The 72,089-nt window shown below is 43.3% G+C and overlaps 3 protein-coding genes across 5 annotated transcripts in view; 1 reads left to right on the top strand and 2 right to left on the bottom strand.

Moving 5' to 3' along the window:
* The first annotated feature begins 29,839 nt into the window (after window positions 1–29,839).
* Window positions 29,840–46,033, top strand: LOC307004272 (tripartite motif-containing protein 16-like). The gene is made up of 6 exons (XM_079623366.1): window positions 29,840–30,497; window positions 41,371–41,466; window positions 41,553–41,786; window positions 43,237–43,387; window positions 43,542–43,586; window positions 43,827–46,033. The coding sequence occupies exons 1-6, from the start codon at window positions 29,856–29,858 to the stop codon at window positions 44,336–44,338; spliced, it is 1,680 nt and encodes a 559-aa protein (XP_079479492.1). The 5' UTR covers window positions 29,840–29,855; the 3' UTR covers window positions 44,339–46,033.
* Window positions 46,034–52,528: 6,495 nt separating this feature from the next.
* On the bottom strand, window positions 52,529–62,439 carry LOC307004270 (uncharacterized protein). Its single transcript, XM_079623364.1, has 3 exons — window positions 61,767–62,439; window positions 61,561–61,609; window positions 52,529–54,698 (listed from the first exon to the last, which is right to left on the bottom strand). Exons 1-3 carry the CDS (start codon window positions 61,917–61,919, stop codon window positions 52,846–52,848), a joined length of 2,055 nt encoding a protein of 684 aa, XP_079479490.1. The 5' UTR covers window positions 61,920–62,439; the 3' UTR covers window positions 52,529–52,845.
* Window positions 62,440–69,905: 7,466 nt separating this feature from the next.
* LOC307004280 (uncharacterized protein) overlaps window positions 69,906–72,089 on the bottom strand; it is a 9,289-nt gene continuing 7,105 nt past the window's right edge. For all 3 annotated transcript variants that reach the window (XM_079623385.1, XM_079623386.1, XM_079623387.1), the window contains one exon: window positions 69,906–72,089. This exon is cut by the window's right edge and continues 1,942 nt beyond it. The gene's annotated coding sequence lies outside the window, so the exon portion shown is untranslated.

Here is a 72,089-nt window from a genome sequence, read left to right as displayed (position 1 = left end):
GTACGTTTATAGACTTGCTCACTATCTCAATCTTTACTGTAATTGCAACTTACTGTCACTTTGGCATTAGCGATCACTTGAATATACAGCTACAAGTTATCGCACTAAATCGCGTCTTCCTGCTGATCGCTCGTTGATTGGCTAAAAGTGCGTGCTCTTCGCTGACGTCAACACCAATGCCAGCTGACTCTGCTGCGCTGCATGGGCGTGTGTGTGTTGTAATGTCATGATGACCGATTTTATGCACTACATGCACACTTTAGTTTAGTTTTTTAACCAATTATACTTTAAAATGTAGATGTTTGAAAACAGCCGAACTGACCCCAAACTAGGGCTGAACGATACATCGAATTTTCATCGTCATCGCGATATGAACTCCCGCGATGAACACATCGCAACAGACAGCCTGACACGATGAATCATGCCTGGTTCAGATTAGCACTAATTTACACGTTTTTGACTCCTAAAATCTTGTCGTGGACAAGAAACATGTCAGACAACACGTTGCTTTCCGACCAGTCATCGCGTGCCGTCACACACATTCACTCGCAAACATTCACTCACTCGCACGCACAGACACACAAACACACACACTCACTGTCCCTCGCTCACTCACGCACGCACGCACGCACACACACACACACACACGCTCACACGCTCACTGGCGCACACACACACACTCACTGTTGCACTCACTCACGTCTCGCCTTGCTCACATATTCAACCCGTCGTGGAGGACCGTTAAAGAATTAAACATGCTATAGTCTTTCTGTCGTGAAGTATCGCAGACGCGACGTAGGTTGTCGCCCACTATGACACACTATACGAGATGAAACGATCGAATCTTGCTTCCCGACGCCCGTTGTCGTTATTACGAATCTCCACGACACCCATACGTCAAACAGGTCGTGCCAAAATCGTGCTAAAATCGTGTATTCTGAACCAGGCAGGTAATAAACGTTTGACCTATCACGCAAAGAACCTATTAAAGCACTAAGACATGGGAACAGTATAGTTAACAATCACATTTATCGCAAGTCATATCGTCATCGCAATATTAAACAATGTTATCGCACATCGCAGCTTTTCCTCATATCGTGCAGCCCTACCCCAAACCAGCCCAAATTTTGTCCACCCGCCCAAACCCTTTTTTACCCGCACAATCAAATTCAAAACCGCCCAATCTGGCAACACTGACCCTGCTTCAGATAGGCTACGAACCTCCTGCAGAGGTAGTGAAGAGGCCAAACTGCCACTGCCATACAACAGGCCTAATGTGTGAAACTTGTGTGTTGTGGTTTTCTGGGGAGGTGGAGTAACTATTATGTGTCCCTTTTGTTTTTAGATTTCTTATTGTTTTTATGTTGTTGTTTTAAATGTTTGTTATTTAATCACCTCTATCTTTATTTTTTTTATAGTGCAATCAATAAATTAATTGTACATTTTGAAAAAGCGTTTCCACTCTATTCAGAATGGCACTGTTCATTTACACGTAAAAAGCTCATAATAACAGTGTTTTCTGTGTCTCAGAGCGACTCAGTTCACAGTTAATGCTGTTGCCCATGAACTCAGCAAGCGCTGTGATTTTGGGTTGCTTATAGCATACATTTGCAAATGTAACACCACCAACAATCTTGTCAGAATGTCAGTAACCAGACAGTTTTTGGTTCCCATTGACTTCCATAGTATATTTTTTTCCTACTATGAAAGTCAATGGGAACCAAAAACTGTTTGGTTACTGACATTCTTCTAAATATCTTCCTTTGTGTTCAGCAGAGGAAAGAAATTCATACAGGTTTGAACCAACTTAAGGGTGAGTATATGATGACAAAATTTTCACTTTAAAAGTGAACTAATCCTTTAAAATAATGTTTCCAAAATCGTATCAGTTGTAACAGGATGAACGGCACTTCTGCCTTCACTTTGCGGTCCTATATCTGCTATAACCGCACAATGTACGTTTGCCAGATCGGGTCGCGTTTCTGTAGTTCGAATGAGACATAAGAAAACTACAAATTTGGCTTGCTTTACGTCAAGCGTTGCCGCTGGATAACAGTGTGCGTGCGACAGCAGGCTAAATTATTTACGACAGCGGTAATGGACAATTCCGCTTCCAACCTGTAGGAGGACCGAGGAGGAAAAGTTATTTAATGTTGCTTTAATGTTCCAGCTATTTGACTACTTGGTAGCACATTATTGTACAGTACTAGCTAGTATTTTAGATTATTAAACTTTTAAACACATCTTTTCCCATACAACACAAAGCCTCATTGTAGCAACTGGTATGCACATGTTATTTACCGTTAAATTTAAAATTACCAGCTTTACCAGATTGTGCCAATTACCATTTATCAGCTTTATATTGGCCATCAAAAAATCTATAAAGATCAACCACTAATCATGGAGTTAGAAACTAAACTGTGTCACGGCTGGTACAATGCAAAAAGGTGCAAGGACTCAAGTGCAGGAGAATAATATTTATTTATTTACAAAATATAACAAACACAAAACAAAACCCACGAGGGGGAAAACATAACTAATAAATACAAAACAAAAACAGAACCTGAGAATCACGGGGAATGGGAAACATTAGACAACGTACCGACACAGACTGCAAACAAGAGGGGACTTAAAAAGGGAAACTAATCAGGAGGGAACAGGTGAATGAACTCAAACAATAATCAGATAACAAGGGGGAGGGATCAGACAATGACACGAGCACATGGCCCAAAATAACAAAACACCCATGTGCAGCACAAGACAGGACAGGCATGTGACATTACCCCCTCCCTACGGAGCAGCTACCAGATGCTCCATAAGACCAAGGCGGGACGGGAAGGACAGACCAGGGAGGGACAGACCAGGGCGGGACGGGGGCGAAGCAGACGACCCATCGGGCGGCCAGGGCGGAGACGACAGTCCCTCGGGCGGCCAGGGCGGAGACGACAGTCCCTCGGGCGGCCAGGGCGGAGACGACAGTCGATCGGGCGGCCAGGGCGGAGACGACAATCCCTCGGGCGGCCAGGGCGGAGACGACAGTCGATCGGGCAGCCAGGGCGGAGACGACAGTCCCTCTGGCGGCCAGGGCGGAGACGACAGTCCCTCTGGCGGCCAGGGCGGAGACGACAGTCCCTCGGGCGGCCAGGGCGGAGACGACAGTCCCTCGGGCGGCCAGGGCGGAGACGGCAGTCCTTCGGGCGGCCAGGGCGGAGACGACAGTCCCTCGGGCGGCCAGGGCGGAGACGGCAGTCCTTCGGGCGGCCAGGGCGGAGACAACAGTCCCTCGGGCGGCCAGGGCGGAGACGAGAGTCGATCGGGCGGCCAGGGCGGAGACGACAGTCCCTCGGGCGGCCAGGGCGGAGACGGCAGTCCCTCGGGCGGCCAGGGCGGAGACGGCAGTCCTTCGGGCGGCCAGGGCGGAGACAACAGTCCCTCGGGCGGCCAGGGCGGAGACGAGAGTCGATCGGGCGGCCAGGGCGGAGATGACAGTCCCTCGGGCGGCCACGGCTCAGGAACAGGAACCGGCTCGGGAACAGGAACAGACACCGGCTCGTGAACAGGAACAGACACCGGCTCAGGAACAGGAACAGACACCGGGTCGGGAACAGGAACAGACACCGGGTCGGGAATAGGAACAAACACCAGCTCGGGAACAGGAACATGCACCAGCTCGGGAACAGGCACCGGCTCGGCGGCGCCCATCTTTTCCGGAGACACTGGATCGGCAGACGTGATGTGAACAGTCTCTGGATCGGCAGACGTGATGTGAACAGTCTCTGGATTGGCAGACGTGACGTGAACAGTCTCTGGATCAGCAGACGTGACGTGAACAGTCTCTGGATCGGCAGACGTGACGTGAACAGTCTCTGGATCGGCAGACGTGAACAGTCTCTGGATCGGCAGACGTGAACAGTCTCTGGATCGGCAGACGTGAAGCTCAGGCTCGGCAGACGTGAGCAGCTTGAGCAGGGCCGGCAGGGCGAGCAGCTCGGGCGGTGCGGGCAGAGCAAGACGCCTGAGCGGTGCGTCAGGGATGGCAGTCCCCTTCGGGATGGTCTCTGGGTTAGGAGCCACGGGACAAGTCGTTGCGGAGGCCTTTCTTTTCCTCCTCCGTCTCCGGACTACCAGCCTCGAGACCACCGGACTCGGGACCACCGGCTCTGGGACCACCGGCACCAGGACCACCGGCACCGGGACCACCGGCACTACTGGTAGAAGTTCCGGCTGAACTCTCTCACCTCCGCCCCCTGCTGACGGAGGAAAACTAGCTCCTTAAATTGGAGCATCCGCTCCCATTGCGAACAGGAGACTGGTTGCGCACCTCTTCTCCGCTGAGTCCTCATGTGGTCGGTACGTTATGTCACGGCTGGTACAATGCAAAAAGGTGCGAGGACTCAAGTGCAGGAGAATGATATTTATTTATTTACAAAATATAACAAACACGTCTCTGGATCGGCAGATCCAGAGACCACCGGCTCTGGGACCAATGGCACCAGGACCACAGGACTCGGGACCACCGGCACCGGGACCACCGGCACTGGGACCACCGAACTCGGGACCACCGGTAGAAGTTCCGGCTGAACTCTCTCACCTCCGTCCCCTGCACCTCTTCTCCGCTGAGTCCTCATGTGGTCGGTACGTTATGTCACGGCTGGTACAATGCAAAAAGGTGCGAGGTCTCAAGTGCAGGAGAATGATATTTATTTATTTACAAAATATAACAAACACAAAACAAAATCCACGATGGGGAAAACATAACTAATAAATACAAAACAAAAACAGAACCTGAGAATCACAGGGAATCGGAAACATTCGACAACGTACTACCGACACAGACTGCAAACAAGAGGGGACTTAAAAAGGGAAACTAAACAGGAGGGAACAGGTGGATGAACTCAAACAATAATCAAATAACAAGGGGGAGGGATCAGACAATGACACGAGCACATGGCCCAAATGAACAAAACACCCATGTGCAGCACAAGACAGGACAGGTATGTGTAGGGGTGTGCGATATTACGATTTTTGATCGTGGACGATTAAAATGTCTCCACGATCTGCTTTTGAAGAAATATCGTAGGATCGTGCATTTTATCAGTTTGCATTTCTGGCGCCTCCGTCTCAACATACCGTACAGCGCGACGTATATCCACATGAAATGCAGAGGAACAGGACACTGTAGTTCATAAAAATGTATTATTTGCATGTGCTTTAAAGCCTTGCCGGTTAAACATGTCATTCGCTGCTGATGCGCTGTTCTAACTGAGCGCAAACACCCGACGAGCGCACATGCACTAAAAGCCTGTCTAACTGACAGCGTCTGATTACTGGACTAAGTTATCTTTCGAGTCTTATTGTGCTAATACTGTCAAATAAACACAAGGTTTACATAAACAAAGTTGGTTATGTCTAAAGTGAAAGAACAATAGAAAAAATGAAGAAAAAATCTGCTTGTCAAATGCGTGTAGACTCGTTGCGCGCAGATCTTAAAGTGACAGTAGCCCTAATAGTAAACATGCTGCCGCTTGTCCTTAAAGGGATAGTTATCCAAAAATAAAAATTCTGTCATTATTTACTCACTCTCTAATGTTGTTCCAAACCTGTATTGATTTATTTCTAGTGCTGAACACAAAAGAAGATATTTTGAGGAGTGTGGCTAACCGGGCGGTTGCTGGTCTCCATTGACTACCATAGTGGGAAAAAAACTATTATGGAAGTCACTGGGGTACATCAACTGTTTGTTTACCCACATTCCTCCAAATAACTTTTATTTTCAACAGAAGAGGGAGACTTATGGTGCCTTCACGTGCTATGGTAATTATGGTAAATACCAAAAGCCGACGTGGAAAATGCACATGAACACCCCCTCATGTGGTATTTTCCACTGGGCAACTCTTAGAATATTTTGATGCACGAGTTGCCGAGATGAGATAACCTTTGACCTTTTCAACATGGCGGAGAGCGACGCAAGCGTTGTGAATGGTAAGCATTGTACACAACTAAACGTTTTTTGCTACTGTTAGCGGATTGTTTTTGTAGCCTATACAATGTTGTGTCATTAACAATTGTAATATAATGCGTTAACACTCAGTGTCAGTTTTAAAAATAAAGTTATGTTTGGTGTTACCTACCCAGAGCAGATGCTAGCAAGCAGTCGATAGGAGCCTCCTAGTAATGAGCGGTCAGGCAATTTACTCACGTGAATGTATTTTGTCTGTAGTGTACGCCAGCGACACCATGCTTTACTGGGACCAGGAGATGACCCAGCCCATAACCCAAACGCTCTATCAACGGGAAGGGGAAAGTACCCTGTACATGGACCATGATTTCACCACTGCTCTGCAAATAGTTCCCCCCGTTTCTGTTTCTGAAACAGGTGAGTGCCCGCTCGCATAACGAAATGCAGTGATATTCCCTTGGTTAATCTATTGCATTAGGCTATGTTGAAATACACCAACCCGTTAAATATGAATAAAACACAAAATGGTTAGATTTATGCTTGGTAATTGCAGACATGCTTGAAAAAATAACTTGCATGTAACTTAATTGCCAAGCATAAATCTAACCATTTTGTGTTTTAGTCGTAGGCTACTTTTGAAAACCTTGTTCCCCTAGGGGATCTCTATCTCTATCTATCTATCTGTCTGAATTGTCTATCTATCTATCTATCTATCTATCTATCTATCTATCTGTTTTACATCATTCGATCCAGTTAAGTTTCTATTTTTTTTGTGTATACTCACAATAAAAACAAAGTGTTGTGTCTTTTGCCAAATAAAGAAAAATAAACATGATGCGAGTTCTGCCTTCTCTCTGTCAGGGAAGTCCATTCTGAAACGCGTCCGAAAATGAACTGTAACTCAGCGAATACTTGTCACTCAGGAACGAGACATTTGTCTTTATGAAGCTAGAATTCTCTTCTTTTAAATGAAGTAATTTATATTAAAAAACACATACTCTTAGTTTATGTAATCCGTTTGAAACCAAGGAGAGGCGCAGTTTTTCGTTCTCTCTTCATTATTTTTAATGAGCTGATGCCGCCACGCCCCCCGGTGCTATTCACATGCTAATAGTTGAGGTGATCTATACGCATCGCACACGCCCTCCGATCAATGCCATGATGAAAACACGCAGTTTCTCGTCAGATTCACGGATAGTTCATCCTCTCTGCCTCACAGCACCTTGATGGGGGCATTAGCCATGGATGGGGGAGTGTCTATTGCATAGGCGTAATTGTATGGGGGGACAGGGGGACACGTCCCCCCCAATATTCAAAGAAGGACAATTTGTCCCCCCCAATATTTGATCATACTGTTATGATTGATTATGCGGGCAATATCGATGTCCGATAATATAAAATCCCGGCCGGTCTATTTCCCAAATCCATTCGACTGGCCTTACTTACAGATTTTGCGCTCCTAACTCTTCTTCTGTTTGGTTTCTCCTAACTCACTGACGGTGCACGAGCTACTAAAGGTATAGGGAAAACATGACATGGATTTCAGGAGATATAGGTTTTTGTTCATGTAGCCTACTATACATTAACAAAAACCTATTTCTCCTGAAATCCATGTCATGTTTTCCCTATACCTTTAGTAGCTCGTGCACCGTCCGTGAGTTAGGAAAAAAACAAACAGAAGAAGAGCTAGGAGCGCGAAATCTGAAAGACATTTGGCACATATATCTGAATGGTAAATATCCTGTATTTGGCTGACATAATCCCTTAGATAACGATGAATTTCACTAGAATTTCGAATTGTAGAATTTGTGAATTTCGACTGTAATACTATACACATACAGCTTGTATGAATGGGAGGGACTATTGACAAGCTATAGCCGACAGCTAGCTAACGTAACTGTACGTTTTTTCTCTCTCGATACCATCGTACTATCAATTGATTTTGATTAATATGCGATTTTTTTTTTACTGAAATCCGCTTTTTGAATGAATAATTTGATTCAATGAATGAATCGGCAAATCGGTTGAATAAATGACTCCAACAACTCGCTTATTAAGACAGTGACTCACTGCCACCTACTGGCGGGTTTAGTTTCATATTTAATGAATAGCTTTATTTATGCAATTGCACATTAAGTGTAAATATATAGTAATGCCAGTTCGGATGCCGCTTCTGTGTCACCTCTGCACTGCAAGGATGGATTTTAATTTAATTATTTAATTTGACAGTGGTGCTGTGTTATTCTAATAGAATTTAATTTGAATGTTAGAATTTGACATAAAAGGTGATGCATACCTCTAAATATGTTTAGAAATAATTTCCATATTTAGGTGAAAATGTCCCTGGAAATCAATTTAAGGTGGCAAATATTGCCCCTTAATAAAAATGTTAATTTCAGTCACTACTGTGAACTGACCACTGCATAGAATATGTTAAATATGAATATCTTCGTGAGTCTGCTGTCAACAATGCAAATGTAAATGTAAACAACAGGCCTAAACCAGCCAGGGTACCAGTACAAAATCAGTAAAATATCATCTAATGGTATTATCAACAAAACTTTGAAAATATAGAGATATATTTTTGTTAATATTGCACACCCCTAATGTACAGTATTAATTTTGATTTCTTCAGGTCTTAAAAAGGTCTTAAAAAGCCTTAAATTTGACTTAAAAAATGTGCAGATACCCTGATTAGTACATAACTGTTTTACTATCATTGCTCAAGACTTGATATTAGAAAATTGTTATCCTGTAACAGTAATTTAATAAAAATGTTTATAGCCACTATATGTTTATAGAAGAATATAAGAGAGAGATCATGGCCGCTTTGTTGTCAATTCAGGCTTGTAATTGATGCCGATGCTGTAATCATTACAGGGTGAGTATACGTTGGTTTGACGATCCGATGTAATAAAATTCCTTGTTGTGTTATACAATTACAAACATTCGGACTCTGACGTTTATTTTATTTTGAATCAAAAAATGTGTGCATGCGCCAACACAAAAAGTCCCACAGCTGTCCCCCCCAATGTGTGATTGACAATTTCGCCCTTGGTCTATTGTCTCCCCTCATTCATATTCATGGCCATCAACACCCCTACGCATAAAGCAGTACTGGCACAAAAACTGACTTGCAAAGTTTAAATCATTATATTGTTGTTTTGTGAAAGAGTGATCAGAATGATTTTCACATCATTTTGTGGTAAACATTCTAGCCTACAAGAATGGTAACTCAAAAGTCTTGTGCCAAACTATTCAGTATGAGTTATATGGGCTCATTGCAGTGACAAATTTTTTCCCAAAACTTACTAACCACGCATAATATTTTTTTTCTATAAAATGCAAACATGTAACTTCCATTTTGCTCACATATTATTGTAGCAGAGTTTGTGCTGCAATACAGCATAATTATGTGTTGGCCAAAGGTATGTTGTAAGTAGCTGAAATAAGCACAAATGTCAGGGCATGTCAAAACCTCTCAAGGGCCCCAAAAAACCCTCAGACCCCAGAGGGTTAATCAACACTCTCTCATTCATTCACTCACTCACTACTCTATGAAGGTAAAAGAGTATCAAAACTCGAGAGCACGTAGATGTGAATTTGAGAACTCGCACAATAAATATTCATACTTGTACGTGAACATTTACACTCACAGCTCCAATGTGAAAACCTGTCAAATATAAATCTGAGGTTGAATGTTGAAATTTGCACTCGCAGACAAAAGTCAAAAATTCTGCATTTGAAGCTGCAGACAAGTAGTCACAGATGTGTAAAATGCCATTCACAGAAATACAATGACACGCACAAAATTGTAATATATATTTGCAGTTAATCTTACATTCACATTCGCAGTACAACCTCAATTAGGCACTTGCAACTCCTCAAATCTGTCACTGTTCCACCAGCGAGCCACCTTCCACCAGCAAGCCGTCTTCCACCAGCGAGCCACCTTCCACCAGCAAGCCGTCTTGCAGCGAGCCACCTTCCACCAGCGAGCCACCTTCCACCGAGTCGCCATCCACCAGCGAGCCACCTTCCACCAGCGAGCCACCTTCCAACAGCGAGCCACCTTCCACCAGCGAGCCACCTTCCACCGAGTCGCCATCCACCAGCGAGCCACCTTCCACCAGCGAGCCACCTTCTACCGAGTCGCCATCCACCAGCGAGCCACCTTCCACCAGCGAGCCACCTTCCACCAGCGAGCCACCTTCCACCAGCGAGCCACCTTCCACCAGTGAGCCACCTTCCACCAGCGAGCCACCTTCCACCGAGTCGCCATCCACCAGCGAGCCACCTTCCACCAGCGAGCCACCTTCCACCAGCGAGCCACCTTCCACCGAGTCGCCATCCACCAGCGAGCCACCTTCCACCAGCGAGCCACCTTCCACCGAGTCGCCATCCACCAGCTAGCCACCTTCCACCAGCAAGCCACCTTCCACCAGCGAGCCACCTTCCACCAGCCAGCCACCTTCCACCAGCGAGCCACCTTTCACCAGCGAGCCACCTTCCACCAGCGAGCCACCTTCCACCAGCGAGCCGTCTTCCACCAGCGAGCCGTCTTCTACCAGCGAGCCACCTTCCACCGAGTCGCCATCCACCAGCGAGCCACCTTCCACCAGCGAGCCACCTTCCAACAGCGAGCCACCTTCCACCAGCGAGCCACCTTCCACCGAGTCGCCATCCACCAGCGAGCCACCTTCCACCAGCGAGCCACCTTCTACCGAGTCGCCATCCACCAGCGAGCCACCTTCCACCAGCGAGCCACCTTCCACCAGCGAGCCACCTTCCACCAGCGAGCCACCTTCCACCAGTGAGCCACCTTCCACCAGCGAGCCACCTTCCACCGAGTCGCCATCCACCAGCGAGCCACCTTCCACCAGCGAGCCACCTTCCACCAGCGAGCCACCTTCCACCGAGTCGCCATCCACCAGCGAGCCACCTTCCACCAGCGAGCCACCTTCCACCGAGTCGCCATCCACCAGCTAGCCACCTTCCACCAGCAAGCCACCTTCCACCAGCGAGCCACCTTCCACCAGCCAGCCACCTTCCACCAGCGAGCCACCTTTCACCAGCGAGCCACCTTCCACCAGCGAGCCACCTTCCACCAGCGAGCCGTCTTCCACCAGCGAGCCGTCTTCTACCAGCGAGCCACCTTCCACCGAGTCACCATCCACCAGCGAGCCACCTTCCACCAGCGAGCCACCTTCCACCAGCGAGCCACCTTCCACCAGCGAGCCACCTTCCACCGAGTCGCCATCCACCAGCGAGCCACCGAGTCGCCATCCACCAGCGAGCCACCTTCCACCACCGAGCCACCTTCCACCAGCGAGCCACCTTCCACCAGCGAGCCACCTTCCACCAGCGAGCCACCTTCCACCGAGTCGCCATCCACCAGCGAGCCACCTTCCACCAGCGAGCCACCTTCCACCAGCGAGCCACCTTCCACCAGCGAGCCACCTTCCACCAGCGAGCCGTCTTCCACCAGCGAGCCACCTTCCACCAGCGAGCCACCTTCCACCGAGTCGCCATCCACCAGCGAGCCACCTTCCACCAGCGAGCCACCTTCCACCGAGTCGCCATCCACCAGCGAGCCACCGAGTCGCCATCCACCAGCGAGCCACCTTCCACCAGCGAGCCACCTTCCACCGAGTCGCCATCCACCAGCGAGCCACCGAGTCGCCATCCACCAGCGAGCCACCGAGTCGCCATCCACCAGCGAGCCACCTTCCACCAGCGAGCCACCTTCCACCAGCGAGCCACCTTCCACCAGCGAGCCACCTTCCACCAGCGAGCCACCTTCCACCAGCGAGCCACCTTCCACCAGCGAGCCACCTTCCACCAGCGAGCCACCTTCCACCAGCGAGTCGTCTTCCACCAGCGAGCCATCTTCCACCAGCGAGCCACCTTCCACCGAGTCGCCATCCACCAGCGAGCCACCTTCCACCAGCGAGCCACCTTCCACCAGCGAGCCGTCTTCCACCAGCGAGCCACCTTCCACCAGCGAGCCACCTTCCACCAGCGAGCCGTCTTCCACCAGCGAGCCACCTTCCACCAGCGAGCCACCTTCCACCGAGTCGCCATCCACCAGCGAGCCACCTTCCACCAGCGAGCCACCTTTCACCTGAGAACCACCTTCCACCTGCAAGCCGTCCTTCAACTGCAGCCTTCACCCTTCCTGTGAGGCACTCTCTATCAGCAGGTATGTTTAGTAGACTGTAAAAAGGCTTACACCTCTCTAGCCTTGGAAGCAAAAGTATTTTTTACTCTTTGTGGCTACATCTTGTAAAGATGGTTATTCATTGAGAATTGTTTCTTGAAAGAAGAACCCAATGTTAGTATCCATTTCTTTCCTATTAGGCTAGGCCTTACATTACCTAATAATATTTTGATTTTGTCTGTAATGTATTGTCTGTGGATTTTATTGTTTCATTATGTAACTAACGTAACTTAAGGCATCAATGATAATGTCACAATAACCTTTATGAATGATATTTAGGCACTAGAAATCAGAATTAGGTTCGGCTCTTGAAATGAATTGGCTACGACCACTGGTTGAATAGCAAACACAGTATCAAAACATTTATTTTAACATTCCACAAGGATTGTGAATCACACGTAGAAAAGAACAATAACAAATTCCCCCAAAATAGTCAGTCAGTTAAAAGAAAAGAAAAAGAAAAATCAGTCCAGTCAATTAGTTAAATGTTCGACTCAGTTGAGTTTAAATTCAGTTCCTGTGTGGTTTGTTGAATGAAAGGCCTTGTTTCAAATCACTACCCGGGCAGTGTGTAATAACGTTGGAGATCTCATAAATCTTATCTGTATGATGTATCCGAAACGTGCAGTCCACCAGCTTGGCGAGTTGATGGCCACTGGTTACAGTCACACTCCAGAATCGCTGAGTCACTGGCTCACTGGGTCACTGGCTCGCCGTAGAATCACTCTCCCTCTCAACAGTGGCAGAATATGCACAACAAAAAAACCAATCTGCATATAGCAAATGCAAAATATCGAATTAGTAGCTATACATGGCTTTATTGCTAACACATTCAAATCAATGTAACTCAAATTCAATTCTATATCACTGTTTAAACATGAACATAATGCACTGTGTAACATATCACCTCAAGTTTGACTTAGGACACAGTCAGAAAAAAAACACGTGAATAGTGCAAAGTGCTCTTTTTACAGGTTTAAGCATGTCTAATCTAGAGAGTTACTGAACTCATTAAAATCATATAGCCACGAATAGACGGCAAAATGCGTTGCAAACGTCCTTTATGCTGGCTCTAAGCCTCTAAACATTAGCCCCTTAGGGTAACCCCGTAGCTGAATAAACATGCATGAATTCACGTTACGCCATCTCATCATTAACAACGCACATATGCAACAAAATGGCTTTTCAAATAGCAACGGTAGATTAGCAAAGATAAACACATCAATCATCTCCGACTGGTTTTTTTTAAATTGTCAAAAGACATAACAGGAATAGCAAAGTAACATAAAGTGCACATAGTATATTATCGTTTCATTTTTAACCAACTTAAAAGTGCATGCTAGCAAGTAGTTTCCTTTCTGTAGTACTCACCGGAGATTCTTAAACTTATCCAAAGAAAAACAAAAGTGCAAACGGCAGTTTACAATAACTAAGGCTTCTTGCCACTTTTACTAGCTTATACCAACATTGAAAATTATTTCTCCCGTGTGTTAAGTGGTCTGTTTCACTATATTTATCTCACTCTGTCTTCATCTCACGATGCACTTGACGAGAGGGGAAAAAAAGAAAGAAAGAAAAAAAAGAATCACTCATCTTCTTTAGCTGCGCAAAATAGAGTGGCTCAGCCAAATAAACATGAAGCAGCGCCATCTAGGGGATGGAGAATCACAGCAATTACAGTTATTTGGCCCTGTGCAGTTTAGGTGGGCTACAATTAGTAGAGATGCACCGATTACAATTTTCTAGGCCGATTCTGATTTCCAGTTTTTCATTGAGTTTGACCTTCCGATACCGATTTTAGCCGATTCCAATAATTTTTTTCTAACCACTTAATTTTTACACACAAATATTTATTTTCTATCTTTTCCAATTTTTTTTCAGTGGTACAAATTGAATTTGTCATTAAGTGTTAATACTCTGTCAAATAATTGTATAACCATGGCAGGAATATTTTTCTTGACCTCAACTACAGTGGTACAAATTTAACTTATTATTAAAATGTCATTAAATGTTAATACTCTGTCAAATTATTTTAGTAACAAATTATAACATGTCATGAATATTTTTAATTTCATAATTCTTTTTACATCATGGATAAGTCTACCTAAGACTCCATCATAATGGCGTACACCTAACCAGTGGTGCCACTCTATCAGTTTGAGATGAGTTCCCCTTCGAGGGAACTCGCACTGCGTCGTCGTCGACGACACTTTGGGGAATGCCCCAGCATAGCGCGTCTGAAGCATGAATGAAATCCTGTCTGATCCTGATTGGTGCTGCGTCATGACGTAGTAGATGACGGCATAACCAGAAGATACAAGGGGACGCCCGAACACACACACATTAGCTTTTTTGCTCTTCAGCTGAAAGCGCTCTGTGTTTTGTCAGTCTTATTTGGTGTTGTCTGTCTCTGTGAAAAAAGTTTACAAGCACTGTTATGGAACGCGAGCAATTTAATATGTGTGTGCATCCATGTCCGCGTTATATTTCGGGCACGGACACACACCAGCTGTGTGTGCTTTGCCTCGGTGTGCAGCACGCTAGAGCGGCTCTCGAGGGAGCCGCTTGTAGCGAGTGTGATAAGCTGCCGCTCAGGGTTTTGCGCTCGCCGTGTTTGCCCGCGAAGCGGTTTCTTCCCGCGAGGAAGGGGATCAGATGCTTCAGCTATCAGGCTCTGAGGAGTCTGATGCTGTAAGCATTGATGTGGGTGATGTGGGGCCCGATCAATCACTTCACGCACCCGCCCAAGAGGAGTTGGTGGAGGTTTTGACCCGCGCTGTGGCCAAGTTAAAAATTGATTGGCCACAAGAAGAACCTGAAATCCAGCCACCAAGTAAGCTGGATGAAAGGTTCTTCAGGCGCAGGTCTCAAACCCCACGCCGGGGCCTTCCGTTTTTCCCCGACTTGCATAATGAGTTGTGCAAGTCATGGGAAAAACCATACTCAGCCAGGCTCTCCAACCCCCCAGTGCTCGATTTTTCTAACTGCTGGGGGCGGCTGAGCGTGGTTATGGGAAAATACCTCGGGTGGAGGAAGCTCTCGCGAGTTATCTTTCCCCTGAGGCTGCCTCGTCCCTTAAAGCCCCGGTGCTGCCCACTAAACCATGCCGTGATACATCCACTCTGGTGGGCAGGGCCTATATGGCGGCTGGGCGGGCTGGTAGCTGCCTGCACACTATGGCGGTGTTGCAGGCCTACCAGGCCGACCTCCTCAAGGAGCTTGATGAGGGCGAGGGTCCCTCTCCGAGTGACATCTTGGAGCTCAGGAAGGCTACCGACTTGTCTCTCCGCATCACCAAGGAGACGGCCCGTGCCATCGGTCGCTCCATGGCTGGTATGGTGTGTGTGGAGAGGCATTTATGGCTGAATTTATCGGGGATGAAGGAGAGAGAGAAACATTTTCTCCTATACTCCCCGATGTCACCTGCTGGCCTCTTCGGCGGCGCGGTTAGTACCGTCGTCGAGAGGTTTCAGGAGGTGAAAAAGCAGTCGGCGGCCTTCCAACAGTACCTCCCTCGCCGCTCTGGCTCCTCGGGGAAGGCTGCCTCAAAGGGGCAGCCTCAGCCATCTACCAGCTCCTCGCACCGATATGTGCAAAGAGAGAGTGTCGCCTCCCGCGCCCCTCCTGAGGGAGCCTGGCAAAGGAGGCGCCGTTCTCGTGGCAAGCCTTCTGAGCCTAAGGTCGATCTGAGGACCGTCCTTCAGGCAAAGAAGGCTTCCTCCAAGCGGTCCTAATTGTGGCCGGACCGCTGAGAGCTGTCCCCCCCGGGGCGGGGCGATCGAGGTCGCCTTCCCCCCGGAGCTCTCGGGGAATCAGTGCTGGGTTCCCGCCGTCCAGCACGCTTCGGGCCACACTGATTTCCCGCGTACGCACGTCGCTCCAGCCGCCTCTAAGAAGATCTGCGGCGGGGCGGCGAGTGCGTCCGCACACCAAAAATCGTTCTCGACCGCTTCCTGCCGACCAGCCGCTTCAGGAAGTCGGGAACGAGTCTCGGTTGACACCCGAGGCCAGCCTCGAGAGGCTGGTTCCCTTAGTAGATTATCTCGGCGCATGGTCATGCCTTCCGAATATATCTCCGTGGGCCCTGCGTACTGTAGAGCTGGGTTACAGACTACAGTTCAGCTCCCCTCCCCCAAAGTTCAACGGGGTTGTCTGGACTGTGGTCGGCCCAGAGCAGGTTCGGGTTATGGAACAGGAAGTTCAATCCCTGTTGGTCAAGGAGGCCATAGAACGTGTTCCTCTGCCAGACAGGGAGTCCGGGTTCTACAGCCGGTACTTCATAGTTCCCAAGAAGGATGGGGGGTTGCGTCCCATAATAGATCTCAGGCACTTGAATCGTTCTCTGAGGAGGTACAGGTTCAAGATGCTCACCATTCCAGCAATCGTGAGTCAGATCCAGTTCGAGGACTGGTTCGTCACGATAGATCTGAAGGACGCATACTTCCATATATCCATCCTTCCATGTCACAGGAAGTTCCTGAGGTTCGCTTTCGGGGGCGAAGCGTACCAATATCGGGTTCTTCCCTTTGGCCTAGCTCTCTCCCCTCGCACCTTCACCAAGTGCATGGATGCAGCGCTGGCTCCGTTGAGACTCCAGGGCATCCGTGTACTCAATTACATCGACGACTGGCTAATATTGGCCAGGTCGTGCGAGATGGCAGTTCGGCATCGAGATGTCGTTCTGGCCCATATCAGGTGCTTGGGGCTGAGACTCAACACAAAGAAGAGTGTGTTGACGCCCTCCCAGAAGACTACGTTCCTGGGAGTTGTATGGGACTCCACGACGATGCGGGCACAAATGTCTCCCGCACGCGTGGAGTCCATACTGGCGATGGTCTCCAGGGTGAAGCTAGGCCACAACCTCACTGTGAAGCAGTTTCAGAGATTGCTGGGACTCATGGCAGCAGCGTCCAGCGTCATACCATCTGGCCTGCTACACATGAGATCCCTACAGTGGTGGTTGAGAGCCAAGGGGTTTTCCCCGAGGGGAAATCCGTTCCGTATGATCAGAGTAACGCGCAGATGCCTTCGTTCTCTCGTCATATGGAGGAAACCTTGGTTCCTGTCCCAGGGACCGGTGCTGGGGGCATCATGTTGCCGGAAAACCGTTTCAACAGATGCTTCCCTCACCGGTTGGGGCGCGACCATGGACGGTCGCTTTGCGAGAGGTCTGTGGGAGACACAGCATTCTTCCTGGCACATCAACTGCCTGGAAATGTTGGCGGTCTACAAAGCCCTGAGGGGTTTTCTTCCGGACCTCCGCGGCCACCATGTCCTGATACGCTCCGACAACACCTCTGTAGTCGCGTATCTGAATCATCAGGGGGGTCTGAGGTCGCGCCCTCTGTGCAGACTGGCACACCAGATCCTCCTGTGGTCCCAGGGGAAACTGTCGTCTATCAGAGCGATGTATGTCCCAGGGGACCAAAACCTGGGAGCAGACGTCCTGTCGAGGCAGTGGCTGAGGCCTCGGGAGTGGCGTCTCCACCCCGAGGTGGTGGAGGCCATGTGCGTGAGATTTGGCCCAGTGGAAGTGGATCTGTTCGCGTCTCAAGAGACGTCCCACTGTCCACTGTGGTTCTCTCTCAGGTATCTCTGGGGCTGGATGCCATGACACAGATGTGGCCGAGGCTGCGTCTGTACGCATTTCCCCCGATCACTCTGCTCCCGGGAGTCTTGGAGCGGGTCCGCCAGGAAGGGATCAGCCTACTTCTAGTGGCACCCCGCTGGCCGACCCGGGTATGGTTCTCGGACATTGTAGCACTGCTGGACGGCCTCCCGTGGCAGGTCCCTCTGAGGAGGGATCTGCTGTCACAGGCAGGGGGCACAATATTTTACCCCCAACCAGAGCTGTGGAACCTCTGGGTCTGGCCCCTGAGGGGGATCAGTACCTAGAGGCTGGCCTGTCAGCAGGTGTTGTCGAGACCCTACTCAGCTCCAGGGCTCCTTCCACCAGGAGACTGTACAGCCTGAAGTGGAATGTGTTTTCCACTTGGTGTAGAGAGCGTGAGGTGGACCCAGTTAACTGCCCAGTGGCTTCAGTGCTGGAGTTCCTCCAAGATCGTTTCTCCGCCGGTCTTACCCCGTCCACACTTAAGGTGTACGTGGCTGCCATAGCGGCTTTCCACTCGCCTTTAGGTGATGGGCCCCTGGGAAGGCACGATCTGGTTGTACGTTTCCTCCGTGGGGTTCGGAGGATAAGGCCTGCGGCTCGCTCCAGAGTCCCAACCTGGGACCTGGCGGTGGTACTTGAAGGGTTGGCTGAGGCCCCCTTTGAGCCACTGGAGTCGGCTGAGGCAAAGAACCTGACCCTTAAGGTGGCCTTTCTCCTCGCTATCACCTCTCTGAGGAGAGTGGGGGATCTCCAGGCCTTGGCTATAATGCCAACTTGCCTGGAGTTTGCCCCCGGCGGAGTTAAGGCCATCTTACATCCTAGACCGGGCTATGTGCCCAAGGTGCCCTCCAATGTGGCACGGTCCGTGGTTCTTCAGGCCTTCTGTTCTCCACCTCACGTGACGGCGGAAGAAGGGAGACTTCACCTGCTCTGCCCAGTCAGAGCCCTGAGAGTGTACCTCGAGAGGTCTTCTCAGTGGAGGAAGTCAGACCAGTTGTTGGTGTGTTTTGGTTCACCCAAGAAAGGGCTGCCTGGATCTAAGCAGACAATCAGTAACTGGATTGTCCAGGCTATAGCCACGGCCTATCAGGTGCGCAATTTGCCTTCACCGATGGCCGTGAGGGCGCACTCCACCAGGGGCATGGCCTCCTCGGTGGCCCTCCTTTCTGGAGCCTCGCTTCATGAGATCTGCGAGGCGGCCGGGTGGGCTACTCCGCACACCTTCATACGATTTTACAGTCTGCAACTCCCTGTGACGCCTGGCGCCAGAGTGCTCGCGTCCTAAGTGTGCCTGGTTCCCAGCTTCACACTAGGGCGGGCGTGATTACGGTGTGGCCTAGTGGGCATTACGTTCCCCAAAGTGTCGTCGACGACGACGCAGTGCGAGTTCCCTCGAAGGGGAACGTCTCGGGTTACGACTGTAACCCTTGTTCCCCGAGAAGGGAACGAGACACTGCGTCTCGTCGCCACACCTATCACGGACAGAGCGCTTGCTTCATCGCAAAAGAGCTAATGTGTGTGTGTTCGGGCGTCCCCTTGTATCTTCCGGTTATGCCGTCATCTACTACGTCATGACGCAGCACCAATCAGGATCAGACAGGATTTCATTCATGCTTCAGACGCGCTATGCTGGGGCATTCCCCAAAGTGTCGTCGACGACGACGCAGTGTCTCGTTCCCTTCTCGGGGAACAAGGGTTACAGTCGTAACCCGAGACGTCTTCCTGTGTGCAGAAATTTGTTTATGTTGCTGTGACAACGAAACGCGTGCATGCGCGCCTGTGTTAAGAGAGCTTGCTGCTCCATGCGCGCTGATGTGCTCATCTCTTGACATTTCCAAATGCCTTTCAGTTGCTTAATAAAAGCGGGCTTTCCACACAAATAAACGTACATGTGTCATTAGTATGAGAAAAAAAGTGGGATTTTAACTCTCGGGTCGACTCGGACATAAATATCTTTATGCCTGTCGGGCTTGGGTCGGGTTCGGTTACTGCTGTCTAAAATCTACTGCCTAAAATTCGGCCCGATCACCACATACACGGCACGCTCGCTTTAGCCCAGCCTCTCGCTAGCTAGCGTCGTTAACAACAAGGTTAACATAAACATTTCATATACAATTCAACACGTTTGTAGGTCTATATTGTCTCATTTATCATTGTAGCCTTATTTAAGTTTATTTTCTTTACTGTATATTTATTTTTGGACTGATAGTGGTTAATACAGTCAAATAATGGTATGAGAGAGTGTCAGTCATTGTGTTCCTGTTGGTCAGTGTTAGAGGATCTGTGCAACAACTGAGGCTTAGCCTGACAGTTAGCATGCCCTGGACCAGGCTAGTTTGCCAGGGTAACTGAGTTTGAACTATTTTAAGTTTGCTTTATGAAACAGAATCAACAGACAATAAGTCTGACTAACCAAAATAAGCCTGGCTTGTATACTAATCTTGTTTTATGGAACAACCCTCAGGTAAGTGAATCCAAACAGTGTTTATTTTAAAAAGTGCAAGGAGAGTATTCAGGTGAAACAGTGGCACAAGTTGGTGACTATCACTCGGTGCGTTGGAGGTGAGCAGGTAAGAATTTTAGCGACACAATACGTTGTCATGCAGTGGACAAGAGTAATTAATCTATGGTCTCTTTTCTCACAGATGTGGGCAGATCGGATGGGAACAGAATCTCAAGAATACACAGGAGATGGGAGATCAGTCAGAGAATCCTTTAGTGAATCTGGAAGAAGTTCAACAGAGACACAGGGGTTAACAATCTTCAGATAAGATGATCAATACTCATGTGAGAGTGAATGCTGAGTGGTGGATGTGACCGAGCTTGATTGGTCCCTGACAGGTACTGACCCTTCTTTCAAGAGCGCGGCTGCGTTCGAAACCGCATACTCAATAAGTACTTACTTAACGAGCGCTAAAAGAGTAGGTACTTTATAGCCAAATCTCGTTAAGTATGAATGCGAACCAGACATCTGCCATGTTGACGTTATCATGTGACCTACGACGACGTTATCATGTGACCTACGACGCGTTATCACAAGTACAACAACTTAAAAGATTTGAACGACACGTTTAATTAATCTATCTGTAAATATCTTGATATTGATTAAACTTGCTCATTTTATGGTCTTTTTAAAGAAACTGCTGCCCATTTATTTTGTGAATAAATTTTGGGTAGTTCTTATTAAACCCTACTTATGTGACCCACCGTTTTACCCTTAACGATATTATTTATTTTTATTACGAAATCCCAAAATTGTCTCTTGAATATGTTGTTAATTTCTTTATTTTATACCCAAACTTTTTCATCCACAAGCAAAAGTGGCTTACATGTTGTTTTCCTCTTTTTCTGTCGATTCATCCCTCAGGCCTAGGCCTATAAATAACAAAAAATGCATTTTTTAAATGTATTATAATTACTTATTTAAGAAAATATATATTAAGATATTCAACCTTTGTCCTCTGTATAAAATCTCATATTATGTATGCAAACCCATGATATATATATATATATATATATATATATATATATATATATACACCTCATAACATCAGTAACTCGACAGCCCTACAGAACGGTTTTCCTCAGCGTCTGTAATGTCTGCACAAATACAAAGGAGACGTTGGGCAGCTGTGTGAAGATTAGCCTTTGGAGAAAACTGTTGATTTTATACGTATCATTAATATTAAAGGGGTCATGACATGAGAAACCAAATTTGCCTTGATCTTTTGGTCTATAAGAGGTCTTTGTACCATTAAAACATCCTGCAAGTTTCATAGCTTAAGACGTCCTCCCCATTATAAACGAATCATTTATTTAATCAAGCTCTAAATACAGCTCGTTCTGGATCCATGGTAAGAAGTGACGTCACGGTACGAAGTGACGTACCCGCGTTTGGATACGACCGCCTCCGGCACAAGACAACTACGCTTTAAGCGCAAGGCAACTACGCTCATTTCGTATCATTGTCACGACCGCGCGCCTCACAAGTGTTCAGTCGACGGACAGCGAGTGGGTCTGTGTACAGGAAAATTACGATGCCACGCAGATGTGCTGTTCCTGGCTGTGGACAAACAACATCTTTGAATACGCTGCGAAAGATCCAGACGTCAGGGAAAAATGGATGCACTTTATTTGTTTGCAGACGTCCCAGTCCATTTGAAGGATGACTGTTTTGAGAACAAATCCCAAAATGATGCTGGCTTTGCCAGAAAACTGTTGCTCAAAGATAAGTCCGTGCCGACTATTCTGGGCTCAACAACGACGACGCAAACTGTAAGTAATGTATTTAAAACTTTAAACTACTTTTTAAATACGCTGAATCCGCAAAGTTCTGGCTGGGGGCGTTAATAATTGATGCATATGCACTGACGTTAGCCAATCATAACAGTGGGCGTTAACACTGAACTCTTAAAGGGGAAACACCCCCAAAACAGACTGTTTGAAGCAGAGGATGAGAAACAGGGTGGGAAAAGGTCATAAATCACTACATTTTAAAAGTTTTTTGTAAAAAAAACTATAGTAATACTATAATTGCACCTAAGGGAACATAATAATAAAAACTTCCCTTGTGCTATTTTCCAGTTTTAGAAAGCAATTGCGCCACTGACCAGGAAAAAGTCCTGAAAAAAGTCCTGAAAAAGTCTAAAGACAGTGGCGCGTTAGTGATATGGTATTTTAAGGGCGCGTGCTTGGCCATAATGTAGCGTGTTAACGTGCATTCACTTTGTTTCTCTAATAATTATAAACAGACGCAGCAGTTTTCATTTTTGCAAATCATACATTATTACAAGGAAAAATATTAACACACGAGGGAAATCATTGTTGTGTCCGTGAAGATGTGAAAAAGATCTATCTAGATTTTTTTTATTTTTTTATTGAGGCTACACATTTACCCAAATTATACGCCTGTTTAACTGAAGCTAATTTGGGTGGGTTTCTCCCATCATCCCCAATGTCACTTCTCTGTGTTTTACAGCCCTGACGAGAACGTCGGTCTCCTCGGCTGTGAACTGCTCCTGGCGTGCGCCTGGCAAATCCGCCGTTATAATAGCGATCCGCCATGGAACAAGCGCGCCGGCTCTTAAAGGGAATGTGAGAGGACGCTCTGATTGGTTTATTTCACGTTACGCCCAAACCACACCTATGAATAATGAAGCTACTTCAGACCAACCCCTTTTAGATTTGCGCCAGGTGTAAGAGGCATTTATCCCGCCGGGAAAATAGCAACAGCGCCGGGATCCGCCCACAAAGTTACTTGCGCTTTGACACTTGCGTTTCAGATCGTTAAAATAGGGCCCTAGATGTGTATATTGTGAACATATCTACATTTTCATTCAAACTATTAATTAAAGCATTAATTAATTGAATAATGATATTTTATTTACTGACAACAATGATAAATATTAATAAATGAGTAAATGAATGAATGAAAGTCACCATCACACAATAAACAAATGCATATACAACTCAACACATGAAACAAAGCTTTATTCAAACTACAATCATGTATGTAGACTACAGGCACTGAACCACATCTACTGCCATCTCAACACAGCGGTTCCCATTCTGCGGCTTTATTCTGATGAACCAGCGGACCGCCAGAGGTGAGCCATGCCGGAGTGCCGGAGGTTGTTGCGTGATGTGTTGTGCTTCACAATCTGAGGCAATAAGGGCCGGTGGAGTGATGGAGGGACTCATAGGGCCGGTGGAGTGATGGAGGGACTCATAAGGGCCGGTGGAGTGATGGAGGGACTCATAGGGCCGGTGGAGTGATGGAGGGACTCGTAAGGGCCGGTGGAGTGATGGAGGGACTCATAGGGCCGGTGGAGTGATGGAGGGACTCATAAGGGCCGGTGGAGTGATGGAGGGACTCATAGGGCCGGTGGAGTGATGGAGGGACTCGTAAGGGCCGGTGGAGTGATGGAGGGACTCATAGGGCCGGTGGAGTGATGGAGGGACTCGTAAGGGCCGGTGGAGTGATGGAGGGACTCATAAGGGCCAGTGGAGTGATGGAGGGTCTCATCCATGGCACCATCTCCAGGATTCAGCTCTGTGCTCCTCATCCTCAGTGCTCACACCAGTCTGCTGACATTTCAGATCCTAAAAAAATGCACAAACATAACACAAAAGCAGTCATTTTAACAGCACAATGTCATTTGATTTCTGTATTATTTAGAAGACAAGATTTTTTTATTTGATTTGATTTATTCAACAATAATCATAAACTTATACAATCATGCCAGAGGCAGTTCATATACATTTGAGTACAATTTGTTGAGGATAAAATACACAAAAAAGCCTCAGGCTTATTTCCATTGTGGTCCTCTACATGCATAAAATGAAACGAACAGTTCAGTGGGAATAAAATCAAAACAAGCAACTCACACCTTACAAATTCTTATGGGATCCTAATTGGAAAGCCATTTTTTAACTTCTCTTCTAAAGGGCCATGCCTCTTGTAATTGTTTTAAATGATCTGGCAATTCATTCCAAGCAACTGCACTTGAGTACAAAAACGAATTCTTCCCAACTACACTTTTAAACCGGTACAAATATATATTATTTATCCTTGCCCTTGTAGAAATACAATGAACATCTCTCACAAAAACATAGTAGTCATACAAGTATTTAGGGACAGTTCTCTGAATAATTTTGTACACCATCATAATTTTAATAAACATTACTCTTTTATTCACTTTTAAAATACCCAATTCCCTGAAATGGTTATTATTAAGTTGCATACGAGGATGCAACCCCAGAACGATTCTACACAACCTGTTCTGAGCCGTCTGTAATTTATTTTTAACATGTTTTTTAGAGCCACTATACCAAAAAGTTACTGCATAGTCGAAATGAGGTTGCACTAATGCACCAGCTAACATTGTCATTGTTTGTTTATCTAAATAAGCAGCCTGTCTTGCTAAAAATTTGATTCGATTATTTATTTTCGATAAAACTACAGCTGCCATGCTATCTCCAGTCATTTTGTTATCAAGAATACATCCTAAAAATTTCACTTCTTGTTTAAAAGTAAAATACTCATCTCCCACCCTTATTTCTGAATTGGGACATTTCTTCAATTTAGCAGCAGAACCGAATAATATAACCTCGGTTTTCCCTAAGTGCAAAAATAGCTTATTTTGAAAACACCACTTAGACACTTCTACAATTTCTCTTCTTAACTTGTTTTCTATTATTTCTTTATTTTCATCAGTAACTATTATTATGGCATCATCCGCATATAATGATAAGTGGCTAGAACAGGCCATCTTTAAGTCATTTATATAAATAAATAAAAAGTAAGGGCCCTAATACACTACCTTGTGGTACTCCACAAGAGATCGGCAAAGAGTCTGAGCACACTCCATTTATATCGACCAATTGACACCTATTCGTAAGATAGGATTTGATCCACTTACATGAATTAGAGTCAAAACCCATAGCATTTAATTTTAGCAACAGAATACTATGGTCAACTGTGTCGAAAGCTTTTCGTAAATCGAGCAGTACCATCCCACTTAATTTACCTTTGTCTATTCCTTTCTTTATATAATCCGTCAAATATAGAATAGTTGTCTCTGTGGAATGCAACCTTCTAAAACCAGACTGAAATTCATATAAAATATTAAAATTGGAAATATATTCTTCAATTTGGTCAAATAATATTTTTCCAAAAATTTTAGATAACGAAGACAGGATTGACACAGGCCTATAATTATTACACTCTAGCCTACTCCCTTTTTTAAAAAGAGGAAATATTTTAGCTTGTTTAAATTCAGCTGGTACCTTATTCTGGCAGATAGAGAGATTTAAAATGTGAGTAACCATGGGAGTTATAAAATTAGCAGCGTCTTTAATAAACTTAGCCGGAATATTATCCAACCCTGTGGCTTTATTGCACTTCAATTCACTTAGTTTCTTATAAACTGTCGTCTCTTTTACTTTATTAAATGAAAAACCTCCTAAGGCAACACCACAATTATCATAATATTCTTTAACCAAATTATCATCATATAAATCTGATTGTGCTGGAAGCTCTTTTCCTAAATTTTCTCCCACCGTCGTAAAAAACTCATTTAAACAATTAGCTACCTTTTTCTGATCTGTCATCAATTGTCCATTCATTTTGAGACTGATTTTTGAATCTTTATTTTTAACCTTTTGCCGATAGCCGAAACCACTCAAGATTCGCCATAGTTTTTTAGAGTCTTGTTTAGCTTCACTGATTTCATTCGTCAAAAAAAATTTTTTGGCCTCTTTAATCTTGCATCTTATCTCATTTCTTTTACGTTTAAATTTGTTATAATTATCATTATTTCCAACTTTTTTGAATAATTTTAAGCTATTATTGCGTTCCTTGATATCTTTTAAAATAATATCTGTCATCCAGGGTTCTGTTCTTTGTTTAATTCTTATTTCTTTGCAAGGTGCAACTTTATTCAGAACTTGCCCAAATCTCTTTTTAAACCTGTCCCAAACTATATCCACATCATCAAACTGCATCACTTCTTTCCAATTAGCCTTGCTAAGTTCTTCAACTAAAATTTGTGGACTGTATCTTTTAAGCGATCTAATTTTTAAAGTATTATGATGACTTATAGCCTCTCTCTTTAATTTCCTAAAAACATATACCATATTATGATCACTTAAACCAAGCTCCAAAACACCACTTTTATATATCCTAGAAATGTCTGAAACCAATATAACATCAATAATTGTACTGCTTTTCGAAGTAATTCTGGTTGGGTCACTGATAATTTGTTTCAATGCATATGATTTACAAAATGAACTGAACTGCTTAAACACTGATGAATCTTTCTTCAACATATCTGTATTTAAATCGCCCAAAATAAGCAATTCTTGACCTAGAACATAATTAGACATATTTAAAACCTCATCCAGACTCTCATAAAAATCACTTTGATCCGGAGGACGATAACAAACACCAACCAAAATCGGTTTACTCTTTGGCAACAAAACTTCAAGCCAAATCGCCTCCACTGTAGGGTTTATAAAATCTCTTCTCTCATTACACACCAAATCTGACCTAATATATGCACACACACCACCTCCTTTCCGATTTCGATCTCTTCTGAACAAACAATAATTGTCAATTTGAATCTCTGCATCCAATATTGAATCATCAAGCCATGTTTCGCTGCAACTGAACAACGCCACTTTAGACTCTTGACATAAATAACGTAGTTCACTTATCTTTGGAAGAAGACTTCTAACGTTGAGGTGAGCCATATGCAAACCTTTCATTGATCTAAAAGTTCTATAATCAGTTATCATGGACGTCGTCGCATCCTTGAGTAGCGTTTCTTCCTCATCCTTCACAGTAGTCAATTGGCTCCTCTGATTCGTTCCTTCCATCTCCGTGATCGAAAAAATCTCAGACACACCATAGTCCGTTTGATACCCATCTCGTGTTTCTTGACAAGGATGCAAATCACTCCATTGATCCGCCATCAGGTTCCATGCAGACACAACTTCCGAACGCCGACATTGCTCCATAGCCGTGTTCCGACGATTCTCCGCGACAAACATCGCATTAACTCCTTCACCGCCTTCACATGACCCCGGCCCTGGACATTGATGTATGTCTCCCGACACCAGCAAACACATTAAAATGATTAACAAATCACTCAAGTGTCTTTTATAGCCACGTCTATGGCTGCGTCTTGATTTTTTAGAACATGTGGTCCAAGGGCGATAGATCAGTGTGTAGATAACGTTCTTTCCAAAACCAAGATGTTTAAATCCTGAGGTAGGTTGTTGAATTTCATTGTTTAAAGTAAAAAAGCGATTTTCAACTTTAAAATGCCATAAAAACGTATAAAATAGTGTGAAGATGCATAGTGTGATAAGTACTCCACACCTGCCTGACGCCATCTTGGTAATCAAGGTCAGCAGCACCTGAGACTCCCAGACCTGAGATGATACCTTTATAAGAACGCTTTTTTTTCACAAATTTATTGGTATTTGCCACTGCAAGCTCGGGAAGATACTACCGGGAAGATACTACCTGGAGTTTTTTTCCCTACTCGTTCAGGCGCCAACAGCCCAAACTAGCTCTTCTGATTGGCCAAAATTCTCCGATCTCTGAATAGTGCTGCTGCCTCTACTGATGTACAAATCAATTTATTCCACATTTTACATAGATGTGTGGTGCAAAAGTGAGTGTGTTAAACTTGCATTTGCTAGCGAAAAACGATGTCTGAGACTTGTAGCAGCAGATTCAAGCAGTTTGTGCTAGAAAAATATCAAAGTAAAAAATGTACCGTATTTGTGAGAAAATATTCTACAAGTGTGCAAGTCTCATTGGATGAATTCACATACTGATTTGCGCATGTATGGAAATGTTTCCAAAATATGTTCATGATTTTTACTGCAGCAACGGTAACAAAAATGTGAGCGTATGTTTTTCTTAATTTGTATAATAGGATTTGTGCACCTGCAATGAAGAATTTGAGAAGGTGTAACTGTTGTGTTTGTGGGAGGGGGAAGAAATTTAAAGTTTAAAAATCTTTAAAAAAAATTCTCTGTGACTTCAAATGTACTGAATCTGATACATGTGTGGATAATCTTTAAAGGGCCCCTATTATGGATTTTTGAAAATGACCTTTCATGTAGTGTGTAGTATAGCTCTAGTATAGAGTCTAAGTGAATGAAAACATCCTGCAAAGTTTTAAATCTGAAAGTGCACCGAATATAAAGTTTTTGTCTTTCAAACGTAAGAGTCGACTCTGAGTCAATGAAATGGATTGTTTTTCAAACGAGTCATAAGCCGTTAAGTCGTGACGTCAAGATGTAACATTAGCCCGCCCACTTATTGCGCATGCAGACACCAGGGAAACTTAAACCTCAAACCAGCAGCTGATTCCTGTGGACACTGAACAGCATCATGTCGAGGAGACGCTGTGCTCTACAATGTGAAGGTAAATACATTTTTTTTCACTGTCCAAGGACGGGCATGTGAAGAATCAGTGGTTAAAATTCATATTTACCATGATACCATAGCAGTATAATCCTAAACTTTTGCTGTGTTCCCTTTATTTTACTGACGACTGCTTCTAAAATCTCGGAGTTCAATGCAGGATTCGCAAACCGCTTGCTCTTGAAAGACGGTGTTCAAAATACTAGTTTTGAGTTTTACATTGTGTAGGTCTCCTGCTAACTGGCTAACTCATGTTATCACTGGCTTACTGAAATACTTCTGCTAATCAGCTGTGGGCCACTATTACATAAAACTGTGTCTATTAATGCAGATTGTCTGTTGTTCTCACTACTTTAAGGAAAGATTAAGCATGGAGCAAGATTTGTTTTACCAATGTTTGTGTTACATCAGTCATTCACGCTAGAGCTCGGCTAATGTTGCATACATGCACTGTTATTGATACAGTTTCCATGTGTTCACCGCAATATATAAGAAACACACTCATAATATACCTCAAACTGAGTAGCGCATCACTGAAACGTCCTGCTCGAGTCGTCCTGGCGATGGAGGTTCGGGTTGAATAACTAGTTCTTCTAGTGTTTCATCATCGGACTCACGCTCGCATTGATATGGTCAAATCGACGTCATTGTTCGTTACTGTGTTTAGTTTACAGTGTAGGATGCCTCAGGACACGCAGAGCTGTCGTTGTTATGGCAATGGGAGTTTTTGTTTTCAACGCGTGCTGTATGCGGTAAACCAATCTCAGCAGACTGAGCTGTCTGGCCAATCAGAGCAGAGTAGCTCGCGGAAAGAAGGGATTTAGAGAGATTGATTCATTTAGCGAGTCGTTTGAAAATCATTGAAAATCTGGTGATGTGCAAATGTATATTATGAGAAAATGAAACCATTTTTTGACCTGTGATGCATGTAAACCTGTTGTAGGAGACTCCAAAACAACATTAGGAAACTTTAAAATATCATAATAGGGGCACTTTAAAACTACAAATTCCACCGTCACAGGCACTCAGTTGTTTTGCTCATAAATCTCGTCACACTGCTATAAAGACACACCTGTTTTACACACGTCACTCAAACACAGAACCAGGAAACAAGAATTACATGAGTTCAGAGAAACTGAAAGTGGAGTTGAGCTGTTGTGTGTTTGTGTCTCTGTCTTCATGCAGTAAAATGGCAGAAGCCAGAATATCTCAGGATGAGTTCATGTGTTCAGTGTGTCTGGATCTCCTGAAGGATCCAGTGGCCATTCCCTGTGGACACAGTTACTGTAAGATCTGTATTACAGACTGCTGGGATCAGGAGGATGAGAAGAGAGTCTACAGCTGCCCTCAGTGCAGACAGACCTTCAGGCCAAGACCTGCTTTAGCTAAAAACACACTTCTGGCTGAAGTGGTGGAGAAACTGAAGAAGACTAAACTTGCTGCTGAGTGTTACGCTGGAGCTGGAGATGTGCAGTGTGACGTCTGTACTGGAAGAAAACACAAAGCCGTCAAGTCCTGTCTGGTGTGTCTGAACTCTTACTGCCAGAGTCACCTTGAACAACATGAGAGTTTCTTTAAAAGAAAGAGACACAATCTGACTAATGCCACTGGACGACTGCAGGAGATGATCTGCCAGAAACACGACAAGCTACTCAAGGTTTTCTGCCGCACTGATCAGAAGTGTATATGTGTGCTGTGTGTGATGGATGAACATAAAAACCACGACACTGTATCAGCGGCAGCACAGAGGACAGAGAAACAGGTATGAACTTGAATAAGTCCCATCATGCTAATTTAGTTCAAACAGGACACGTTTTTGCTGTTAAAAACACAAGACGCCCGTTTACCACGCGTTTACATAATAATGGAAAAAGTACTGTTCATGTTCTGTTTGGAGACACAAATGTTGAGGATCCAAATGCAGTAGTTTATTTAAAGGGGTCATATGATGGTTCTAAAAAGAACTTTATTTTGTGTATTTGGTTTAATGCAATGTGTTTAGGCTGTTTTAGGTTTAAAAAAGTCATTATTTTACACATACTGTACATTATTTTTGCTCCTCTATGCCCCGGCCTTTCTGAAACGCGTTGATTTTTACAAAGCTCATCGTTAAAACGCACATCAACCGATCACTTGTTTAGCGTTCATGTAAACACTACATTCAGATTCACCGATCGGGATGAATTCAGTTAGATTGAAACAAAAGCTGTGCGTGTAAACAATGAATGGCGACTGCAGAAAGCAAAAGCCAAATCCCGGACATTTTGGACGATCTCGACGGCCGGACATGTCCGGGAAAAAGAGGATGGTAACCGCTACTACTCAGCTTTCTCCACAGAATAAGAAACTGTTAGCTTAGCTTCCAAATAAAAAACTGGCTGACACTATATGTACATTCTATGAGTGAGATCCCTCCCTCTATGGGCGGGTTGAAGACATGCGGAACAGCGCATTCTACTGGATAAATGATGAGCTAGTGTTTTTAGTCTTACCCGTATTCAAAGAAATTGGACTTCCTGCTTTTTATGACGCAAAATGACGATTTTTGCGTCATAAAAAGCAGGAAGTGGAACACTTAAATCCTTATTTCTCCCATCTCAGGGGAAAATAAGGGAATAAACCATGACCATTCGAAAATGTGACTGGGTTTCTAAAGATACAAAGTCTAATGCATATGGGTGAAGTGTTCCTTTAAGCGTGTGACGGAAATGTCACGCCCATTACCATTTTTGGAACATCAGCTCCCAAAGCAATAATGACAAGTGATCAATTGGAGCCCGAATCTGCAAAAAAATGCAGATGACCAAGCTAATCGATCAACTTTGCCAGCGCGACTGGACCAGATCGTATCAAATTGGTAAGATTTAATTTAATTGGGGAAATAATTACTGATAATAATTACTTATACTGTCTTTTTAAGCGCCGCGCTAACTTTACGGGGGGAGAACACTATGTAAACATAAAACTATGTCTGCATTTGTGATTGTTGAAACGACAAGCAAGCATTACTCGATACTGCTCAAAACTCGCGTTTGAATAGTCAATAGCAAATTATAAAAACATACTTAAAGGCTGTGTGAGTCAGAAGCGCCATACTGTATTTAGAATCAGCCTTTGTGCACAGCCGGCCTTGTACAGGTTCTGGAAACAATCCTTCAAAAAATGCGAAGCACACAGTCGAAAATTTTAGTTGTACTGTTCTGGAACAGTGTTGTAAATAAAGATTAAGCACTGTTTTTAATTGTGTCCTCTTTTGGAAGGCCAAACAAAGTAGTTTGGATTTCGCAACGAAAAACACATCATCTCCACGACATGGCTGCGCCGGCGGCAACAATAATACAGCGAGAATAAAAGCTACGCCTTCTTTCTCTGCGTATATATTTGCGGTGTTACGAAACTCTGCCCCCACATACTGACGTAGATGCTTTGAGCTTTATAACTCTGCAGATCGTATACTTGCACCAACAGCTAAATAACACACTAAAGAAAAAGGTAAAATCGCATCTGTGGCGAGCAGGACGAGGTCGAGGAACATGAGAGGACGGTGCGAGACCGGTGCGTACACGCAGGTGTCGCTCATTATTATTCACGCCACCGGTCTCGCGCCGTCCTCTCACGTCCCTCGACCTCGTCCTGCTCGCCACAGCATCATATAACCCCTTTAAAGGGTAATCCAAAAACGTAATCCAAAAAAACAGGCAAAGGTGATAAACACATGGTAAACAGTCCAACACAAACACCAGGGGTCCGTTCTTCGTACGTCGCTAACTCAGTTAGCTGGATTTGATTATTGGCGATTTGGCATGATCTTGGATTGTTTGGTTCTTCGACGCTCATCCTGGACATGCTGTTATAGCAACAGGTGCGTAAGCTTGAACCTGCTCGCGAGCAGGCTTATTTCAGGTTAACAGAATTAGATAAGCGGAGGTGATCCGGGAAGTCCTTTGGCGCAAGCGCGATAGTGAGATATCGCTTTTCTCGTGACTCGTGAGAGTGTCATTTGTTGGGTTAGGGTTGAATTCTAACGAATTCTTTTAATTCTAGTTATTTGTTATTTTATTTATTTACTTATTTAATATTGAATATTTGATATGTAAATATACTTGTAATATTACTCGAATAACTAAAATTATGTGTCATTATAAGAGTTTGATATAAATATGTGTGTTTAATTTGTTCCCTTTTTTTCATATGTAAAAACTAACTATGTACTTATTGGTTATTGTTCTAATTAGGTGTTTTTTAGGCTATTTGTTGGTGGGTATATGTCACGGGGTGACGAAAGGGAAAGCGGAACTAAGTTCCCGCTGGAATTATGTTCCGCCCGGGACGGTGTTACGGTAACACCGGTCCATTTCCGGGTTGCGCATAATGTCACCATAGCAACGCTAATGACGGATTGACATCTGGTGCGGAGGATTAGATGCTGGGATCTGCGCGAGGATTATGGAGGCGGAGGAACCATATAAAGAGGAAGTTCAGAGACCAGGAAGTTGGTGATTCTCACGGTTGATGCCCACGGGGTGATTCCCGCGGGGTGATTCCCACGGGTTGTTCGTTCTCCCGGTCGTTATTCCTGGTTGTCCTTTTCTTCGGATGTGTTCCCTGGAGAGAAGTGGATCCCTTTGACGGTTGGGCTGGCGTGCTAAGGCATCTGAGGATTGTTGTGGGGCTTGGCCGTTCGGCTGTGCGACAGATATAACAGCGATCGAGTGGAGATACTGAGGACGGAAAGAGAGTGAGTTACGAGGACCAAGTGCAGACCAAGCCGCGCCATTATCATCTGAGGGAAGATAAGTAATATGATCGTGGAAATTGATTGAATGCATGTACCTACACTGAGATTGATGTAACGTTGTGAAGTGGATTGATCATGAGGGTTGTGTCACCGGAGAGTGTGTGGAAGAAGGGATCCGTTGAACTCTCGTCTTCTCCTTCGAGTGTGGGCAAGGAAACGCTTGGTCCCCGGGTCAGTAAGGAGGTATTCGCACGCTCTCGCTATTGGGTGGGACTCGATCCAGCCTGTCAGTGGAAGGAGCAATCGTTGGGTGAGTGCTGGCTCTATTTTCACTACGAGTGGATATGCAGTGTCTGAAGTGGTGTGTTTACACAAGAAATTGCTTGAAGTGAAGTTACAGGGTGTGGGGAATATATACAGAGTTAATGCCGTATGCTCACCATTTCGAAAGCCCACCACTGTCACCGTAACAAAAACAACCCAGGCGTTCAGTGTGAAGATTCTCCTTACCTGCTGGACGATTGTGTGTACATGTGTTAACTTACCCTGCTGTACAGATTGAAGGATCCTCCTGGCCAAGCGCCGTATGTGATGTCGCTGTGAAGAGAGGTGGACACCATAATTATTCCTTTCCTCGTCTGGACCGAAGCATCTTCCAGCCGTAAGCCCCATCACTCATTCCAAGAACATATACCTGTTGTTGAACTACTTACTCTGCTGTGCAGATTGAAGGATCCTCCTGGCCAAGCGCCGTATGTATGTCGCTGTGAAGAGAGGTGGACACCAGAGTTATTCCTTGTCTCGTCTGGACCGAAGCATCTTCCAGCCGTAAGCCCCATCACTCATTCCAAGAACATATACCTGTTGTTGAACTACTTACTCTGCTGTGCAGATTGAAGGATCCTCCTGGCCAAGCGCCGTATGTGATGTCGCTGTGAAGAGAGGTGGACACCAGAGTTATTCCTTGTCTCGTCTGGACCGAAGCATCTTCCAGCCGTAAGCCCCATCACTCATTCCAAGAACATATACCTGTTGTTGAACTACTTACTCTGCTGTGCAGATTGAAGGATCCTCCTGGCCCACGCCGTATGTGATGTCGCTGTGGAAAGAGGTGGACATATGAAATATTCCTTGCATCGTCTTGACTAAAGCAGCTACAAGTTCTACTTACCAGGATACTCCCCCACTCAGTGGACGGGTGGCCGACTCCTCTTTTCCCCGACCGGCCACGCACAGGCACGAGCTGCCGAAGGGAACTCCACGCCTTCCAGGCGTCCGCGGTCCGATCCCGTTCTGGTTGGGAGACACAGAACCAACATTGAGACTTTTAATTAATTTTAACAAAATAAATCTTGTAAATTTTTACTCTCGCGTCTGTCTGGTTTTCCTGGTACGCTCCTCGAGGTGATCCTGGGTTTCAGGGGTGGGTGCAGTCTGGCTTGACCCCCCCGACCTGTGACATATAGGGTTAGGGTTAGAGTTAGGGTTCAATTTAATAGAGCGTATTCGTTCTCAAGTCAAAGTCAAGTCAATTTCTTAATTTATAGAAATCTTTAAATTCGCAAGTGCAGTCACGTTGCTTCAGCATCTCGCTTGCAATATCAATTGCGTGTCGGCCAAGAAACCCTGATTGTGTTATTATGAATTACATTAAATCAGCCACAGAGCATTGTAATGACATCAAACCTGGTCTGTCCTAGTCTCACCCTCACACGTCACGCCCACGGACTGTTGGCTGAACGTCTGATGCATATGGCACACTTTTCTGGAAACAAAAGTCGCGATCTGATTTGTTGAATTCTACAGTTGTGTTTACAACTGTGACAATGAGCGCTTGAGCAACCAGGATCAACTAAACACTGGATTTTTTAAAAGTATATGAAGTTTGCGGCTTTTTGCAGTAAACTTGCACACCGTTCTTGAATTAATCATTTATTAGATGCACGCCGGTCTGTTATTGTAGGGACATCGACATTATATTGTCACGCCCCTAAACAAAAAAACAAAACAAACTGATTGGTTGCGTTACATATCAGTCATATGTCCTCTTTGGCGGTCCTTGGTCCTCCGCTGTGCGTCGGCCGGTTCACACCTCGCCATCGTCCATTAAAACCTGACAATGGACACCTCGTCGGGCATTAACCCTTACATAGTGGATCAATGCAAATAACACAATAGATGTTTTGGAACTTTTGATATTTATTGCCCCTCAACAGGCCACAACTGGGCAAAATTAAATTAAGCTTGTTAAGCAATATACCAAAAAGAAATAACAAATATATTCACTTTTGCCCAGGGCATAATGTGCATTTCACGATTACATTCGTTCCTTTAATTTCTTGAAGGAATAAGTAATGTCTATACTTCAATTTAGAGAAGGCTACTTTTGGATTATTTGGGCTCGTCGCCATACCTGTCTCTCGTTGACTGACTGGCTGTGTTGTTCCTTCTGTGTCCTGTCCTGTCCGACTATGCGTTATGATGGGTCGTTCGCAATTCATGTGCGTTAGTGATGATGGGTCGTTCGCGAATGAGCGTTATAGTGATGATGGATCGACTCGTTCTCGAATGAGCTTTTGATGGGTCATTCGCAAATGAGCCGACTCTAAGAGCCGGCTCTTTTAGGTGAACGTCGGGAGCTGGCTCGCATATCTGCAGAGCCGACTCTATTTTTACAAATTAAGCCTATAGAAATTATATAATTATGTAATAAAAAAATTAATATTATAGTCAAAGTCATTTAAAGAGACGTTTGTGAGCCAAAAGAGCCGGCTCTTTTCAGTGAGCTGAGTCAAAAGAGCCGAATGCCCATCACTACTATGCGTGCTTTCGAACACCCGCCCAACTCTACCTCTGATTGGCACAATGAAATTTTACTCTACCTCAGCCAATCGTCAGCATTTATGCGCTTGTCTCGTGCTCTGCCCACTAACCAAGGAAGAACAGTAAAAAAAAGTATTTGCCTCCCGCTCAGAGATCTAGTTGGTCTGATGAAAAAAAAAACAGCTTCATCAGTTATAGTAACTCGCCGCATTTTTTAGCAGTAACGGTAACGGCGTTATTAAGATGAGAAGAGTAATCAATAAGATTACTCGTTACTGGAAAAAGTAATGCCGTTAGTAAAACGCCGTTATTCCCATCACTGGTTTTGAATTAGATCATTTAAAACTACACACTTAAATGATTATAGAGATATATATCTCATGTCTGAGTGAATAGTATTCGCTGAGTTTTGTTTAAGTTTAGAGACGTGCTTCAGAAAAAAAGTTCACGGAGACGGAGAGGCAGAAAGCACACCCTGTATATTTTCTTTATTTTACAAAAGCACAATGTTTTATTTCGATTGTAAGTGGACACATAAAAAAGTAGACATTTAACAGCTTATTTTTTAATATTTCTTAAGTCTGTATGACCAAAACTGACGGAGTATTTTAGGTCTATTTTGGTGCTATGTAAAAAAAAAATGAGCAAAACGCCCCCGCGCGTTTGCCGACCCCAGAGGGTTAAATCGTGAAACAAGCTTCAGGCAAGCCTTTTGATGATTATTTTGTTAAGGCACTGGAAAAATGAGAAAAGGCTGTAACAGATGAAGTCAAATGAGAAAAATGAGGCTCACTAGCACTCCCACATTTTCCAATGTCCATCAACCACAGACCCCAGCTCTAGTATCTAGAGAGAAAATTCTCACTCAAACATCTCAATGATACTTAGGACATTCAACATCCTGTGCATGCTGACCACCCTAATGTGCTTACCTCCTCAGTAGTGGCAGGTTCATCCCCATTATGTGCTGTTACGCGACTCCTGTGAGACGGCGGAGATGCTTAACTTCATTGAGCAATGTGAGAACTTCCTGGAGATCCGGCCCCTTCCCAGTGCTGAACTCATAGGAACCTTGAGCACGGTGCTAAAGGGACCCGCTCTGAGCTGGTGGATGGCGGAGAAGGTCAAGGTAAATGATTGGAGATCCTTCAAAAAGGCATCCATGGCTGCTTTTCTTTCAGAAGATTACCTCTCAGAAGTGGAGGAAAAGCTGAGGACAATGGTTCAGTAGCCACATCAACGCCTGAGGGACTTTTCTTATGATTACCGTGCTCTCTGTCTGAAGTGGAAGCCAGAGATCTCTGAGGAGGAACTGGTGAACCGAATCCTGAACAACATCAACCCCAGGGTCGCTAGATGTCTAAGGGGAACAGTCAACTCTGTGGAGCAACTGGTGAAGGTTGGGTCTATGGTGTAAAAGTACAGCATGGGATCCAAAGAATATTGGCAAAAAGTTGGCACTTAGAGCAGCAAGGAGAAGCCTTACAGGAAAGCAGCAGAACGGGCCTTCAGCAAAAGCCAAGCGGGAGTAACCCTAGCACAACTCCATCCATTGGCATCTCTCCTCGTTGTGCCTGATAGGGTGAATGGCAAAGAAGTGAAGGCAGTACTAGACACAGGAAGCTCTTACACTTTAATGCAAGAAAACCTGTGGAAACAGTTGAAGGATGAGACCACATCAAGCATTACCTACAGCCCTCAGAGATTTATTATGGCGGTTGGAATGATTCACCAGTCCAGAGACCTGCAAAGGATTAGGATTCAATGGCAGGACCACGAATGCAGTATGGATACTTATATCCTAAAAGACACTCACCTTGCATTTACTCTTATTGCTGGTCTGGATTTCCTGAGTGCTACAGGAGTGGTCCTAGAAGTGGGACTAAGCAGATATGGGTTAAGATCTGACAAAGGATACACCTATTACCCTTTCTTGCCATTGCTGATTCCAACAGGTCCAGCTACCCCGTCTGGTCAAGATCTTTCTCATCTGGCTGCAAAGCTGAATTTATACTAAGCCTTACCATCAACTGGTAGACTTCCCGAAATCATGTCCGTTTCCCCCGAGATAACTCCGTGGGACTTTGACAATCAGGAGGAGTTACTGAAGTTGATCTCCGCTTGGCCAAGCACCACCTCAAACACCCTGGGTAAGACATCAATAGTACAGCACAAAATCACATTATCTGACGACATACCCCTAAAATCCCGGCATACAGAGTTTCTCCTCTTAAGAAGCAAATAATTGAGGAGCAAGTAGATCAGATGCTGCGTGATAATATCATTGAACCTTCCTTTTCCCCTTGGTCTTCACCTGTGGTCCTGGTCCCCAAACCTGATGGCTCAGCAAGACAGTACCCGACGCTTACCCAATGCCTTCGATTCAAGACATCCTTGAATCCCTGGAAGGAGCCTCCTGGTTTAGTTCCTTGGACCTGCAGTCTGGGTACTGGCAGGTGGAGATGGATGACCAGAGTAAAGAGAAAACTGCTTTTATCTCCACCAAGGGGCTATTTCAATTCAAGTCGATGCCGTATGGGCTTAGAAATGCCGCTGCTACCTTCCAACATTTGATGGAGAGAGTTCTGTCTGATTTGAGGGGGAATTTTTTATTTATTATATATTGACGACATCATTATCTATTCAAAGTCAATAAAACAACACATTCAACATTTCAACATGGTCCTCCATAGACTTACCCAAGCCAACCTGACACTGAACATGAAGAAATGCCACTTCAAGCGACAGCTTTAATTCCTTGGCCATATAGTCTCTGAGTGGGGAGTGGAGATTGATAGAGAGAAGACCAGGGCCGTTGCCGAGTTCCCCCCACCGCAAGATCTCAAAGCCTTGCAACGATTTCTGGGACTGGCGGGGTGGTATCATAAGTTTATTTCCCACTTCGCTGACATTGTTGCTCCATTGAACCACCTCAAAAAGAAAGGAGTTAAGTGGGAGTGGACTCCAGAGTGTAAATCTAGGATGGATGCACTTAAACAAGCTTAACAAAACTCACCAGTGTTAATACAACCAGACATTAACCAAGACTTCCAGGTTCATACGGACACGAGTGAGGTAGGACTGGGTGCCATCCTCACTCAACACTCAGAGGAGGAAGAAAAGGTGGTAGCATACGCTTCACGGACATTAACAGGAGCAGAGAACAACTACAGCACTTCCGAAAAGGAATGTCTAGCTGTGGTTTGGGCTATTGAAAAGTAGAGGCATAACCTGGAGGGAAGGCCCTTTGACGTCTTCACTGACCACGCTGCAGTAGCCTGGGCATTCAACTGCCCTAAAACTTCCTCACGTCTAACATGCTGGACACTCCGCCTGCAACAGTTCAACTTTCAGGTCCATCACAGGAAAGGTTGCCTCAACATTGGACCTGACGCTTTGTCCCGGTCCAGGAGATGTCTGCTGCTGATGCTGCCCCTTGCCTATCCATATCTTCAGACCATGCGTCTACATTACTTCACTCTCTGGAAGAAATGACTAAAGCTCAACGTTTGGACAATACCATAACTCACCTGCATTCTAGCATCAAACCTCGATCAGTCAAAGATCAACCCATCCCATTTGAAGACCTCCTAGGGGTGTCATACCGTAAAGTTCCTTTAAGAAATAAGGGTGAGAAGTATCAGTTGGTAGTACCACAATCGTTAACCACTGACTTGGAGGCCATCTCGGGCAGTTAAAAACTCTGAAAAATCCTAGACGCGGCATGGTGGCCGTCGGTCAGGAAGGACGTGTGCCAATATTTCAAAAGCTGTGAGATATCCCAGAAAAATAAACCCAGCAATACCAAACCTTCTGGATTTATGCAGAGTACACAGATCACAGAACTTGCACACATGTTAGGGGTGGATCTAATGGGACCCTTCCCCAACAGTAAAAAACAGAACACATACCTCCTTGTCATTGTTGATTACTTCACTAAGTGGGTGGAAATGTTCCCTCTTAGAGACAGCAAGACCCAGAAAACAGTGAAAATACTCCGGGAGGAGGTATTTACACAGTGGGGAGTACCCAAATACCAGGTGTCCGATAGGGGTCCCCAATTCACTTCCAGCATTCTGGGCGATCTGTGCAAAACATGGGGTTGTCTTCAGAAACTCACCACGAGTTATCACCCACAGTCAAACCTAACAGAAAAAATCAACCGAATAGTAAAAACTATGGTTTCTGCTTATGTGGGTCAACAACATCAGACCTGGGACCAGTGGCTACCAGGATTCCGCTATGCCATTAATACCGCCCAGCAAGAAACCAGCGGAAAGACACCTGCAGAGCTCAAGCTGGGTAGGCAAATTCTAGGACCACTGGAACGTCTTATCCACAGACCGCCTTCACCAGATCAAGCTGCATATTCCCTGCTGGAAAAACAAAACATCATAATGGAGGAATAGGATGAGGATGTGCCAAGCCAAACAAGCTAGGTATTATAATTCCCGTAGATAAAATGCGCAGTTTCACATGGGTGACCTGGTTTGGATTAAAACCCATCTTCTCTCTAGTTCCTCAAACAAGTTCTCTGCCAAGCTAGTGCCCAAGTGGGAGGGTCTTGCTGAAATAAAAAGTAAAAGAGGGCCAATAAATTGCACTGTGTGCTGGGGAAACCCACCTAGAACCGATGTATTGAATGTGGTACTTGAACTTGAAGCTTCTATTACGCACAGTCTCCTCTGATACACACACGTACATACCTTTTTGTATATATTGTTTTTCTGTGCTTCCTATTTAATACACTTTGGGTTGTCATTTAATCTAGCTTGTTGTTTTGTTGACATTGTGAGCAAATCTATCAAACGCTTTTATAGAGGGTCGAGAACGAATATTTTGTGGTGTATCCTGCCTTAATTAGGCTGAGTGTTACAACGTCTTCTGCAGCGATAAGAAAAATCAAATATGGAGGCATGTTTAGTCATGTGACATGCACATACTTGCCAACCTTGAGACCTCAGAATTAGGGAGATATTATAATCTCAATCTCACCACTTTACTGATACTGGATTCATATCTGTACACCTGATGATTTCTGTGATGTTTCTCCTGTCATTGGTTTGTCCTTTAGCACCAGCTGAAGGAGACGCAGAGGTCGTTCCAGCAGCGGATCCAGCAGAGAGAGAAAGATCTTCAGCAGCTGAGAGAGGCTGTGGTGTCTCATAAGGTGAGTCTGGAGAAGAAGAGAAGTTTGAGACGTCTCAGTCAGGACTCACTGAAGACACTGTGTGATTGTGATGTGTGTCCTAACAGCACTCTGCACACACAGCAGTGGAGGACAGTGAGAGGATCTTCACTGAGCTCATCCGCTTCATTGAGAGAAGCCGCTCTGAGGCGACACAGCGGATCAGAGATCAGGAAAAGACTGCAGTGAGTCGAGCTGAAGGACGACTGGAGCGACTGGAGCAGGAGATCAATGATCTGAGGAGGAGAGACGCTGAGCTGGAGCAGCTTTCACACACACAGGATCACATCCAGTTCCTGCAGGTAACACAGATCTAGAAGAACAGGGTCATAGTGGACTTGAGCAAGAGACTCACAGAGAAACATTTCATGACCGCAGAATGAGCCGGCGACTGAAGTGTTGATCTGTGTGTTCGGTTATTATATCATCATCAGTCAGACTCTCATCTTATCAACTTCTTTTGAAAGAGACGCGCTTACAAATGCAGTTCAGCTCTGGAAATCTCTTAGGAAACAACAATATAAAATCCATGAACTTAATGGTACCAGTTTCACCCAGCTAGATTTCCCATCATCTGTCATGAAGGTAAGCGGACAACACAGCAGGTTCGGAGAAACAGTCACTTTAATCAGTGTTTGATAAGTTTGACAAAACAGCCTCAAAAGTAACAAAAAACTACCCGAGGTAGTTAGAAACTCAGGGGAGTGCGAATAGCAAAACAGGTGAACAGAGGTCTGTTAGGCTGGTGCTGCGAGGCTGAATTCTCCGAGAGTGATAGCGTCCGGGAGGCAGACGAGGCAGACAGCGATTCTCTGGACAGGGTTCAGAACCGACTCGCACAGGTCCATATGACAGGACAGAGACAGGACAAAAATAGAGTCAGACACAATACAGTTCACTATAGCAAAGCAATACTCAAGCGAGGTCTGATAGAAAGAAGAGCAAGGATATAGGGAAGCAATCAGTAAGAAAGGAGGGACAGGTGATGAGAGTAACAGGCTAAGATTGGTAAAGAGCATCAGCTGAAAGACATGAAAGTAGATTGAAGAGGTGTGTGCGTAAATGGGTCTGAGTGTGAGTATGTGAATGGGCGTTAATTGACCGCGTGTGAATGTGTGTGTGTGTGTGTGATAGAGTGAGAGAAAGCACCCAGATCATGACATCATCTCTTTACTTATCTTTTTAAAATCTTTGGCTTATACTAATGTTGAGTAATGTTTACCAGAATCAATCATCTTCAAATCTGCTGAAACCTTTTATAATTTTTTTTTTTTACACATTATTGAATTTGTCCTCAAACAGGATGTGAGGCTGTATATTAGTGATGCTTCAGCGTATTTAAACCACAAAGCCTGACCTTGGGATTGTGTCCTAAGAGTCCTTGTAAATTTCAGAGCCACTAACTCCTCAAAAGTTATAAATAATGGTATATCTACTCATTGCCTTTGAACTGCTTTTCCTGATTGAATCTAATCAACCCTGTAATGACTCAAAAAATAGTTGCATGACTTGGAAATCGGCTCAAAATCGGACAAAAATCACACAGTATTCCTTCCGACCTTAGGGTTAGGTTGTTACCGAATTTATTGCTGTAACATGATATAATGAACATGAGAAGAATGAAGCTGATGCTGTGAAAGTGCTGGATTGAGGAGATTTACTAAAGATCAACAAGAGCCGCTCAAATCTGCCAGTAGTGCAGGTTATTGATGAAGTGTGGAGGTGATGAGCTTTCATTTCTGTTTTCTGTAGAGTTTCCAGTCTCTCTCAGCTCCTCCTGAATCTACAGACATAAATGAAAATCCCTTCAGTTCTCTCTCCTTTTTTGATGGCGTGAGAGAATCTGTCCGTCAGCTGAGAGACAAACTGGAGGATTTCTGCAAAGAGAAAATCTCTGACAGAGGTAAAGTCCTGGAGATTCATCAGCTCTCAGAAATTATCCTCCATCATCTCATATCATGTAGAAGATCATATTAGAAATGTCTCAGGAACGGATGCAGGGATTATTTTCTCTCAATAATAATACTCACACTCTTCATGTCTGTTGATTTCCACAGTCACTCTCAACATTGTTCCCAGAACCAGAAATGACTTCCTACAATGTAAGTCACTGAGAAAACAAGCAGAAAAACTCACTGAGTGTCTTCATGTTCTTCCTGTAGAAGGTGAAAGAAAACATGACAGAAGAGTTTTAGAGTTGATCATGTAATTGATGATTTTCACAGGACATCTGGTAAACTGTACTGAGACACTGCAGATATATTGAACATGAAGAGTTCAGCTATAATAAAAGATCAGACAGATTCATAATTCCTGATTCTGATGTGTTTTCTCTCCATCAGATTCTCATCAGCTCACTCTGGATCCGAACACTGTGAATAAACGCCTCCGACTGTCTGAGGAGAACAGAGTGATTACATTCACTTACACAGATCAGCCGTATCCTGATCATCCAGACAGATTTGATGTGTTTCCTCAGGTGTTTTGTAGAGAGAGTGTGTGTGGACGCTGTTACTGGGAGATTGAGTGGAGCAGGAGTGTGTGTATAACAGTGTCATATAAGAGCATCAGCAAGAAGGGATCGAGTCATGAGTGTGTGTTTGGATGTAATGAACAGTCCTGGAGTTTGGACTGCTCTTCCTCCAGTTACTCATTAATACACAATAATATAGTGACTAAAGTCCCTGTAAAGTCCATCAGCAGGAGAGTAGGAGTGTATGTGGATCACAGCGCAGGAACTCTGTCCTTCTACAGCGTCTCTGACACAATGAGCCTCATCCACACAGTCCAGACCACATTCACTCAGCCGCTCTATCCTGGGTTTAGGGTTTATGGATCAGTGAAACTGTGTTGATGAATGAGAACAGACTGTAGAGAGATTCTACCCATAATGCTTTGAGCTGCATGATAAACCAGTAACAGTGAGATGTTATAGAGGGTGCTTCTTATTTCTTATTTGTGCATCCTTTCTTCCTTTCCTCGCATCCTACAGGAAGAAAATGAGGGCGGAGGAATCGAAGGAAAGCTTATTTGAATATTGAAATATTCTTGATCACTCAAGCCTCACTTCAAAGCGTCATCAGCTACTCTCAAAGGATCTGCCCTTGTGTTGTTAAAGTTAGGTTAATTAAGAAATTAATAAACAATAAAGATAAAACCAGATGCCCTGTTGATATATTTGTGATATATGATTTATTTAAACTGCAAAGGGTAAAGCATAAATTAAAATTATTAGGGCAGATGTGAAGGGGGAAGAGAATTTATATGTGCGTCAGGTTTCTGGACAATAAAGACATAGGATACACCTGTGCATCATCGCTCCTTTGGAAGCTCCTCACTCCTCGATCCTCGCGGTTCAATTATGGCGCTTTTCTACTACACAGTACCAGCTCGCCTCGCCTCGACTCGCCTTTGTTTGGTTTTCCACTGTGTAAAAGTTGTACCGGTACCTGCTTCCAGGTACTTTTTTTCGTATCACCTTCAGCGAGGTTCTAAGCGAGCTGAGGCGATACTAAAATGTCACGTGACACACGGCCGACGGCTGATTGGTCAGAGAGAATCGTCACTATTCACTGTATCATCATTGCACGCGCCAGACAGAGTATCCTGAATAACCCCGACATTTTAAAATAGTTTAGTGTGTGGGTAGCGGGTGTGTGTCGCGTCACTATGACGACCAGGTACTATTGTGGAGGTACTATCTGCAATGGAAAACGGAGCGAAACGCGAGCCGAACCGAGTCGAGTCGAGTTGAGCTTGTACTGGTAATGGAAAAGCGCCATTAGAAAATTGAGATGTCCTTCAGAGTTCGATCGGTTTCCGGGTCACAGGCTGGAGGAGCGAGGAAAAGAGGAAGGATCAATTTAAGTATTAAGAAGCACAGAGAGTCTCTTATTTTCTCTTCATTACATTAAAGGGATAGTTCACCCAAAAATGAAAATGTGGTCATTATATACTCACTCTCAAGTTGTTCCAAACCTGCATGAGTTTCTTTCTTCTGTTGAAACCAAAAGAAGATATTTTGAAGAATGTTGGTGACCAGACAGTTGATGGACCACATTGACTTCCATAGTAGGAAAAAAAGATACTATGGAAGTCAATGGGGTCCATCAACAACTGTCTGGTCCATGACATGTGTACTACACTGGTATTACAACTTAAACGTGGTTTATGAGGACATTTCATGAGTCCTCGTAATTCAAATAGCTTAAAAAACTTAAAAAACAATGTTTTATATAAAAAATAAAAAAAAGCAGAATGTTTCCTGTGATGGGCAGGTTTAGGGATAGGGGCAGTGTAAGGGGATAGAATATACAGTTTGTACAGTATAAAAACCATTACGCCTATGGAGAGTCCTCATAATGTAGTTGCACCAACGTGTGTGTTTGTGTGCAAATACATGATGTAGAATGGGTTGTCTTGTTGTCATGAACTCATCCTCTATTAACACAGAACAGTGTTGCCAGACGTACGATATGTATTGTATTTGTACAATAAATTTGACCTCTGTACGATGTACGATCAATAATAATAAAAAATCCCATAATGTACGATCATTTCAGAATTTTGTGACACTTTAAATTATGGTTGTTGTAATCATAGGGCTTCTATACTCATTGATCTAGCTGTGGATTCTACGTCTCATGATTGTGAGGAGAACGTGAACGTGGTGTTACGCATGTTTTCCATCTCATCTCACGTTATCTCTTTTTGGACAATCATTGTGGAGAACTGTATATTGTATTCAAAGTTGTCATCTCTATAGGCTATGTTTTGAAAGAAAAAAATATTAAAAAGTGTTTTGCACTTTTTGTTTCCAAACTGAGGTCGATAGTTTAGCAATTAAGTAATTTTCAGGACGTGTCAAAAAGTTGTAGGTCTATAAATTGACTCGTGTACGATCATTTTCTTTCAAATATGATCATTTTGAGCTTCTGGTGTAATACTTGGACATTTCCAATCTGGCAACACCTGCTGCAGAATGGCCCAAACTGTAACTCTGGCCCTAAGCTACTCTAATTGGTTTGGTTGCCTTTTATATGGATACATGATTGAAAATGTGTTTGAATCTGGTGTACTTGTGTAGCCAAGTCAATAGAGGGCGCTGCTGAGGGTATTTGTAGAGGGTGCAATTTCCCTTTAAATATGCAACTTCCTATGAGTGGAAGGGTTGTAGTGCCTAAATTGACCTATGGCTAAGCCACGCCCCCAAACGCGATGAGCCAATCACAGTGCTAACCCAATACAGTCGGACATTCTCTGCTTCCACGTCCATTGAGATGCATTGCAGTTAGTCAGTTTTCATTCGTTTTTATATGTTTTTTCTTGTCATTTTAAGTTTAAAATGGTCAAACGGTGGTAATGGGGTACATGCAACTCCGACACTAGGTATCCCGAGAGGATGGGCGACGCCGTGTATTTTTTACCCTTTCCCAAGCCACATCTCAACCGAGATTTACACATAGCCGGGTATTTAGAGAAACAAATATTTCCCCCCCTCCATTTTCAATAATAACATCGTGCACACAACCCGCATAAATACGCCGTCGAGCGCCATCCTAACTATGCCAAACCTATGGGCGGCAGTGTAGGGAGAAGGATAAAGCCATGCAAGCCAATCAGAATCCTCAGAATCGACAAGAGAGAACCTAAAACCCCGTTTCTCTCAGTTGACACGACAACACAACCGCCGTTTTCAGAAATCTCCACTTTGGCCGGAGTTTTTAGAAATAATCGTTTCCTGGGATAAAAACGGGGGTTTCGTGTAAATGACAGGCCAAAACGCAGAGAAATATCTGCGTTTTCCCATCGTGTAAACGGGGCCTAAGACGATGAGTGGGTCCAGTGACGTTTTGCTTGAACCCAAAGTAGATCTGTAAACGCAGCCCCTAACGCATCATTTATGTTATCTACGTGTATGTTAAAATCTCCAACAATTAATGCTTTATCAACATTGACCAATAGATCTGAGAGAAAATCTGCAAACTCTTTTAGGAAATCAGCATAGGGCCCTGGAGGTCTATATACAGTAGCCAAGGCTAGAGATAACAGGGATTTCTTTCTTACATCTAGGAGCATAACATTTAGCACAAGTATTTCAAACGAATTAAACCTGTGACCTATTTTCTGAGTAACATTAAGAATATCTCTATAGATTGTTGCAACACCGCCGCCACGACCTAACAGACGGGGCTTGTGCTTATAACAGTTTCCCGGTGGTGTGGACTCATTAAGACCGAAATAATCATTTGGTTTAAGCCAGGTTTCAGTAAGGCAGAGTACATCGAAGCTATTATCTGTGACCATTTAATTTACAATAACCACCTTAGGTGTAAGCGATCTAATGTTTAGAAGACCTAGCTTTAGAAATTGTTTTTGTTCACTAATATTCCGATTTTCTGGTTTAATCACAATTAGATTTTTCCTAGATCCTACAGTAGATTTATTGTTATGCCTCACTAAACGAGGAATAGACACAGTTTCTATATAGTGTACTACACTGGTACTTATATCAATTAATTTGGGATAGCAAAGAATGTGATTAGGACTTTGACTTACAAGTAGCATTTTAGTAACATTTTAGACAACTTTCTAGCAAAACAAATGGGGAACTTTTCTTTTTTAGCAAAGTATGTAGCCTTTTCACTCCTCTTCAACATAACTAAATATTCAAACTATTTAGATACAGTGTCATCGACCTTCTCAACAATAAAAGTATTAATATAACCCTCCAATGCATAGTTAAGTCCCTTTTGGTTAATTCGAGATGATATAAAATCTTTCTGTCTCCAAAAATCATCAATTGCCTCCTGTGAAATGTCTCCTACTGTGACAGCTCCCATAGCACCTGTCACCGAATGTTGACTTTTTGTCCGAGTGAGTGGAGGGGGCGTGGCCATTGTTTGGCATGGTCGCTGGAAGAACAAGCTCTGTTGATTTGTTTTAGACGTGTGGTCTAAATGCCCTAAATGCTGACAAGGTTTGGCTGGATGAGTGGTGGACACTGAATTACCATTACAGCATACTGCACAGAAGTTGCTTTAAAGGCCCTCACGTTGGCTATCGTAAGCTGGAGGAGTGATGGATCGATACTATCAGCTGTTGTACTTCCTGTGGCTTCTGAAATCAGCCAAAAGGCAACTAAGAGTTCGATTGGTCCTGTGTGTCACGTTTATCATGGACTTTCTGTTTGTTTTCTTCATCTTATCACTGTTTTCGTTAGTTTAGTTCATCATCATTATTTCAGTTCTGTCACCTGTGTTTAGTTAATTAGTCATTGTTCATCATCACCGTCACCTGTCGTCACTCGTTATCATCTGTGTATTTAAGTTCCTGTCTTTAACTAGTGGTGGGCAGATCGAGGCTTCGTGAAGAAATTAAACAGTTGAACCAAATGTGCCATATTGTTTCGAGGCTTCGAATCAATCCGACACCCGTCTCAACGGTAACACCTAGTGGTCACTTACAGGTGTTGATCTGAAACAACCTTGACGAGCCATTAAAAAAATGTGTTGTTTTTTTATTATTGTATTTTTCTAATATGTGAAGCTTGTAACCTATAGGCTCATCACTGTGCATAATGTTATTTTGGTCCTGCAAAATGAATATTAATAAAAGAAATCAAGCCACAATGTCTCACTTTTTTAGAGATTTTTATTCAAAAATATTAATTTCTCTGCTGTGGAAGGACTTAGCTTATTCTTTTTTTACAGATAATTTCTCCCTTGCTTACAACACCATTTTTAGATTTTGCATCAACCTTTTTGTACAGCACGTCATTTCCCTTTTCCACTCCAACTGGTTGGCCTTCCTACATACCTCTTTAGGAAAGAGACATTTGTACCAGTCGCACTAAGACATTTCAAATTATACCAAACATGTATAAAACTGTGTGATAATTGTTCACATTTAAACCATATAGATTATAGATGGTAAAAAAAAAAAAAAAAAAAAAATGGACTGCATTTATATAGCGCTTTCATAGACCCATGGCACCCAAAGCGCTTTACAATTTGCTTAGATAAATTTCATGTGATCTCAGCGTGAGAGTGAGGGAGTGGGGGAAGAGGGAAAGAGATGTATTCTGAGGTGAGACTTCGTCTCAAATGGTGATGCTAACTTCACAAGAGAGACTTCAAATGTTAATTTCCAGAAAGGTCCTTTGTCTTCTCAGGGACTGGTAATTCCTCAACCAGACTGTCCGGCATTTGCAAATTTCTCAAGTTTTACAGTTAATCCCTCCTTGACGTCGTGGGTCAAATTCAGATGAGTCTCTGCGGAGTCACTGTTAAGCCTGGAACATACCAAGCCGACGCAGACGAACTAGCGCTGATGAAAGCCGACTGTGTTGTCGCCTCGCGTCGGGGTAAAACGTTGCACTTGAAGAGAGAACTACAGCCGACTGACTGTCAGCTAGAATGCGCGTTCTGCGCCTGCGTGTAAATGTGACAACTGTCTATTTCTGCAGATATATTAGATATTCGGCATGCAAAAAGGGAAACTGACGCTGCAGACTGCAGATACATCAGAGCATGTGAGCGGAGCGGAGCGGTTAATACTTCCTCCTGAGCGGAGAGCGCCTTTCTGAAGATTCCGCTCCGCTCGCTCCGTCCGCTCAGCACCGCTCGCTCAACCCAGAATGCCCTATTGTGATTTGCTAGTTCGAGAATCGGTGAATTAGCTAAAGTAATAGTGGGTTGGTTATGGAGTTGAGTGCTGACTCAAGTTTAAACACATCACAGTGCTGAGCGCGTGTTTTCCGCCGCTGGATAACTGTCCCGGGCACACCGCATGAGCCTGAAACCTAATACATTTACATTTACATTTATTCATTTAGCTGACGCTTTTATCCAAAGCGACTTACAAATGAGAGCAAAAAGCAATTAAACTAGGACAACAGTATGTAAGTGCTATGACCCTTCGCAGTTCAATCTAACGCATGTTTTTTTTAATATATATATATATATATATAAAGATAGAATAGTGGAGAAAGAGTTAGTATTACTGGATCAAGTGCTGTCGAAAATATTTCTTTGAAAATAATATTTTGTCCAAGCTAATGTTTCTAAAAGTAAATTCTAAAAGTGATGTAAAGATTGAGACGTTTTTAAATAGACCGCATTACCCACAGTTTTGGTCTATTTAAACGTTAGAACGCGCGTTTATTTTACTAATGCCAGTAAATCATCCAGCTGTGCTTTGATAAGATGTTGTTAAGTGCATTTCACCTGTGTTTACTTTTATGAGATAGTCCAGATGTGTTTTGTGAAGTTCTACATGCATTTCATCTTGTTTGTGTGTGTGTGTGTGCGTGCACGTGTTTTAATATGCCTGTTTTGGAACTGCAGTTATGTTCACGGAAATAAAATAACGAAAATCAAATATACCTTTTCAGTTATTGCATTTAATAGGCAAGTTTGCCAAAGGACTAGACATGTTTTTTTAATTAAGTTAATTTAATGCATTTTAATGAATAAAAAGAACAGACTTTTATTCAGAATCACCCCGAAATAACTTCTATTTACAATCCTAGCTACTGTAATTTATACATTTATTCAAGATATTCATGACAAAGTACAAACAGAAAGCAAGTAGAGACATTTTATGTCTGAGCGGGATTTGTTTTACCGGTGAGCGTGAGCGATTCATCAGTGGAGCGTGAGCGATTTATCAGTGGAGCGTTCGCTTGGGACGCGAGCGACTGAGTGGAGCGCACGCGTATAGAGCGGAATATTGAGCTGAGCGTCACACTGCTCCGCTTCGCTCACATGCTCTGAGATACATAAACCTAAAAAATACGTGCTTACCGTTTTGAATATCAATCCTGCACACTTTCTTTATTCCACTCCACTCATGTTGATATTAAAATATTCAACAAGGAACACTCAGGTAAGATGACGTAACATTAGAACAGCCTTCTATCTGTACCGTTTTGACTTCTTTGCTCGCTGTTTTGCTATTATTATCGTGCACTGACTCGTTCAGCTGAACAGCCAGAGTTCCCTCTTTTTCACCAACGCCGATTCAACATGTCGAATCGGCCGAAACAAAGCCGACGAGGACCAATTTCAGCCGACGGTGCGGAAACGCACTGAGGAAACTTAGTCGGCTGACGCACAAAAACTGCCCGACGGCCGACCATCGGCTTGGTGTGTTCCAGGCTTTAGACGTTTGTTGTAGTCTTTTAGATGTAGCTCAAAAATGGTCTTTGCAATGTTCGCATCTGTAGATGCTTTCAGAGGGCTATCTTCACCTGCAGAACACCCGGTCTCACCAGGTGTATGTAGCTTGAGTTCAGCAGGATGAATGCGTTCAGGTTTTCTTCCTGTGGTCCAGCGTAGAATGTCAGCAAAGTTCAAAGGGTTAATCTGGACCTTTGTGACTTGTTCAGTTGACGTGTCATTCCTTCATGGAGAAACTTCTGAATAGAATAGAATGAGGCGTTTATATAACGCTTTCATGTGTACTACTGTACACCCAAAGCACTTTACAATCATATCAGGGGAACTCTCCTCAACCAGCACCTGTGTGCAGCATCCACTTGGATGATGCGACGGCAGCCACAGTACAACGGCGCCAGTGCGCTCACCACACACCAGCTATAGTGGAGAGGAGAGAGAGTGATAGAGGCAATTCAATGGATAGTAGGTGATACTAAATGTGCTTCTGTGGCACCTTCCCCATGACGATAATCTGTCCCTTCTTAACCAATCCTGTCACCTTCAGCGGTGCGGTTTTCTGGGCAGACCTCAATGGATGAATGGGTTTTCCTTGGTTCCACACATTTATGAACTTAAAGCCGTAAGGAAATACATAGGAACACATAATGCAACAAAACAAAAAAACAAACAAGTCCATATATGGTCAGTTTCTGGCTTCTTTAGATGTGACATGTCCATGTGCATTTTCAAATTGCTTTTTTAAATCCTGACAAGTTTCCTTTCTCTTTATGATTTTCTTTCATATCATTTCAAAACTATGTTTAGGTATGAGAAATTTCCTGATTGTTAAACAAAAAAAGAACACCAAAAGTAAAATATATATGAATTTTAAATGTATTTATTGGCACAATGCTTAGATTGTCACTTTTACTTGCTTGTTTTTCAAAATGAATGACTAGCATCAATGAAAGTAAAATTACATCATTCCAAAACAGTATTCTTATACAATCTGCTAAATTGTGATGCATAACATTCATGTAACAAGCTGTTAGGCAAAATATTACAGGTCTCAAACGAAGAATGAAGATGAAGACCATTTTTAAGGTTAAGTATTTTTAAGTATAATAAAAATGCATGCAGAGTATATTACCACAAAACCAAATGTTTTTGTTTATAACTGTAGTAATTGTAGATACACGTTTTACTTGAATGCAGAACTTACTTTTTCTTGAACATAATTCTTTGCTTTACTAAACAAGACCCTTGGATCATAGGATGATTCTTTTTTTACTGTTGCGATTTTGTATGCTTTCCAATCATCTGAAAGCATTCCTCCTGTGGAAACCTTACTGATGATCTCTGCCTTCTTCCTGACTTCCATTAAAGAATGAATGCGATCTTGAAATCCAGGCTTGGCCTCTTGTTTCTCAGACTCAATCATCAGATCAACATAGTCAGGGGTGGACAGAGGATTGGGCTTGAGGGCGATATCCTGCAGACGCTCCAAGGACTCTTGAGATTTTTCAATTAGTCCGGCCACAATATCCTGGACAAGCTCAAGCTCATTTTCAAGCTCTTCAAAGATCTTTTCTTTTGACATGACCTGTCCATGTGCATCCTCAAATCGCTTTTTTAAATCCTGATAGGTTTCCTGTCTTTTTTCTGTGACATAATCCCATTTATATTTCTGATTAGAGTGCACGTTCCATGCACACTTTCCAGGACAGACACGACACTTTCCAAGTGTCATTGCAGAACACTTCTCTTTATCACTATCATTTCCATACTTACATGTATTATGACATGTGAAGTGACACTTTTGGCAGTTGGTCAAATAGGATCTTGATGTGTTTTCGATTTGTTTTGGGATAATTACTTCTAATTCATATTCAAAATCCTTGTTTGCCTCCATTTCAGTCTTATGCTGGTCCAGAGCAGCTTTTGTTTTCTTGATTTCATCCAGTTTTGTCAGACCAGCATTTATTTGTGGCTGGAGACCTTCCACATGCACTTCTAGTTGCTGACGCTCTTTCAGGACCTCCTGGGTCAGAGATAAGCTCTTGGTTTCCATCTTGTTTAGGGATGTGAAGAATTTGTTCATGCTAGAAAATCCCAGATTCCAGAACATTTGGTCAAAGTTTCCACATCCAGACTCCTCATCCTCTGCAGATTGATTATTGGTAGCAAACAGAGCAGAGTTGTTGAACTTGAAGTGAAGTGGCTCTCCAGACTCATTGGTAGAACAGGGAACCTCAGACACTTTGATGGCCTCGAGAACAGGAGGTTTTTTCCCATCTGCAAAAGTTACCAGCACAAAGATGTTTTCAGCAATATCCTTCCCAAAGATGGAAAGAATGGAGTCAAAGATGTATTTCTGTGTGTGTGTCAAGCGGGCAAGTGAACCCTGTACTACAAAACACACGGCATCAATGCGGTCGATCCCTCCTGGATTAGAAAAGAACTCCTGAATCTGCTTTGTGATTTTCTGGTCATGTTCAATTCCTCTGGTATCACCGAAGCCTGGTGTGTCCACAATAGTCAGAGAATAGGGAACCCGGAAACCATTATTGTGATTAATTTGATATGCCGTGATCTCTGAAGTCTGACTTTCAGCCTGAGATTTCTGCTTCCCTTCATCTACTAGCACAAACCGGAAGTCGTCTTCCCATTCCACTCCCAGAATGTAGTTGATCATGCTGTTAATTAGAGTGGATTTTCCTGCACCTGTGGCTCCGATCATCATAATGGTTTTGTTCTCTTTATTTTTTTCTTTCCCAAATGTGCTTCTTCTGCAGAATCCATCACTGTTCTTCCATGTTTCAGACAGGTTGAGTTTAAACATGGGTAAGTTTTCATTGCTTCCATCTTCTACTTTTTTGCTCCGGTTGTTCTTTATAAGATTTACAACACTTAATCCCTTTCCATAACTGTGGTCTTTTTCCATGATCTGCTTTGTGCTTTCACTTGGCATTTTAACATCCTTCTTAACAGAATCGTTGTTAACAGCAGACCGGCACTGTTTAATATTCTTTTTCTGACCTTTTTCCCCCTCTGCTGGTTAAAGGAAAAGGAAATTATTGTTTGTACATCCATTTATAAATAAAGTATACAAAAGAAGTGAGAAAAACCCTGTGCAATATCACTAAAATGTCAAATGATTAAAATTATATCACCTATCAATAATTTAATCATTTTTATTCATGTCAATAAAGTTGACAGGTAGTGCAACAAAAGCGAATACACTAGGGGTTGCACGACTTTAATGCTCTGTTATGTTGTTTTACACTCGACATCGACTAATCGCTGATCATGTGATTTTAACACTAACAACATGTAAACTAGAAAAAATAGTTGTGCTCCAAGTAGACAAAAAATTATTTTGCTTCAAGTGCGTAGAGCCAAGGTAATACTTGAAAACGACCAATTGTGTTGCTGGCCGCACACTGAATCCAGAAAAATTCTAGAAGTTTAGCAAAACATTTTCTATTTTATAAGTTGCATGGTGCAAAAAGTGCAAGTGAATTAAAAACAGGTAAACACGAGCAAGCAAACATTTCAGCACATCGCTATATTCAGTGCTCACTATGCAACACATTCATCCTTTTCTTCTTGGCAGATACTTGTGATAGAGGTCTACCTGTGAATTAAATTCAGCTGATTGCCCTACATTGCTAATCTGCCTGTTGCATCATGTCTGTTGGCATAGTAAGCACTGAAGATAGAAATGTGCTGAAACGTTTGCTTGCTCGTGTTTACCTGTTTTTAATTCGCATGTAACTTAAAAAAAAAAAAAATTTGCTTGACTTCTTCAGTCTTTACTGGATTCAGTGAGCGGCCAGCAACCCTCTCGCTTGACACTAACAACATGGCCACCTTGCAGAAGACCTTCATGCTGTTCTGACTTAATGTAGTAAAAAAAATGAACTACTCAGACTTAACAGTTTCCGTATAAATAACGATCAAATATTTTTTTTAAATCCCATAGATTTTACATTGGCTGTAATACTAATGCTGATAAGAGGGATAAGAAATCTTTGAAGTCCCCTTTTACACTAATAATAATAACTAATAACTAGGGCCGGGACTCGATTAAAAAAATTAATCTAATTAATTAGAGGCTTTGTAATTAATTAATCGAAATTAATCGCATATAAATATTTGACATGAGAACAGTGAGAAGTAATTTTTTTATTTGAAACCAGGAAATTCTACTTTAGAAGTACATTTTCACAAAAAACGGGAAAATACGTGTCCCGGGAAAGAATATACATTTTCCGGGACTGTCGCTAAAAAAAGAGAACAATCCCTGGAAAACCGGGACGGGTGGCAACGCTAGAAGTTATCGTTTAAACGCTAGTTGGTGCTCCAGTATAATCGGTCCGCCTAAACTCATCCAGTGAGAACCGTTCCGCGGTGCAAAAATAAGTGCGATTAAAATGCGTTAAAAATGTTTAATGCGTTATTTTTTGTGTAATTAATTAATCTTAATTAACGCGTTAAAGTCCCGGCCCTACTAATAACTTAATGACAAATAAATGCATACTCCAAGAGCGCTCCACAAGACATATTTGATTACACCATCTGGATGCACAAAATTGATTGAGTGAATGCACGTTTTAAACAAGTTTATTGTACTGGAAAATGGCCATTCTAAACTAATGTGCTGCTGCATTGTGACATACACACACACACACACACACAGTTGCTCGCACATCACATGCAGATCAAGCACACACAGAAACATGCAGGAGTGCAGAAACTTACTGTTCTGTGATTTATCATTAAAATAGCTTAACTGAAAAGTTCTAGCATATATTTCTACACTATAGAGAGATGCTGCATAGGTAGAATTATTCACACGCAATCGCTCTCACTAATCCATTCATATAAATGTAATATTATGGTGTTATTTTATATGTATCTGAATTTAGAACGAGCAGAAATTTGTAAGAAATATAATGACCCATAGACAAAAGAACTGATAAAAATAAGCTGTTATGTATGAGCAATAGCCTTGTGGGCGGCTGTCACAGGGTAAGCCTGCGACTGTGCACGGACTACACACACACATACACGGACTACACGCACACATGCACGTTACGCGCATACACCGGCGTCATGTATTACAGTCTGTTAGCCGACATATATTCTTGTATGCATTGACCTGTGTAACATTTGATATCATTGTGTTAACTTGTGTATGATGTCCTGTATGTAGTTTTATCGGAGTTATGAAAACTAGCAACCGTAATAGGAGTGCATATGATGATGGCATAATATAATTGTCTTTCCTCGTACAGAAATAAATCACCACCACGAGTAGGCTATTTGATTTACATATTTTATTGAATAGTGGAAGAGATATAGATGATGCTTACCACATGTTGAGTCCTTGGCCAAACCTGTCTGGTTAGACATCCGGTCTATTTATAGATCTTTGTATCCGCGCCAAATTATAGCGCGTTTATGTGAGTGACGTCACCGGAGAGTTTATTCTCATAGTTTCTTGAGTTATGTGTTTTCGTGAATATGTGTACTTGCAGATATGCTTTCTTGCATGTATGTTCATTTGTATTTATTACTTTTGTTTTTGTTTTCTTTATTATTATTATGTACTCCTGTAAATTGTGAACTATGTTATCTTCCAGGTGGTATGTTCCCGAGTGGGAGGAGTCAGGCCTATAAAATGACTCCAGAAAGTTAGTAGGATAGTTCAGAGATAGGAGGTGAGGAGAGGTCTAGGCAGACCATGAATAGTTCTGAGTTTGCAATTGGGGACTCTGGGAAAGTACTGCTTATGTAGTACAGTTGCACATACAGGTCAGGTTATGCTTATTTGATGTAGATTGCTTTGACCTTATGTTTTGTATCGATATTTTGTGGCATCTAAGTTTTTGCTTGTTTTGTTTGGTTTCTCGTCCCATCAATCCTGAGTGATTGTCATCCTGCACTGCAATAAAAAACGCTGTTAACCATGACCACTGTCTCCGCTGTCAATTGGAGCCTCCAACCGCCCAAGGCCATTCGTAACAGCGGCGCTCTGACATATAACACAGCTGTGTACAAGGCGACACGAGTTCGAGTCTCAGCTCAAGGTTCAGGCTTCTCAAGCCAACATCAAAGTTTTTTCACAAACTATTGAGAATGAGGAGTCACGTGCCAATTTGGGCGGGGTCTGAGACGGTCGGCCATGACGGTAGGAGACGCTATCGGTTGCCAGGGGCAACGCCTTCAGAAATTCACAGAGGCGCGAATAAACATTCATGATTTACTCACCCTAGCATTTTATATTTCGGCGGGACAGAGACGGATCTACAATTACAATAAAGAAAATTAATAAAAGTAAAGCAATGCAAAGAGATAAGTTGAAAGAAAAGGGACCTTACAGGAACAAGCTTACACCGAGCGCAAAACAGTGGTATTTGGATAAGCTCTCAGGCATCCAAAATATCGACCCATACGAGCTCCCTGCAGCGGAATGGCACACAGACCTGGACCATTTACCTCCATGTACATATATGGACATCGTGAATTATCTTGTTTTTGGTGTAAGTTACTACACAATGCAGGAGTTTAAAAGCCACAATTCTTTGGAAAGTTACGAGGCTTTCTGCTGTGGCTGGGTGCAGGACTTGGCCATCTACAAGCCTACAGGTGGTGAAAACAGCGTTGTACTGGCAAAGGTAACGTTAAAGGTGCCCTAGAATGTGTTGAAATAATATTTTAATTTTGTCCCTGATATCTACATAGAGGGTATGTGGCTTAAAAAGCCATTTAAAATGTCCAGAAAAGGTTTTACAGGTCAATTTCCAACCCTATAAATTGGCCCTAGAATGAAATGGTCTGTTTTTACCTTATTTGGAAGGGTCATGAATAGTAATGAGGAGTTCTGCTCTGATTGGCTCTTTCACTGCGGGCTCATTACAAGAGCTCAGAGAGTCACAGCAAACAGGTCCGACGTGCAAATGGAGAGACTCTGTGTACAACCGTATTTGTTTGAGCCAGTTTCAGACGACGATGCAGAGTTTGAGGAACAAGCGGTTGTTTGTAGAATGCAAATGGACGTTTCGGAGTGGTAAGTTTATTCATTATTTTCAGTTCGAACTTAACAGTCACGTGTGTGTGTGTGTATGTGCGTTCGTTCGTGCGTGCGTGTGTGTGTCTGTGTGCGTGTGTGCTTCACCTGCGCAGCGCAGTTCTGTGTAGCACCGTATCTCTGAAAGGGCTTGGCTTATGCAAAAAATAGTCTTAAAAATCACATAAGTCGATATAAAGAAATCGGAGGTTGTTCAACCCCACGTTTCGGATGAAAAATCGCTAATGTGAACGCTGTCAAGTGGACCCGGGTGCGCACTGGGGTACCGAACCCGAGACTACCTGGATGAGGCGGTCTAAGTTTGTTTGCTCCCGAACCGTGCCGCGGTTCGCGTGAATGTGAAAGCAACACGGACTCGGGTGCACACTTGTTCAGGAAGTAAAGTGTGTAAAGTGACCTGCGCATGGGTTTTAAAGTGTGTAAAGTGACCTGCACATAGGTTTTAGCTGATTATTATGTATTCAGTTAAATAAAACACATGATAGTGTTGATGATTTACCTTGGATACAAGTGAGAGTGAGCCTGCAGTGTATTCGCGCATGGAATCAGGGCAACAAATTCATTTAAATCCACTGTCTCCTCAAAAGAGTCCGTTTGCAAGCAGCAGAAGCCCACCTTATGCAACACACACAGTAAACCTGTTTTGTTCACTCAGCTGCGCATAATAACACAGAAATAATAAAAAACACAATATATTGACCCGCGTTCAGTTTTCTATCATGCGCCGTGCACGTTTGCAATGACGTAATATGCACACAAATGCACACAAACGCACCAGGGTTCGATAGAATCAAGTTGAGTGTAAAACCAGACCAACCGGGGGGCGCCGGGAAAAATCGCGCTCGGATTGAGCAAACGAGCCCAGTGTGAAAGCCCCCTCAATCACTGGCACACAAGTTTTAAAAAAAACTGTGATCACTGAAACAAAATTGAGTACACCAGTGATTTCCAATGCATAAACCTGGTTAGTGGGTACATTTTGTGTGGTATGTCAGGGTCTCTTGTAGTGATGGGTCTATCATTAGGTTCATTTTAAACAAATCTTTGAAATAAATCGGGTTGTCTCAGAGAGTGAATTTCCATTGACCTCTATTGGTAATAATGGAAACACACCGTTGATTAGTTCACTTCTCTAATCTTTGGGTGTGAGTTGTGTGTTCATCATGTCACAGCCCCATAGGCTAAGGCTATGCAGTCTTTACCCAAAACAGAAATGGTTAGTTCCTTAACTTAATTTTCTACTTTTTACGTCGTTGTCATTCGATTGTGTAAACAATTTGTATGGAACAGCTGATCGGAACGTGCGCACTGTTGACGTTGACAGCAGCGCGGATTGATAGAAATGGAAAGAAAATAGTGCCGATTAAAACGGAGCTATGAATTTTGACTGGAGTGTTTTTTGTGATGTAAATTAATCAAGCTTTGAAACGCAAATAATTTTTTCACGTAAAAACGCACAGTTTTGAGGCCCCGGAAACTAACCAGGACTACTTTCTTCAAAAACTTCCAGCGGCCAGAACTCTGACCAGGGACGTGACCACAGAGTGGGTCAGTGTGTATGCACTATAGTGCTGGTAAGGATTCCATACAACTCCATGTCTTAAATGGGCAAACTAACCCTTTAAGTTTTATTTTAGGTTTTGATGTCCTTAAGAATACATATTTGCGGTATAAGTACCAAAAACCATCTCAATTTATATTTTACAGCTCCTTTCTCAGGAGCTCTGCCAAGAACAGGTCGATTTTGGCTTCTCTACTTAAAATTCATGAGCCTCTCTTCTGATTGGCCTGTAGTTTTCTGAGTGACCCACCATTGGTGGGGGTGGTGACTGAGTAGTTCTGACATCACATTTATACAAGTCACAACGGCTCGTGAAAAGCCACTTTATGCAGGCTGTATGCATTTGTCAGCCGATCTACTGTTTTGAAACTTATATGGTAGTTTCATAGCCTCTAAACCTCTGTTATCATGATAAAAGCCAGGAAATTTCAATTTTGACCATATGGGACCTTTAAAATAATGGTTAGTGCAGTGGCTTGGCTTGGACCTAGGCTATGTAAACCTACCAACATCTGTTGTCATAATTATTGTAATGACTTCTCGCAAGAGGAAAAAAATACGTTTCAGTCGAATAACTTTGGTTAATGGAAATGCCGTAATTTAGCAAAAGTTTTTTTAAATATCGCAAAATATTTACGCAAATCTGTAATGGAAACGCGGCTACTGTCACACTCTGCAGTCACTCTGTGTGACTGTACGACTGCTGGCCTTTTCTTGCAAGAAAATAAACCTCATCAAAGACTATTGAAAATGTTTGTCTCTTATTCAGTGATATAATTGTATTTGTCCCCACGCTGCATAGCCTGAAGACCCAGCTAAGCAATGAATTTATCATTTGTTTCTCATAATTTTGTCTGGCCGCTTTTTAAAAAATAGCGTGGCATGTAAGACACTCTTGCTCTCTCTTTGAGAAGTAATATTTTTTTAACAGCCAACATAGTGTAATTACGTGTTTAAAAAAAAAAGCTATTTAGTTTGAAAATTAATCAGATTTCTCTAAACTTCTCTTATTATCTGTTGATAGCAAAGTAAAATATATTCACAGTACAATGATACTTTTTTTTTTGTCTGTATAATACTTGTTGAAACAACTGGCATCTACTGTATATACTCTACTGTTCAAAAGTTTGATTTTATCATGTTTTTGAAAGAAGATTCTTATGCTCACCAAGCCTGCATTTATTTGATCAAGAACACAGTTGAAAACAGCAATATTGTGAAATATTATTAAAATGTAAAATAACTGATAATGAACTCACCTGGACTACGCCCTGTTTTTTTCTGTGTTAGCAACCGATCACTGTTTGTCTTGAAAAATAATGATTGAATAAGAAAGGTTTTGATTATTATTAAAATCACAATAAAAAAAATGTATTGTTTTTTTTTGTTCATTTTATATTATACTTTACTATCTCAATTTCATCAATCCAGAATCAACTATTTGTAAGGAGACTGCTTTACTCACTTTTGTTCCTGGTTTGCCGTTCAGTCCTGTGCCAGACTCTCCTCCACTGCGAGCGCTCACTGTGGGTGACGCTCTCCGTCCTCCTGTTCTGCTGTCATTACTGAAGTTCTGCTTCCCTCCCCTCATCCTGTCCCGAGTTCCACGAGTAGCCATCGTCTGAAGCTCTTGTTGGTCTTTTGTCAATCTGTGTTGAGGTCTTCTGTTAAACTCCTTGACACAACAATTCACACAAGCTATTTATTCATTATAGATTTGACAAAGTTTTTATTTATGTGTTTTTTAACATTAAAAATAAGTATGACATGTCATTTATAAATTGAAAAATCTTATACAATTTCTCTTCTATCTTTTACTGTAGTTTTGTACAACTTGTTGACATTACATACAAGGGTATATCAGGTTATAATTCCTACTGCTGGAAAAGTGGTTGTTTAATCATATTTAAAAAAAACTGAAGCCTAAGTTTATATCTGCAATCACTGTAAATAAGCTTTTTTTAACCACATTTTTTAGTAAAAATACTTGCAACAGTTTGTAAATGTATTTGTTATGCTAGAAAATACAAAGTATAATTTATTTTTCAGTTTTATTAAATTAATTCTAGTTTCATATTTATGTGATCCCTTAATTCAACAAGGACAAAACAAAGATGAGTGTCATCCATATTGACAGTAAATGAAGTTTGTATTATGTGTATGTAGCGTAAAATTACAAGAAAAAGTCTTACTGTTACTTTGGTTTCCTCTTGAATCTGTTCTTCATCTGTAGCTGCAGAAAGCCTCTACTTGAGTTTTATAATCTCTAACTGCTGCTCCTCCCCATAATAAAAAAAAAAGTAGACGAAGGTTTACTTTCAGTTTTATTTCCCCCAGTAAATTTAAGGCTTTCATCATCATCATCATCATCATCAAGGCCTTTTTCAGCGCAAGCGCCGATCTGAACGGTGTCTAACATGCCGTCTTTCTGTGCAAAAGCTGGTGTAAGCATGGCAGGACAGAGTCGTGCCCTCTGTCAGCGCAGACCGCCAAGCTGCCCGGTCTTCCGCAACGTGATGCCATCGGTCAGGGTTGACGTTAAAGACATTCATGTCCCGCTTGACGACATCCTTAAAGCGGAGCTTGGGTCGGCCACGAGGGCGGTGTCCCACAGCTAACTCCCCATGGAAGATGGACTTTGGGAGACGTTCATCTGGCATACGACGTACATGGCCGATCCATCTGAGACGCCTCTTCCGTAACGCTGTGTACATGTCACTGCTGTTAGTGAGCTTCAGCACGGTGGTGTTCGGAACCCGATCCTGCCATGACAGGCCAAGGATCTGTCGTAGGCAGCGGAAATGAAAAGCATTAAGCTTATGCTCCTGCCGCCGGTATGTAGGCCACGTTTCGCTTCCATATAGCAGAACGGATAGAACACAGGACTCATATACGCGCACCTTTACTTTGAGAGAAAGGTGGCTGTTGTTCCAGACGCGAGACTGAAGCCGCCCAAAGGTTGTTGAGGCACGACCGATCCTGGTATTTAGTTCAGCATCAAGGCTGTTGTTTGCTGTCAAGGTTGAGCCGAGATAGATGAATTTCTCAACAACCGACAGCACTGTGCCATTAATGGTGACATGAGGGGAAACAGGAACGTTCTGAGCCATCACCACTGTCTTCTTGAGGCTTATGGTTAGTCCGAACTCTGTGCAGGCAGCGGCAAAAGAATTGCACATCTCCTGAATTTCTTGTTCAGTGTGAGCCACGAAGGCAGCGTCGTCTGCATAGAGCAACTCGCGCACAAGGACACGCTTCACCCTGGTTTTGGCCCTCAGACGAGCCAAGCTGAAGAAGTTGCCATCATACCTGGTGTGCAGCAGAACCCCAACCGGATCAGGAAACGCCCGTTGCAGCACAGCCGAGAAATAGATGCCAAACAAGGTGGGAGCGAGGACACACCCCTGCTTTACTCCGCAGCAGACATCAAACTCATTTGAGAGGGCACCGTTGAACTGTATGGTTGCCCGCATCCCATCATGGAAGCCTTGGAGTATTGCCAAAAGAGTTGCCGGACAACCGAGTCGCTGCAGAACGTGGAAGAGACCAGAGCGACTCACATAATCGAAAGCCTTAGTCAGATCGACAAACACCATGTACAATGGGCGTTGCTGTTCCGCACACTTTTCCTGAAGCTGGCGTACCGAGAAAATCATGTCCAAGGTCGAACGACCAGCACGGAAGCCGCACTGACTCTCCGGCAGCACCTGGTCAGCAATGCGCTGCAGTCTTGGGAGGATTACACGGGCAAGGCATTTTCCCGGAAGGCTAAGGAGCGAGATGCCTCGGTAGTTGTTACAGTCCTGCCTGTCACCCTTATTTTTATAAATAGTGACGATGTTCGCATTCTTGAGTTCGCTAGGGATGCATTTGTTTTGCCAACAGCATCGAAACAAGCAGTGAAGCCGTCTGACCAGTACTGCCCCGCCACACTTCAGTAGCTCCGCTGGAATTCCATCGCTGCCAGGTGACTTGTTATTCTTCAGAGCTGCAATCGCACGCTCAATTTCCATTGTTGAGATCTCCGTATCCAGCTCATTGAGGACAGGTAGTTGTGGTACAGCAGCAGAAACAGCGTTCAAGTCGGCGTCCACAGGAGTGCCATACAGCATGCTGTAATGCTCCACCCATCTACCAAGCTGGCCTGGGAGGTCGTTGACGACGGAGCCATCGGTGGCTCGCAAAGATGCAGTTTTTTTCACTGTAGGACCCAGTGCCTCATTGATGCCGCTGTACATGCCGCGTATGTCCCCAGTACTTGCACACCGTTCTACCTTCTCACTGAGGTCCTGCCAGTACTGCTCGTAAGCCTGGCGTGTAAGGCGCTTGACGTCATTCCTGGCCTTATGATAGTGGGCGATGGTGGAGTCGTTTCTGTCTTGGAGAGCACTGAGACGGGCAGCACGCTTGTCAGCTAGGGCCGGGAGCAGAACAGCAGAGCTTGCAAGGAACCAATCCGGCTGTTTCCTTCTACAAAGGCCAAAGATCTCAGATGCAGCCTTCGTCATGGAACCTCTTAGCTCGGCCCAGGTGTTTTCAGGAGTGCCGTCAACTCTGAAGTGAAGGCCCTCCATACGCGCACGGAAACTTGCCACGTATTCATGTTTATGCATCAGCTCAATGTTTAGCTTTGAAGTGGGCTTTGGAGTGGCACTGTGAATCTTCTTTGGGGTGAGTTTTAGAGTGCAGCGGACAAGGATGTGGTCGGTGTCACAGTCTGCAGAGTGCATACTCCTGTACCTCTTGACAGCATTGAGTTGGCGCCTCCTGACAATAATGTGATCAAGTTGGTGCCAGTGTTTGGACCGGGGATGCATCCAGGTAACCTTGGATCTGATAGTTCCAGATGAGAAGGAACCCGGTAAGCATAGGCCAAGAGCAGCGCATAACTCGAGGAGACGTTGGCCGTTGTCATTGATGCTACCAAACCCAAAATTACCCAAGATCGGCCTCCAGGCAGTGACATCCCCTCCAACTCTGGCGTTGAAGTCCCCAAGCAGAGCTAAATCCTCCCCGGCCGGTACAGAACGAATGACCTCGCTAACGTGGCCATAAAAGGCATCCTTGTCCTCAGGAGTCGCGTCAAGAGTGGGTGCATAGGCAGAGAGGAGAGTGAGAAAGCCAGCCGAGTGTGACATCCGCAGGGACATTAGGCGTGGAGAGCAAGCTGTTGGTTGAGAGATGGTGGACAGCAAGGTGTTCCGCACAGCAAAGCCGACTCCATGCATCGGATGATGGTTGTCTAGATAACCACACCAGAAAATGGTGTAGTTTCTCTCACGCACCGAGCCACTACCCAACAGCCAAGTCTCGCTTATAGCAGCAATATCCACTCTGAGGCGAGATAGTTCGCAATCAATGACGGCTGATTTCCGAGGAGCACTGTTGAGGTCGGAGTGCACCCCAAGACTTCTGATGTTCCAGCACGCCAATGTCAGAGAAGAGGAGGCAGTTGCAGAATGTCGACCTGACCGCGCCTGCCTTGCACGCGTGTCCTGCCGAGCAACGACAGCCCTTGAGTACAAGGGCTCCCGATTTGCCAGTCGCTGAATATGTTTTTGACTTTCCATGCATGTTATAGCACCGAGTGCCGGGGCAGAGTACAGAAGACGGATGATTGCCCAGGACAACCGCCTCCCTCTGGGTCCTACGCCACTGAATCCGACGGAGTGCAAGCACGACAGTCAAGAGCAACGCAGGATCGCCCCGCAGTAGCCTACTAACTTGGCCTGATACTCGCTGACCGTTGTCCCGAAAAGGATCATCCGCCCACCAAGAAAGCTGTGGTAGACCAACCAGGAAAACGTTCCAATGCTCTACAACAGCTGCCAACTCCTGCTGCCGAGTTGACAACTACTATTTGACCCATAGTTGGGAGGCAGAAGAGGGGTACTGTCACTTGCCCATGGTGAGCCCCTATGACTCGTGGTAGGGCGGGGTCGTCTTACTCTCCCGTACAGGTCCTTTAGACCTGCCCACTGCCCATAAATTTAAGGCTTTATAAGAATCGATACCCAAGCACTAGATGCCCAAACTCACCCCTTCTTCCCATAATAAAAAAAAATAATAAAAAAAGTAGGCTTGAAGTTTTAGTTTCAGTTTTATAAGAATCGATACCCAAGCACTAGATGCCCAAACTCACCCCTCCTTCCCATAATGAAAAAAAAGAAAGAAAAAAAAGTAGGGTTGAAGGTTTACTTTCAGTTTTATTTCCCCCAGTAAATGTAAGGCATTATAAGAATCGATACCCAAGCACTAGATGCCCAAACTCACCCATCTCTGCAAAACAGACTGGTTTGAGAAGAGTGATACAGGCACATTTGGTCTTTTTCAGCTGAAAAAATAAATATATAAAAGGAAATGTGTGGTGTTAATTTTTTTAAATTAAAATTAAAAAGAAATTGATGAGTGTTTGAAAGACTTGGAAATCTCTAAACAGATAAAAACAGGATACATTAATTAAAGCAAATTAATTTGAATAAAGTAATTCAATCAAACTGAAATGTATTATTGTTAAACGTACATTACCTGTGGAGGGTTGAACGTTTGTTTTGAGTTTGTTCATTGTGAGCTTTGAGTTAAAGGTGCCCTAGAATTTGAAATTCAATTTATCTTGGCATATGTGGCGAGATGGTGAGGCGGAGAGCAAAATGAGAACTAAGATAAGCAAAAAATAACTCCCATTAAGATACTCAGTCTTAACTGTAGCTAACTACGCCACCTAGGGACTTTCACCCCAGGATATACCAGTATTCAGAGTAAATATAAAAACCCAGGTTCGTTCTTCCCAGAGAGGACTGAGACAGTTCTGACAATTAAAATACATTTTATTATATTAAAACATAATTCACATGACAATCACGAATAAGTACCTTTAATACATTTACCTTTTACATTACCCACACATACCAAAAAAAGAAAAGCGAAAAAAAGAAACTAAAATAAAGATGCAAACACTGAGGGCAGCACTCGGGTCATCAGACACTAACAGGGAAAAAGAATCCTGCCTCATCCCAAACAGTAATACTCACTACAACCACACACACACACTGGTGTTGCACACTAGAAAGGCAATGAGAAACTTACACTCAAGTGTTAACCACTACACCCCAAATAGAAAGGGGGGCAAAGTACCCTTTTACCAATGGCCACAGGAGACCCCCCTAGCGCTTACCTCAAGTACAGATAACAAAACAAAACCTTTATAAATCAACCCAAGGGCAAACTCATATACCCCCCTAAATTAATGTTTAAACAAAAGCTTGTTCTTCAGTAAACTTCCCCCGTAGGAAGCACTTCGTCTACAAAATACAAATTATATTGGAGAAAAAGAAAATCAGATAGCACAAGTTAAAACAATTACTAACAAAAGGAAATACCACAAAACAAAACGAAAAAATAAAACAAAATTCAGAATGGAAACAAAACAGCAGCGTAATCCGGGTCTATGTGTCCTGCCATTAAAGACAAGCTTACACCGCTCAGAGCTGGAAGCAAGCCTGTTAGTCACGTCCCTCCGACTGCGTTAACAATGATTCTAACGCGACTGTCTGAGAATCTCGCTGCACTCGAACTGTGTAGTGACTGATCGAACAATGGACAGAATAAATGCCCCGAACCACACGACTCCACTAAGAAAAAGGCAACCAGGACGCAAGGATAACACACACCCAGCCGTTTGAGCGTTCCACTTTTATTAGTAGTGCAATCAAGGTAATAATTAACCAGCTGGTTACCCGATACTTCTAAATCTACTGGGCATATAATTCCAGTTCTCCACCAGGGGGAGTTATGGGGGAAATTCCCAATCCACTAGACAGTTAACAAGAGTTCAGTACATGGACATGACATACAGTGAGTCTCAAACACCATTGTTTTCTCCTTCTTATTTAAATCTCATTTTTGAAAAACACCCCTGAAAAATAGGCGAATCTCCACATAACACCGACTGTGACACAACAGTCGGGATCATTAATATGTACACCTCTCAAAATTTGCATATGCCAGCCCATGTTCAATGCCAGGCGGAACTGCGCAGCCGAATCATCTGAAGTTCCTGTGATGAGTTTGTCAAACAATGGAATTATCAGTCTGAGAACATGAGTCCACTGGCATTGTGGAAATCTGGTATGATTATGGAGCCAAACCTTGTCCTTAATGCATCTGACTATGGAATTGACTTTATAGAAGAATATGAGAATGACACACGGCCATCATAGTTCCAGAAAGCACTTTTAGAGTTAGTGTTGCAGATACTGATAATCTTCGAACAATGCTGGATCCTTTATCAGATGATGGAAATAGAGACCTAGGCGGGACACAATTTTCAGTCCCGCTCCCGCAGTGTTCAGTCCCGCTCCCGCCCGCTCCAGCAAAGATTTGTCATTTTTAGTCCCGCTCCCTCCCGCATCTGTGATATTATATCCCGCTCCCGCCCGCAAATTCCCGCAAGATGGCAGGCAGGATGGATGTTCACTTTCTGTCTCACGAAAGGTCTTGGAAAAAAAACCATATTGCTAAGCAATATGTTCAACCATACATTACAAAACAAGAAATAGGCCTCCGTAACAATAAAGATAAACTTAAATCGGCCCAAATGCCAATAGGCTTAATTAACGTGTAACACAAAAACAGCCTAAATAAAACAAAATAAAAATAAAAATTATTTAAAATAAAATAACAGCCTTAGGTATGGCCTACACATAGGAACATTTGTAAAACAGATTATTCTTATCTAGCCTAGACTATATCACAGGCCAGTTAAACATTTAAAATGTGATCACAAAACACCAAACGGTCCCATCTCCCATATTACGAATAGCATAATATTCACAATATGCTAACAGTAACCAAAAACTAAAATTATAAAATCAATTAGATTAGGTAATATTATTATCTATCTAATATATATAAAAATATATTAGATAATGTTCTGGTCACATTATAGGCTAGCTATGAACATTCGAAAAAAAAAAAAAACGATTTGGGCTTTGAGCCTCAGTTGCAGGTGTTAAACTGAAAATAGCCTGGGCCTACCTTTTAATAATAATAATATTAATAAAAATAAAAAATAAAAACTCAGCAGGTCTATTCTTTGAATAGGCTAACCATGAAGGAAAAGTACCGGTAGGTCGTGATGAGGGCTTCAGACTGCGTCTTTGCTTCAGTATGCGACCACAAATGCTGAAAGCCCGTTCGGACGGTGCGCTGGAGGCTGGTCCATGCTGTCTATTTTGAACTTTAAACAAGTGTGCCTGAGATTAGGCCCCGCCCTACCCAAAACGACAACATCCACAAGTTTAGGCTGTTTAAAACTTTTTTATTGCTGCCAAACATAATCTCCCTCACAACTACAAATTATGTACGCTACTTTAATCATTTATATATTTTACTTTACACTCATATTTAATTTGCGGGAGTGCAGCGTATCATCCCTCCCGCCCGCACCCGCAAGTGCACCTCCATCATCCCGCCCGCTCCCGCAATGACCTTTCAAAATTTGTCCCGCGCCGCACAGTTTTGCGCGGGAGTGCAGACCTAGATGGAAACTATGGAAAACAGCACTACTTATGTTTTTAACTATCTATCATCACACTACACATAATACAATTTTACACAAACGGCACAAGAATTCAGTTACAAACTTTAATTTTATAATGGAAGAAGTTTCAAAATCGACTAGAACACATTTTTAACCTTTTTTTTCTTCAGATTACAATTAATCTCTGTCCTCAGTCTATTCTCTGTAAATTGTTTAACAATAAACAACTATTCAAATTATGTTTTTTGTACTTGTATGTAGTCCTTTTTTTTACCTAAACAAAGTCACAAAAAACTATATTTTGGAACTGTTGCATGGCACAGTTTACACAATTTTATGGGTAAAATTTAAACAAGTGGCGCCAAATGCGCTGTTTTAAGCACTGTGCTGGTGAGATTACTTTGCACCTAGCTGACCATTGGGTGGCACTAGCAAACACGAGTCGGTCGCACGGCTCAATTACCACATGTCAGCGCGGCGCAAGCTCTGTAACAGCACGCAGTTTCGTCACACTTTCAGTGTGTTTGGCTTCCCATATGAAAGGACCGATTTGCGACATGACTCTTCATGAATCATTTCGAGTTAAATCATTCTAAAGATTTTTTTTTTTTTTTTGGAAGTTACTAAACCGTGAATGCCAGGAAAAGTTCATCCATCCATCTGGTAAGTTATGATCTCAGGTTTAGAAATCAAAGTAAGCCTTTAAAACATACAAGTTTTTCTTCAGTTCTTTTGCCGTTTGTCCTCGTCATCCTGGTTAAGGATTTTAGCGGTTCTGATCCGTTTGGGAGGTTTGGCCAATTCCTCCATCTCTTTACGGGTCTCTGGAGGTGATAAATTGAACCACAATTAATGCAAGTACATTTTTAGCTTAGATAGCATTTCAATTGACATAAGTCGAATTAAATGTTAACCTTACCTTTTAAGAGAAGTACCTGAGCTTGATAATATGCGTTTTCCCAGCGAAACAGATATAATAAATCCTGCTTTTAATTGTTAGGGTCAAAATGTTTTATGTCTTCTATGGGAACGATATGTTTGTGTCCGTCCAAATACCTCACCGTGGTCAAGTGAGCCATCATCGGGAAACGCTTGGTCAAGCCAGCCGCCGCCTGGATATCGACACTCGCCTATTTGTGAAATTACAGTACGGATACATGGAGGTGCAAAAAAGCTGAGAAAGACCTGTTTTTCAGGAGTTATTCACCTAATTTACCAAACAACAAGTGAAACCTATTAAAAACAACATTTATATTGCACATCAAAACAAATACAGTTGAATTAAATTGAAAATTAAAGGTAAAGTCTGTCAAAATATATAATAACATTGCTCTTTTCTTGCATTTTGTACTGCGATTTATTAAAATTCATTCAGAGTTGATATGCCATTTTCAATGGTTTCTTTTTCTGGATGACTCTGTCCACATCAATTTTCACAGGGTTTTACTGTGGAGTTTTAAAGAAAATTAAAGCCAAAGTCTGTCAAAATACATTAAAACAGATATAATAACGCATTCACGACTCCGCAGTGACGCTGCTGACGTGTTATCTCGTCCGTGTAGTATTCGGGTTCAAATAAATTTGGAAGGGCAAAAAAATGCAAGTCTTCCTCTGTGTCGAAATCCTTAGACATGTTTGCGAAGATTGTTTCGTTTACATCGTGCGTCTCCCTCAGACTGTAAATGAAGCTCTGGCGCACCAGATAACACATCAGCAGCGTCTTACGTCAGCAGCGTCACTGTGGAGTCGTGAACGCAGATTGACAACAGACCCGGAAGAGAATACAATGCTGAATAAAGTCGTAGTTTTTGTTATTTTTGGACAAAAATGTATTTTCGATGCTTCAAAAATTTCTAACTAACCCACTGATGTCACATGGACTACTTTGATGATGTCTTTATTACCTTTCTGTACATGGACAGTATACCGTTCATACATTTTCAATGGAGGGACAGAAAGCTCTCGGACTAAATCTAAAATATCTTAAACTGTGTTTCGAAGATGAACGGAGGTCTTACGGGCTTGGAACGACATGAGGGCGAGTCATTAATGACATTATTTTCATTTTTGGGTGAACTAACCCTTTAATGATAAACAACTCCACTGTTGACCATTGAATCGATTAGACCGTTAGCATGTCTCTCAAAAAAATGACCAAAGAGTTTCAATATTTTTCCTATTTAAAACTCTTCTGTAGTAACATTGTGTACTAAGTGCAACAGAAAATAAAAAGTTGTGATTTTCTAG

This window comes from Phoxinus phoxinus, assembly GCF_949152265.1.
Source record: "Phoxinus phoxinus genome assembly, chromosome: 9".
Taxonomy (NCBI): Eukaryota; Metazoa; Chordata; class Actinopteri; order Cypriniformes; family Leuciscidae; genus Phoxinus; species Phoxinus phoxinus.
This window is presented reverse-complemented; position numbering and strand designations above follow the sequence as displayed.

What these genes read in the sequence shown, in the direction of transcription:
- LOC307004272 (XM_079623366.1), top strand. Translation starts at nt 29,856, where the DNA reads ATGAGTTCAGAGAAACTGAAAGTGGAGTTGAGCTGTTGTGTGTTTGTG. An exon ending in ATCACATCCAGTTCCTGCAG is followed by an intron (nt 41,787 to 43,236) that starts GTAACACAGATC and finishes TGTTTTCTGTAG; the next exon opens with AGTTTCCAGTCTCTCTCAGC. An exon ending in AGAGAAAATCTCTGACAGAG is followed by an intron (nt 43,388 to 43,541) that starts GTAAAGTCCTGG and finishes TGATTTCCACAG; the next exon opens with TCACTCTCAACATTGTTCCC.
- LOC307004270 (XM_079623364.1), bottom strand. Translation starts at nt 61,919, where the DNA reads ATGGCTACTCGTGGAACTCGGGACAGGATGAGGGGAGGGAAGCAGAAC. An exon ending in ACGGCAAACCAGGAACAAAA is followed by an intron (nt 61,610 to 61,766) that starts GTGAGTAAAGCA and finishes TTATTTTTCAAG; the next exon opens with ACAAACAGTGATCGGTTGCT. An exon ending in AAAAACAGGGCGTAGTCCAG is followed by an intron (nt 54,699 to 61,560) that starts GTGAGTTCATTA and finishes TCCTTTAACCAG; the next exon opens with CAGAGGGGGAAAAAGGTCAG.